Source organism: Aegilops tauschii, chromosome 4 (assembly GCF_002575655.3).
Source record: "Aegilops tauschii subsp. strangulata cultivar AL8/78 chromosome 4, Aet v6.0, whole genome shotgun sequence".
In the NCBI taxonomy this organism is placed as follows: Eukaryota; Viridiplantae; Streptophyta; class Magnoliopsida; order Poales; family Poaceae; genus Aegilops; species Aegilops tauschii.
Window position 1 is genome coordinate 209,451,761 of NC_053038.3, and position 72,089 is coordinate 209,523,849.

The window sequence follows — 72,089 nt, forward strand, 5'->3', positions numbered from 1 at the left end:
TTGTCTTAGGTTCCAGAGTTGTATAGATTAAAAATCCACACAATTGAGGAATCTTGAAGAAAGATGTTGCTTAGGGAAACAGATCAAGAACAGATGATATGTGAGGTATCTAGTGTGTGAAGATTTGAAGAATAAACACCTTTTGAAGATTTTGTAGAAAGCATCCGAATCAACGAGGGCAGTAAAAGTAACTTTTAAATACCCTTGACGAAGAACACGGCAAACTGGGAAGTGTAGATGTGAAGCTCGTCAGTTGAGATCTTCCACGCCCTAACTTGGCTGAGGAAGACAGCTACGGCGGCAGCGGAGTGAAGAAATCAGCAGCCGGCGCTAGGTTTTGGGAAGCTCGAGCGGGAGTGAGGTCGAGCGGAGTAAAAAACAAAGTGAGAAGGGGAGGGGTATTTATAACCGAGGTGAAAAACCACTCGTCCAAAGAAATTGGACGAACGTGCCCCTGTCCCTTCTCATTCGCTTGACATGTGTCACCCACGTACTGAGAAGTGACGATCGTGTGAGATCGTGGGTGAATAGATAAGTATTATCGTGGAATGTGGAATGGTTTGAGCGGCAAACGTCGAAAATTCAGATAAGATAAATTTCAAAGTTTTCGTTCGCAAATTCTTCAGCTGACAAGGACACATTGAAGATTTTGAACAGGTCTCAAATAGAACGCACATGAAGAATTTGTGAATAGTTTGGGTTGACTTTAGCATAGAGGGGGAAGGGTCCGATCACATTCACTTAGCAGAAAAAGCATCTTGAGGAAATAGCAATAAGTGAATGCTGTAGAGGACATAAACTCGTACATATATATATAGCCAATGAAGAAAAACGATGGAAACGGTGAAGACATTGCAAAGTTGAAGAAATTGAACAACTAGGAAATTTCAGAATTGAGGAAAAACTCAGATTGAAGATTTTCAACTTTTGGTGGTGGCGTGACCCACCGTTTAAGAATGATGATTTCGGACACCGCGTACAATTGTCGTAGGGCTCTGAGAATCAAATTCTTCGTTAATTTCTTCACACTTAGAGTGTTAGTCTTCATGGATTGAAGAAAAATGTTTCTTCGCGTGTTGCACATCTAAGTCATCAATTTTGCATAAGTGTTAGGATGAGTGTCCTTTTCAAAGAACTTTCAAAGATTCTAAGATATTTAGCTCACACCGCAACTTGCTAAATCTCTTCTCATCCAAGGGCTTTTTGAAGATATCGGCTAGCTGTTCTTCAGTCCTTACATGCTCAATAGAGATGTCGCCCTTCCACACATGATCACGAAGAAAATGATGACGAATCTGAATGTGCTTTGTCTTCGAGTGCTGAACTGGGTTATGAGAAATCTTGATGGCACTCTCATTGTCACAGTAGAGAGGCACATTCTTCATATTGACGCCATAGTCCTTGAGAGTTTGCTTAATCCACAGTAATTGAGCACAGCGAGAACCAGCAGTAATGTACTTAGCTTCAGCAATAGACACTGATACGCAGGTCTGTTTCTTCGAGGACCAACAGACCAAAGATCGTCCGAGGAAATGGCATGTGCCTGATGTTGACTTGCGGTCCACACGATCACCAGCATAGTCAGAGTCTGAATATCCAATGAGATCAAAAGCCGAGCCCTTGGGATACCATAATACAAGTGTTGGTGTGTGAGCTAGATATCAAAGAATATGCTTCACAGCCTTCTGGTGTGATTCCTTCGGTGTAGCTTGAAATCGGGCACACATGCAAACACTAAGCATAATATCCGGCCTAGATGCACATAGATACAATAAAGAACCAATCATGGAGCGGTATACCTTTTGATCGAAGTCAATACCATTTTCATAAGTGCATAGATGGCCATTTGTGGGCATAGGGATTTTGACGCCTTTGCAATCTTGCATGCCAAATTTCCTCAGTACATCCTTGAGGTATTTCTCCTGAGATATGAATATGCCATTGCACTGTTGACAAATTTGAAGACCTAAGAAGAATTTCAATTCTCCCGTCATAGACATTTGATATTCTTCACTCATCATATAGGCAAATTCATCACTGTAACGTTGGTCACTACAGCCAAACATAATATCATCAACATATATTTGGCACACAAACAATTCACCACCATAAGATTTAGTGAAAAGAGTAGGGTCAAGTGAATCGGATTTGAAGCCTTTCTTCATGAGGAATTACTTCAAAGTATCATACCACGCCTGAGGGGCCTGCTTGAGGCCATAGAGGGCCTTATTGAGTCTGAAGACTTTGTCGGGATGCTTTGGATCTTCAAAACCTGGGGGTTGAGCAACATATACTTCTTCCTCAAGCTTACCATTGAGGAATGCACTTTCACATCCATTTGATACAAAGTGATATCATGATGGTTAGCATAAGCAAGCAATATGCAAATAGCCTCAAGTCTAGCAACAGGTGCAAAATTTTCATCGAAACCAATTCCTTCAACCTGTGTGTAGCCTTGAGCTACAAGTCGTGCCTTATTCCTCACCACAAGGCCATTTTCATCTTGCTTATTGCAGTAGATCCACTTTGTGCCAATGATATTGTGTTTGCGAGGATCTGGACGTTTGACCAGTTCCCAGACGTTGTTGAGCTCGAACTGATGTAATTCCTATTGCATAGCTTGAATCCACTCAGGCTCCAGAAATGCTTCATCTACCTTAGTGGGCTCTGTGATAGAGACGAAAGCAAGCTGCCCACAAAGGTTAGACAAATGTGAAGCTTTTGAGTGTGTGAGAGGACCTGAAATGTTGATGTCGCTAATGATTTTCTCAATCTGCACTTCGTTTGCAACGCGAGGATGCGCTGGTTGTCATCGAGGAATTTGATCAACACCATTTTCTTCAGGTGCATCAGCAAGACGTTCTTCACATTCTGGAATGATTTCTTCAATAGATTCTTTGGTAGGAATGACATCGTCAGTAGCCTTGAACTTGATAGTTTCCTCAGGTGACTGTTCATCTAACACAGAAGGTAGGTGCTCTCTTTGCGAGCCATTTGTTTCATCGAACCGCACACCTACAGTTTTAACAACTTTGTGGTGGACGTTGTTGAAGACTCGGTAGGTGTGTGAGTCCTTTCCGTAACCAAGCATAAAACCTTCATGTGCTTTCGGTGCAAATTTATAATTGTGATGAGGATCTCTAATCCAACATTTAGCACTGAAGACTTTGAAATAACTCACATTCGGTTTCTTGTCAGTGAGGAGTTCATATGCAGTCTTCTTGCAGAATTTGTGAAGATATACCCTATTGATGATGTGGCACGCAGTATCAATTGCCTCAATCCAGAAACGACGAGGCGTCTTTTATTCATCAAGCATAGTGCGAGCCATCTCAACAAGAGTCATGTTCTTGCGCTCCACGACGCCATTCTGCTGAGGAGTATAAGGAGCAGATAACTCATGAGTAATACCAAGTTTATCAAGATAGTCATCAAGACTGGAATTCTTGAACTCAGTTCCATTGTCACTTCTGATGTGCTTGATCTTCACACCAAAGTTGGTTGAAGCCCTCGAGGAAAATTGTTTGAAGACTTTCTGCACCTCATGTTTGTAAGTGACAATATGTACCCATGTGTAATGAGAGTAATCATCAACAATAACAAAGCCATATAGATATGCTTCATTTGTAAATGCAGAATAGTGGTTAGGACCAAAGAGATCCATGTGAAGCAATTCGAATGGTCGAGTGGTAGTCATAATAGTCTTCGCTGGATCCTTGAGGAATTTGACATTCTCAATGCCAATGACATGCTTCTTCTTCGCAAGCATGTGCAAATTCCTCATGCCAGCATGACCAAGTCGTTGATGCCATAGCCAGCCTTCGGAAGCTTTTGCAAGTAGACATACGGCTGGTTGTGGTCCTGTAGAGAAATCAACAATATACAGATCTCCTCTCCTAAAGCCTTCGAAGACTTTGGAATTGTCAGCTTCCATGATCAGAACACAACGATACTTGCCAAAGATAACGACCATATCGAGATCACAAAGCATTGAGACAGACATGAGGTTGTATCCTAAGGACTCGACAAGCATGACTTTGTCCATGTGTCGATCCTTTGAGATCGCAACCTTACCTAGACCCAATACCTGACTTTTGCCTTTGTCAGCGAAGATGATATGCCTCAGATGCGAGGGAGATAAGGGAACATCCATCAATAGATTCTTGTCACCAGTCATGTGATTTGTACATCCACTATCGAGGACCCACTCATTGGCTTTGGGTTGATCATCTTGCAGATGAATTAGTGCAGCTTACAAACTCATATACTTCATAAGTGAAGAATATGACATCAATTTCATAATATCAATAAAACAGATAAAGCAGTATGAGGACGTGAGAAACGAGGATCCATTTCTTCATGGTTAGCCTGCGTCCTTTCAGGCATTTTCACGTCTCCAGCAAATTCTTCAGACGTTTAAGCACGTCTGGAGACCTGACCCTGCATAAGAGATTAGTTCTTTTTCTTCACCACCCACATCTGGTGGGGTGGCAAAGAGTTCATCATTTTGCGAGCTCCATAAGGGAAAGGTAGTATAGAAACCAGTCCACTTCGTTTCACATAAGAGGAGTTAAGGTAAGCATATGAATAAGCAGAGAAATTCTTTGAGGACTTATGAACATAATGGTTAGAGGAATAATGATCATATTCATAGCCCTTAAATCTTCCCTGCGAGACAGAAGTGTTTGCACGATGATGTTCATATGAGGACTTTGATCCTCTTGAGGAATTTGATCCACGTGAGGAATTTGGTCCGTATAAGGACTTGGATCCATATGAAGAATTTGATCCGGGGTTCCTATTCTTCACAGGTGGTGTCATGATGACATTCACCTGAAGACTTTCAAGGCACCTTTTGGGAACCCAGATTTTCTTCATAGGGGAACCGTTCCTGCAGTTAGTCCCAACATATCTAGCAAATACTTCACCATTCTAATTTTTGAGGAGATTCACATGTAAAGCCAGATAAAGTAGATGGATCTACTGGAGGTCCCTTTGTAGCAACCCATGAGGTTTTGGAATACTGCTCAGGCTTCCAGTATGTCCCATCAGTGTTAAGTTTCCTCTCAAAGGCAATACCCTCTTTCCTAGGGTTCTTGTTGTGGATCTGCTTTTTAAGCACATCACGAAGAGCCTGATGCCCTTTGAGGCTTTTGTACATGCCTGTCATGTACAATTCCTTCAGCCCTGCATCATCAGTGATACTAGCATTGTCCTTAGATGAGGAATTAGTTATAGCAGAGACAGGTGAAGAATTTGTAACACTGGAAGCATTTGAACATTTAGGTGAAGAATTAGCAGATTCATGTTCAATGCACTTCAAACATGGAGGAACAAATTCTTCCTGAGCAGCGCTGATTCGTTGAGCAAGTAATGAATCGCGCTCCTTCTGAAGATCTTCATAACTCACCCTTAGCTTTTCAAGATCTTGCTTTCTTTGAGAAATTCATAAGAAAGCTTCTAATGATCTGATAAGAGAGTGTTATGATGACCTTGAAGGTTGTCAAACTTGGACTGAAGTCTCTGAAGATTTTCAGTCAAGGTTTTAGTGCGATCCATTTCTTCACCCAACATATCATCACTTTTGTCTAGCATGTTTTGAACCTTTTCAAAAGCCTTTTGTCATTTCACAGAAATCTTAGCAGGCTTGAGGTTTTCATCAGATTCATCCTCACTTCATTTGGAGGAGGGATATTTGAGTACCTTGGCACCCTTTTCCATGAAGCAATAGGTGGGAGCGTAGTCATCATCGCCTTCATCAGCCTTGTTGGTGAAGCCATTTTCTTAAGAATTGAAGATGGATTTGCTGACGAATGCAGTAGCAAGAGCTAGACTCGCCACACCAGATTGTGACTCCTCAGATGCCTCTTCTTCCTCATGTTCCTCAGATTCAGCTTCAGAGTCCATTTCCTTGCCAATGAATGCCCGAGCCTTCTTGGAGCTGTTCTTCTTGTGATATGAAGACTTCGAGGATTTTGATGATGAAGACTTTGAAGTTTTCTTCTTCTTCTTTGAATCATCAGAACTGTAATCCTTTTATTTCTTCTACTTTGATTCCTTTTCCCACTGAGGACAGTCTTGAATGTAGTGACCAGGTTTCTTGCATTTGTGGCATAGTCTCTTCTTATAGTCACTGGATGAGGAATCATTACTCCTGGAGGATTTTCCAAAGCGACCACATCTTGAGAACTTCTGATATTTCTTCACAAGCAGTGCTAGCTCCTGGCTCAGTTCTTCAGGATCACCAAGGCTACTACCAGAATCTTCACCTTCAGATGCAGAGATAGCTTTGGCCTTCAGGGCACGTGATCTGCCATAGCTCGAACCATAGAGATCTCTCTTCTCAGCAAGCTAGAACTCATGAGTGTTTAGCCTCTCGAGGATATCAGCGGGATCAAGTGACTTGTAATCTCCACGTTCTTGTATCATCAGTGCCAGAGTATCAAATGAGGAATCAAGCGATCTCAGCAATTTCTTCACCACTTCATGATCGGTGATGTTAGTGGCACCAAGTGCTTGAAGCTCATTTGAGATGTCAGTGAGGCGATCAAAGGTTTGCTGGACATTCTCATTGTCGAGTCTTTTGAAGCGGTTGAAGAGATTGCGAAGAACGTCAACTCGAGAGTCACGCTGTGTTGAGACTCCTTCATTGACCTTGGACAGCCTATCCCAGATAAGCATAGCAGTTTCCAAAGCACTCACTCTTCCATACTGGCCTTTGCTCAGATGGCCACATATGATGTTCTATGCTTGAGAATCGAGTTGCTTGAATCTCTTCACATCAGCGGCATTCAGAGAAGGTGTGACTAAGGGAACACAATTTTCCACAACATACCAGAGATCGTTTTATCAATTGCCTCAAGATGCATTCGCATCTTATTCTTCCAGTAGGTGTAGTCCATTCCATCAAAGGTAGGACACCCAGCAGAGACCTTGATCATACCTGCGGTCGACATAACTAAAACTCCAGGAGGTTAAACCAAATTCACACAGAACAAGGGAGTACCTTGCTCTGATACCAATTGAAAGTGCGTTATATCGACTAGAGGGGGGTGAATAGGCGATTTTTACGAATTCTTCACTGAGGAATTTCAGGGTGATGAAAGTGCGTTATATCGACTAGAGGGGGGTGAATAGGCGATTTTTATGAATTCTTCACTGAGGAATTTGTGGGTGAGGAAATTCCTTAGCGAAGAACTACTTGCAGCGGAATAAGTACTCAAAAGTATGCATAGTAGAACACAAGCATGGTCATCATGATGAAATGAAGACAAGCCCAGAGTACAGAAAGCGTAAACACAGGATAACACAGGATGAAGACAAACAGACTGAAGAAATTGAACTGAGGAAATTGAGAAAATCTTCAGTCAAAGTCTTCAAACACAGATATGAACAATCATACAACACAGTAATGAGGAAATGAAAGAGTTGAGGAAATAGAACCAGTTGGCTTGGTGAAGACAATGATTTGGTAGACCAGTTCCAACTGTTGTCTCAGTTGTACGTCTCGTTGGAGCGGCTAGGTATTTAAACCTGAGGACACACAGTCCCGGACACACAGCCCTCACCGTATTCTCCTTGAGCAAAGGTCACACAGACCTCGCCCAATCACTCATGGTAAGTCTTCAGGTGACTTCCAAACCTTCACAAACCCGGTCACTCGGCGATCCACAATTTCCTCTTGGATGCTCTAGAGCATGACGCCTAACCGTCTGGAAGAAGCACAGTCTTCAAAGGTAACAAGTGTCGGATCCACGCAGGATCAATCTCTTCAGTGATGCTCAATCACTTTGGGTTTGTAGGTGTTTGGGTTTGGGTTTTCCTCACTTGATGATTTTCGCTCAAAGTCCTCGGAGGATGGGATTCTCTCAATTGACAAGTGTCAGTTTCATTCGGAGCAGCCAACCAGCTAGTGGTTGTAGGGGGTGGCTATTTATAGCCTAGGGAGCAGCCCGACATGATAAGACATAAATGCCCTTCAATGATATGACCGTTAGGTGGGTAGATATTTTGGGACAGCTGGCGCATAGCACAGCAACGGTCGGAAATTTGAGTATCAAATTCCTCAGGGCGATCATGTTCCTCACTGTGTAGGCAATCCGCACTGGCGAATTCCTAACTCCTTAGTCAGAACAAATTCCTCAGAGACCAGAAGAACTTCGTCTCTGTCACTGAAGAATATGACTGAACTGTATGAGATTTCCAATGGCTTCACTCGAAGGGATTGGTAGGTGTAGGATTTTGAGTTGAGCATCACATGGAAATTTTTCCTTAGTATTTCCTCGACCCCCTTTAACAGTACGGTGTTTCCTATGACTCAAGAAAGAGAAAATGAAACTACGAAAACAAAAGTCTTCACGCTTCATGTTCCTCGAATGAATACCAAGTCTTCAAGGTCACACCAATTTCTTCACTTTCAATGTCTTCAGGAAGTCTTCAGAAATCCAAAGTCTTCAGTCGAAGAACTTCATTTTTAGGGGTAGAATTTCTCTGTAAATATCAAACTCCTCATAGAGTTATACCTGTGTACACTCATAAACACATTAGTCCCTTAACCTATAAGTCTTCAATACACCAAAATCACTAAGGGGCACTAGATGCACTTACAATCTCCCCCTTTTTGGTGATTGATGACAATATAGGTGAAGTTTTCAACGGGGATAAACATATGAAGTATAAATACTGATATTGAGGAATTTGATTGAAAGATATAGAAGAACTCCCCCTGAAGATGTGCATAGTGAGGAATTTGCTTTTGAAGCAATGCACACTTGAAGAGTAAAATCATGGAGATGTCCCCCTATATCTTGTAATTCATACACGCATTTGACATAATATATGAAGAATTTGAAATGCATGATGAAATATGGTGACTGATGTAATTCACCATGCGTGCAATAACATTAACGAGGAATAAGCATGCAGAAGAAACAACAAAAGTATCAGGCCACCATACAGTTTTAAGTTTACAACTCGATCCAGCAAAGTCATCAGAAGAACGAGAGTTGTAACTTAGAAAAAATGCCCCATAAGATAGACCCGCTTGAAGACTAACTCAAATTTCTCCCCCTTTGTCATCAAATGACCAAAAGGGTCGAAAATGAGGACTAACGCCCCTGAAGAATATCAAGGTGATGAAGGAGCGTCAGCGTTGTTGGGGTCGTTTGTTGTAGTAGGGCCTACTGCAGTGTCGTCCAAGTCTTCATGTTCATCAGTGTCACGTGATGAAGAATAGGAGCTGGCCACCAAGGAAGGAACCTTGACCTTCTTGGACTTCTTCGAATGAGGTGCATTCCAGTCAAGATCTTCCTTGAGACCCATTTTCTTCAGATCTTCTTCACCATATATGTGCGACAGAACAGCCCGGGTGCGGTTGAGGGTTTCATGAAGGTAGTAATGGTTTTTCTTTACTGCATTGTGGGTAGCAGTCATGTTGTGAAGAATTGAACCAAACTGACGCTTAACCCATTTATGGTTTCGATCCACCTTCTGGTGAAGACTTAGCAGAAGTTCACGGTCAGTCATCACACGAGGAGCAGTAGCTTGAGGATTTGGCTTGGAGGCATGGGCAGCAGAATCATGAGTGGCAGAGTCATCATTGGTGGAATAAGATGCAGCCTTGCGAAATTGACCATCCAATGGACGAATGCCTTCATCAATTACAGCCGTGGCCTTGCCCTTTTCATCAACTGAGGAAAATGTCTGTTTGAGGACTTCAATCGGGGGCAAGTAGCTGCAATGGTTCAGTGTATCAGCTTTGTAGTTGAGTAAAGACCTTGTTCTGATGAATCTCATAATCCACGGTGCATAAGGCTTCAACTCAAATGGCGACATTGCGACATTGGCCAGAGTCCTCATGAAGAAATCATGGAAGTTGACAGGAACGCCATGAATGATATTGAAAAGCAGATTCTTCATGATGCCAACGACTTCTTCTTCATTCGAGTCGTGGCCCTTGATAGGCCTCAATGTCTTTGTCAGAATGCGATAGACAGTCCGAGGCACATACAACAATTCCTTCACAAGGAATTTTGTTCTTGGGGCCTGACCTGGCTTCAATGGCTTCATCGGCACTTGCATATAGTGATCTGTAAGCTCAGGTTCACTGTAGACGCAACAAGCAGCTTCAAGGGGAGCACTGAGAGGCAAAGCACGAAGCAATTCAGTAGCTAATGCTTTGTAGTGAGTGTTTTCAGACATCCAGTCCAGCACCCATGAATTCATGTCTTCAGAGTTGCCGGTGATGTGCAGAGTTGCATAAAATTGAAGAATTAGCTCTTCGTTCCAATCACATATGTCAGTGCAGAAATTTAACAGTCCAGTGTCGTAGAGAACACTGAGGACTGTCCCGAAGCATGGCAGAGATTCCATATCCACGTGAGGAATGTGCTCATGATCGAAGACTTTATCTTTGTTAAACAGCACTGAGGAATAGAAATTTGCCTGACTGGCAGTCCAGAAACGCCTCTTCCTTATGCGAGCAGAGTCATAAGGGTTGTAATCAGTGAAGAATACGTGCTCGCCAAAGAAAGCATCAGCCTTGAATTTTTGCTTCCTTGAGAATGGATCCTTTGGCTTGGGCAGAGGAGTGTCAGTCAGTTGCATGATGACCTCAGGAATCGCAATCTCAGGTTCTTCAGGCTGAGGAATTTCTGGTTCCTCTTCAGTGGCAGCCTGGTTCTTCAATTCTTTATTCTCATTTTCTTCAGCACTAGTGGCTGGAATGTCTTCATGGGATTCATCAGATCCCATTTGAACTGTAGTTGCTGGGGACTGAGGAATTTGCTACAGTGGAGTGAAGAGTGGAGAATTGGGGTGCTGACTTTCCCAAAAGTCATCATTCATCACTGGTGTGGTACAGCCAATGTCCACATCTTCTTCTTCAATTTCTTCAACGCCAGCCTCTTCAGCAGTAAACTGAGGCATAGGCGAGGAAACCGTGGGGGTTGAAGGGATTTTATCCACTTCAATTTGTTCATCCATCTGCTCTGAAGAAGCAGCAGAAGGATTTTCTTCATCAGATCCGCTAGGGATCACATACTCTTCATCAAAAGCGATGATTTCCTTTGATGGCATGAAGGAAACTGGAACAACATCAATTGGATGAGCAAATGAGCTTGTCAATTTCTTCATCTTCTTCGGTGCTGAAGAATTTGAAGGAGCTGATGCTTTCCTTTTCTTCACTGCTGCACGCTCTGCAGCCTTGGTCTTCTTCACATCTAATGCAGATGGAAGGATTGGAGTTGGAGTAGGCGCAGGAGGAGCAGAGGAATGTGGTTGATTTTCTTCAGGCACAACTAATGCAGTTTCCCTGACCTCTTCATTTTCTTCAGGCGCACCACTAGTGGGTGCCCTGGCAATTTCTTCAGCGGCTAGAATGCAGTCATCAGCCCCGGAACTCACATTTTCTTCAGCAACCTGATTGTCATCAGCGGTGCTGGCATGTTCTTCAGTTGGCTGAGCAGAGGCTTCAGCCTGAGGAATTTCTTGTTGCGATGGGGCTGCAACATTTGAGGTGAACATCTTAGTCAGTTTGACAAACCTGACCTTGGCTCCTTTCCAATCAGCATAGTAAGCATTGAAATCATCGCTGAGGACTTTGATTTCAGACTGGATCTTTACACGTTCATCAGTTGTCATAGAGACAACGTTGTTCTTCAGGAATTTTCCTTCCTGTACTGTGCTTTCTTGAGCGGTCTGGCCTTCTCAAATTTCCATTTTTCTTCTTGGATGAAGGCAGTCAGCATATGATTTTGACCAGGAGTCAGCTTGAAGTCAGGCATAGGAGTGTTTGGGTCCTTGTGCCAGAGGTCAATGTAGTCGAGGATCAACTTTGGATCCAAAAGCAGTGGCACATTTGTGCCCTTGGCTCTAGCGGCCCTGACTTGCCTATCTCTGATGATTTCAGCAAGTTCTTCATCATCAGCTTCGTCTTCTTCAGACGGCACTTGGAAGGCGACCTGCCTCTTGTGAGGACTAGGGCGAGAGCCTCGTCCAGCAGTGGTCTTTGTCTTCAGCAGAGATGGTCCTGTTGAAGAATTTGGAGCAGCTGAGGAACTAGCTGAAGCTCCTGAGGCAATGGAGATGCCTGTAGTCCTTTGGCACGTGGCAAGATGCACAGGTGCTGAGGATTTGTGCGGAGCAACTGAGGACTTTGGAGGAGCAGGAGCAGCTTGTGGAATTGGCCGTGAGGGCTTAGCTGAGGAAATTGGCCGTGAGGGCATTGAAGAAGAGGCACTTGGCTTGTGCGCAGGCTTCTTTGCCATGGATTTCTTCGGCCTTACAGAGGCCTCAGCAGCAGCAGCAATGGAGTCTTCGTTAAATTTCTTCACTGCATCTTTTGCCTGTTTGGCCAGCTTGGCCTGGCGCTTGGCCCATTCTTCAGGAAAATCCTCACCGCGCTTGATGCTAGTGGGATCTGCCACTTGGCCAGGTGCCAATGGTGGTCCTGAGCATGGAGGAGTAACAGCGAATTTCTTCATGTATTTTGGAGTCACATACCTGTACTCCGTCCACTCTTTTTCCCATCTCCTTTCTATCCTCTGAATGCGCACCTTGCGCTGATTTTTATCTTCCTCAGGGGGTGTGCAGTACCCAACATAAATGTCCTCAGGGATTTCAAAGGCAGTATTGATTTCAGGCCTCTTTCCTCCTTTCTGTGGCTTGTTTCCATCAGCCATTTTCTTTAGTTGAGGAATTTGAACAATTGAACTTTCTGAAGAAGTATGCAACTTTTCTTCGAGGAACGTTGCAAATGAGTTAAGTTGATGAGAACCTAGTGATTCAGCAGCGGACATGAGTACCTGTGAACAGAGTATAGTTGTGAGGAATTTGGAGAGGTCATATGCGTTCTCAGAAGGTTTTTCAAAAAGAACAAGTTTGAGGAATTTGACCATCGAAAATGCTCTGATACCACTTGATAGAGCCATAGGTGTCCCGTCTTTCGATGAGATGGTGGCTATCGTTTTGGAGGAAGTCGACTTTGACGATCTGACTATGAACGTGCGAGGACGTCGCGCCTTAGCAATCGCTAAACCAACTCCGAGAGGTTATTGACCACACCGGAGCACGATCAACTTGACCACGAAGGTCTGTTTCCTGCAGGCAAACGAAGAACAAGCAAGAAACTAAGATTGCAATATGGATATTGTGAATATAAGAGGAAAGCTTTATTGATCAAGGTGGGGTTCTGTGACGCCTTTGTCTGGTTGTTGAACACAAACGAAGTACGCGAAGTTGTGGCTATGGCAAACTTTTAATCTAACCAAAACCCAAAGTCTAAACGATGCCCTAGGGGCTGTATATATGGAGGAAGAGGGGGGAATTTCGTGGCCCTTGGAGGAGGGGTCCGAAACCCACCCTAACTCTTGTTTCCCCACACATACGGACTTTAAAAACAGCCTATATTGAAGTATTTCAAAATTACATGGGCCTGGCCCAAAATAAGGTGACGTAGCACCTAGAATAGCCTCTGGACGAAAATTATGAAGTGGCATCTTTTATATTTCGTCCAAGGCTTCATGCACTCATTATGGTGGCTTCAAAGTCCAGAAATCATCACTTGAAACTCTGTTCTTGTCTCCCTTGCACATGCCATCAACTCCATGCTTGTTCTTGCTCCAATGTTCATCCTTCTCCAAGCTAGGCCCTTCATTTGTAAGCAAAAGAAATGTATCCAATTTAGGCAGCATCATATTCTCATGAACATTAGAATCATTACCAAGAAACAAAAGTACCTGGTAATTTAATTGGCGTGCGCGAGCTCTAATAATCGGTCTAGTATGTATAGTAGCAGGGGTTGTGGGTGTAACAATGGTATTGATGTCCTCATCATCCTCCCCTTCTTGAAATGAAGTCGTCCTCGACGGAAGCTCATCTTCCTCACCCAAATAAGGCTTCAAATCTGCAATGTTAAAAGTGGGACTAACCCAAAAATCTGCAGGCTGCTCAAGTTTTTATGCATTATCATTTATTTTCTCTAACACCTTAGAAGGACCATCAGCACGTGGCATTAGCTTTGATTTGTGCAAATTAGGAAACCTATCCTTACGCAAATGTAACCAAACAAGATCTCCAGGTGCAAACAAAACATGTTTTCTACCCTTATCTCCAGCAAGTTTATATTTAGCATTCATACGCTCAATGTTTTCCTTAGTTAACTCATGCATTTTTAAGATCAATTCAGCACGTTGTCTAGCATCAAAATTAACCTTCTCCGAAGATGGAAGAGGCAACAAATCAATGGGTGCATGAGGTAGGAAACCATACACAATTTCAAAAGGGCACATCTTAGTAGTAGAATGCAACGAACGATTATAAGAAAATTCAATATGAGGCAAGCATTCTTCCCACATTTTCTTATTATTCTTCAGAACAGCCCTAAGCATAGTAGACAATGTTCTATTGACTACTTCAGTTTGACCATCAGTTTGGGGGTGACAAGTAGTACTAAAAAGCAGTTTAGTCCCCAACTTAGCCCATAAACATCTCCAAAAGTGACTAAGAAATTTAGTATCACGATCTGAAACAATAGTATTTGGCACACCATGCAAGCGAATAATTTCATGAAAGAACAAATCAGCAACATTAACAGCATCATCGCTTTTATGACATGGTATAAAGTGTGCCATTTTCGAGAACCTATCCATGACAACAAATATGCTATCCCTCCCCTTGTTTGTTCGAGGTAAACCTAAAACAAAGTCCATAGATATATCCTCCCAAGGAACACTAGGTACAGGCAAAGGCATATATAAACCATGAGGATTGAGTCGTGACTTACCTTTTTGACATGTAGTGCAGCGAGCAACAAAATGCTCAACATCCCGTCTCATCTTTGGCCAAAAGAAATGTGTAGCAAGTATATCCTCCGTCTTCTTCACGCCAAAGTGTCCCATTAGTCCTCCTCCATGTGCCTCTTGCAACAACAAAAGACGAACGGAGCTAGCTGGAATGCATAGCTTGTTAGCACGAAACACAAATCCATCGTTAACGACGAACTTGTTCCATGTTCTGCCTTCTTTACAATTCTGCAATACATCTTGAAATTCAGCATCATGCACATATTGATCTTTGATGGTCTCCAAACCAAATATTTTAAAGTCAAGTTGTGAAAGCATAGTATAACGACGAGACAATGCATCAGCAATAACATTTTCTTTACCCTTCTTGTGTTTAATGACATAAGGGAAAGTCTCAATGAATTCAACCCATTTAGCATGTCTACGGTTCAGTTTTGCTTGACTTTTAATGTGTTTCAAAGATTCATGATCAGAATGTATAACAAATTCTTTGGGCCATAAATAATGTTGCCATGTTTCTAAAGTCCGAACAAGAGCATATAATTCTTTATCATAAGTAGAATAGTTCAGACTAGGCCCGCTCAATTTTTCAGAAAAGTATGCAACAGGTTTGCCATCTTGTAATAACACACCTCCTAATCCAATTCCACTAGCATCACATTCAAGCTCAAAAGTCTTATTAAAATCAGGAAGTTGGAGTAAAGGAGCATGTGTCAACTTATCTTTCAATACCGTGAAGGCTTCTTCCTGTGCGGTACCCCAAACAAAAGGCACATCCTTCTTTGTAAGCTCGTTGAGAGGTGCAGCAATGGTGCTAAAATCTCTCACAAAACGCCTATAGAAACCAGTGAGTCCAAGAAAACTCCGCACTTGTGTGACCATTTTGGGCTGCGGCCAACTCTCAATAGCTTCAATCTTGGCTTTATCAACTTCAATTCCCTGTGGAGTAACAACATAGCCAAGAAAAAATACTCGGTCGGTGCAAAAGGTGCACTTCCCAAGGTTACCAAACAAACGTGCATCACGTAGAGCAATAAAAACAGCACGTAAATGTTCCAAATGTTCTTCCAAAGATTTGCTATAAATCAGTATATCATCAAAATAGACTACCACAAATCGTCGAATGAAAGCACGTAAAACTTCGTTCATTAGTTTCATGAAAGTACTAGGTGCATTAGGTAACCCAAAAAACATGACTAACCACTCATATAAACCAAACTTAGTTTTAAATGATGTTTTCCATTCATCTCCCAATTTCATACGAATTTGATGGTATCCACTACGCAAATCAACTTTGGAGAATATTGTAGAGCCACTCAATTCATCAAGCATATCATCTAGCATAGGAATAGGATGACGATAACGAATAGTAATCTTATTAATGCCTCTACAATCAACACACATACGCGACGTACCATCCTTTCTAGGCACTAGTATAATAGGAACAACACAAGGACTAAGAGATTCGCGTATATAACCTTTGTCGAGGAGCTCCTGTACTTGACGCATAATCTCCTTCGTCTCCTCTGGATTGGTACGGTATGGTGCACGGTTGGGTAGCGATGCACCGGGAATTAAGTCAATTTGATGCTCAATCCCTCGAATAGGTGGTAATCCTGGTGGCACGTCTTGTGGGAAGACGTCAGCGAACTCCTGCAAAATGTTAGTGACTGCAGGGGGCAAAGAGGAAGGCACGTCCTCGAATGAAAATAATGCCTCTTTGCACACAAAAGCATAGCAAACAGATTTGCTAAAAACTAGCTCATCAATATCAGATTTGGTGGCAAGTAAACATGCACTTTTCAATTTAATTTGAGAAGCAACACTAGATGGTTTATTATTAGGCTTCATTTGTTGCTCAAATTCTTTTGCCACAATCTGATTTTCACTCTTATTTTTCTCCTGTTTTGCTTTATTAGCTCTATGAATATCATCTTTCAAAATGGAATCAGGAGTCATAGGAAGCAAAGTAATATTTGTATCCTTATGAACAAGAGTATACTGATTGTTTCTACCATGGTGTACCGAATTTTTTATCAAATTGCCATGGTCTACCAAGTAATAAGGAACATGCTTGCATAGGTACCACATCACAATCAACATAATCAGCATATGTAGAGATACTAAAATGCACCCGAACAGTACGTGTTACCTTAACCTTGCCGCTGTTGTTGAACCATTGGATGTAGTAAGGATGTGGATGTGGTCTTGTGGTGAGAGATAGCTTCTCTACCATCTTCATGCTAGCCAAGTTGTTGCAGCTCCCTCCATCTATGATGACGCGAATAGAACGTTCCTTCACAACTCCCTTTGTATGGAACAAATTATGCCTCTGATTTTGCTTAGCTTGTGTAACCTGCACACTCAAAACACGTTGAGCAACTAAACATTCATACCTGTAAGCATCTTCAGGAGCCATGTATTGCGTCTCATGATCAGAATCATCTCCACCGTGTTCTTCATGTGTAATAAGAGCCAAAGTCTCCTCATCATAGTCACTAGCGGACTCATACCCACCATCCTCAGTAGCAATCATCACACGCTGAGATTTGCATTCTCTCGCAAAATGTCCTCTTCCCTTACAACGACGACAAATAATATCACTTGTGTGCCATGTTGAGCCATGGAAGAAGAAGAGCTCTGTGCAGGCCCGGCAGGTGTGTTCTTGGCAGATAGTGGTGGTTGTGCCTGCTTTCTTTTATCACGGTTGGAGGTGGCACCTGAAGGAGGTGATGGTGCTGTGGAAGTAGATGATGCACGTGGTGTCCATGATGAAGGTCGACCTGCCGAAAAGTTAGTTCGCGCCAATGCCTGTCGATCCTGCACTTCACGTTCAGCTTTACAAGCAAGATGGAATAAACGAGTGATATTATTATAATCCTTATACTCTAGAATGGTCTGAATCTCTCTATTTAATCCACCCATAAAACGTGCAAGCATAGCTTCATTCTCCTCAACAATACCACATCTAATCAAGCCAGTTTGTAATTCCTTATAATATTCTTCTACAGAATTTTTTCCTTGTCTTAAGCGCTGCAATTTTTGAAGTAATTCACGTTGATAATATGGTGGAACCCAACAAGTACGCATAGCAGTTTTCAAAGCAGCCCAAGTAGCTGGAACAGGATATAATCTACAATGTTCAGACCACCAAACACATGCAAAGCTAGTGAAAGCACAAATAGCAGCAGGAACACGTCTCTCCTCAGGATATTGTAAACATGTAAATCGTTGTTCAGTTTCTAACTCCCAAGTAAGATATATATCAGGAACATATCTACCCTCAAATGGTGGAATATTCAATTTCAGTTTAGGGAGATGGTCATGATCTCGTACCTCAGGGGGGCCCTAACATTGCCATTATTTGCGTGTGGACGACCTGGTGGTTGTGGTGCTGGTGGTTGCATGTAGTTCTGATTTTGATCAACCTCATCCTCGTAATCTCCCGCATAATCATCGTCCTCCACATCAGCAGCAGGAGACATAGAAGTATCAACAGCAGCACCAGCAGTTTGGCCAGGCTGAAGAGGGACATGACTCGCTCGGCGGAGGGCTGTTTCCCGACGTGGAGGTAGTCGTTGTTGTTGTTGTTGCAGAGGTGCGGCAGGTGCAGCCGGTGGTGGAAAACGCGCAAGCAGTTCATTAAATCTGTTATCGAGCTTTGTTTCGAATGTCTTCTCAAGGCCAATGATCTTCTCCATGGCCTCTTCAAAATTGTTCAGCACATCTTGCACCTGTTGAGTCATCATTTGCTGAAACTTATCATGAAGCTCCTTGTTCGTTATGTTCTCCCAGTCAATCTCGTCGGCTTGTGATCCTGTAATGGTTAGCAGCAATAGAAACACACAAAAATATGATCCTATAGACTACTAACTAGTGGTGGTGGTGGTGGGTGTCACAAATCCGTCAAGCAAATCTCAAATTCTTACCAGTTCTTACCCAGCAGCAGGCGGTGATCGGCAACCGATGTAGTCAAAACTCTCAAAGCTTGGATAGAGCGATTACCAGGAAGAGTCAAACGCACGATGTAGATGTATGTGGAGCTGGGAAGGCTTATAATATGGTAGCAAAAAGGGTCAGCAATAATCAATTCAGAGATGCAAAGTTGAATAAACGCTCAACGACGGTACTGTGCTGGTCCTAGGCTAGACCGTACTAGAGACGCGAGCCTAGAACACTAACAAAATCACGGCGCTGCACGTAAACAAGGGAGGAACACACTCTGAATTTTTTTTCTTTTTTCACTTCTTTTTATTGCACTTTTTTTCCTCATTTTTTTTGCTCCGCAACAATTTTTTTTGAAAAAGTCTACAAATGTCCTAAAAACTGCCTAGCCAGAATTTTCCAGACTTAGTTTTTTTTAACTGGAACTATTTTTCTTCTGCGGATGGCTCGGAAGTTGGGGAGTCCTACTCTATCACGACTCGGAGTATCGCGTGATTTGGAAATCGAGAACAAAGCAATAATTACTGGACTCGGACTAGGACTGGTGGTGGAGATGAATCTGGTGGAAACTCGGACTGGTGGCGGATATTTGCAGGGCAATGGAACACGGACTGGTGGCGAATCTGTGATGGAGGTGGACTCGGATTAGCATGATGGCGGTGGATATGTGGTATATGGTAGCGGCGATGACGATGGTGGTATATGGCAGCGGTGATGACGATGGTGGTATATGGCAGCGGTGATGATGATGGTGGTATATGGCAACGGTGATGACAATGGTGGTATATGGCAGCGGTGATGACGATGGTGCAGCGGCGGCGTGACAACTTGTGGACAGAACTTGAAACTCTAAAGTACTAGACGCTAGGACCAGCAACTTGACACGACGATGCAACCGCAAATTCAACCAAGCAAATACAGAAAAGATTATGCAAAGGCTCAGATTGGTTCAAATAAGATGAACTAACCCTAATATTTTTTTGGCTTTTTCGTGGACTATAGGTATGAAGAACAGACTCGATCTAAACTACGAAAAACTGTAAAATCTCACCGAGCAACCTGGAAATCTGATACCACTTGATAGAGGCAAAGGTGTCCCGTCTTTCGATGAGATGGTGGCTATCGTTTTGGAGGAAGTCGACTTTGACGATCCGACTACGAACGTGCGAGGACGTCGCGCCTTAGCAATAGCTAAACCAACTCCGAGAGGTTATTGACCACACCGGAGCACGATCAACCTGACCACGAAGGTCTGTTTCCTGCAAGCAAACAAAGAACAAGCAAGAAACTAAGATTTCAATCTGGATATTGCGAATATAAGAGGAAAAGTTTATTGATCAAGGTGGGGTCCTGTGACGCCTTTGTCTGGTCATTGAACACAAACGAAGTACACGAAGTTGCGGCTATGGCGAACTTTTAATCTAAACAAAACCCCAAAGTCTAAACGATGCCCTAGGGGCTGTATATATGGAGGAAGAGGGGGGGGGATTTCGTGGCCCTTGGAGGAGGGGTCCGATACCCACCCTAACTCTTGTTTCCCCACACATACGGACTCTAAAAACAGCCTATATTGAAGTATTTCGAAATTACATGGGCCTGGCCCAAAATAAGGTGACGCAGCACCTAGAATAGCCTCTGGACGAAAATTATGAAGTGGCATCTTGTATATTTCGTCCAAGGCTTCATGCACTCATTATGGTGGCTTCAATGTCCTGAAATCATCACTTGAAACTCTGTTCTTGTCTCCCTTGCGCATGCCATCAACTCCATGCTTGTTCTTGCTCCAATGTTCATCCTTCTCCAAGCTAGGCCCTTCATTTGTAAGCAAAACAAATCTATCCAATTTAGGCAGCATCATATTCTCATGAACATTAGAATCATTACCAAGAAACGAAAGTACCTGGTAATTTAATTGGCGTGCGCGAGCTCTAGTAATCGGTCCAGTATGTATAGTAGCAGGGGTTGTGGGTGTAACAATGGTATTGATGTCCTCATCACATTGAGTCTTGAAGAATTTCACTAAGCGTTCTTTGTCTTAGGTTCCAGAGTTGTATAGATCGAAGATCCACACAACTGAGGAATCTTGAAGAAAAATGATGCTTAGGGAAACGAATCAAGAACAGATGAGATGTGAGGTGTTTAGTGTGTCAAAAATTTGAAGAATAAACACCTTTGAAGATTTTGTAGGAATCATTGAATCAAAAGGGGCAGTAAAAGTAACTTTTAATTACCCTGAACGAAGAACACGACGAACTGTGAGGTGGAGAAGTGAAGTTTGTCTGTGCAGATCTTCCACGCCCTAACGCGGCGGAGGAAGACGGCTACGGCGGCAGCGGAGTGAAGATTTCCGCGGACGGCGCGAGTACGGCGGCGACGAGGTCGAGGCAGTGAAGCTCTTCCTCACCGGCGATGATGAAGTAGCGGCGGCGCTAGGGTTTGAGAAGCTTGAGCTGGAGAGAGGTCAAGCGGAGTAAAAGAAGTGAGGAAGGGGAGAGGGGGTATTTATAGCCACGGTGAAAAACTGTTCGCCCGAAGAAATTGGACGAACGTGCCCCTGACCCTTCTCATTCGCTTGACATGTGTCACCCACGTACTGAGAAGTGGATATCGTGTTAGATCGTGGGCGAATAGATAAGTATATCGTGGGATGCGGAACGGTTTGAGCGGCAAAGCCGAATTTTTTTGATAAGATAAGTTAAAAGTTCCGTTCGCAAATTCTTCAGCTAACAAGAACACAGTGAAGATTTTGAACGAGTTTCAATAGAACGCATATGAAGAATTTGTGAATAGATTGGGTTGAGTATAGCATAGAGGGGGAAGGGTCCTATCACATTCACTTAGCAGAAAAACCAACTTGAAGAATTAGCCATAAGTGAATGTTGTAGAGGACATAAACTCATATATATATATGCCCAATGAAGAAAAACGACGGAAACAGTGAAGACAATGCAAAGTTGAAGAAAATGAACAACTGGGGAATTTCAAAAACAGAGGAAAAACTCAAATTGAAGATTTTCAACTTTTGTGGTGGTGTGACCCACCGTAGAAGAATGATGATTTCAGACACCGCGTACAATTGTCGTAGGGTTCTGAGAATCAAATTCTTCATTTATTTCTTCACACTTAAAGTGTTATTCTTCATTGATTGAAGAAAAATGTTTCTTCATGTGTTGCACATCTAAGTCATCAATTTTGCATAAGTGTTAGGATGAGTGTCCTTTTCAAAGAACATTCGAATATTCTAAGATATTTAGCTCACACCACAACTTGCTAAATCTCTTCTCATCCAAGGGCTTTGTGAAGATATCGGCTAGCTGTTCTTCAGTCTTCACATGCTCAATGGAAATGTCGCCCTTCAACACATGATCGCGAAGAAAATGATGACGAATCTGAATGTGCTTTATCTTCGAGTGCTAAACTGGGTTGTGAGCAATCTTGATGGCACTCTCATTGTCATAGAAGAGAGGCACATTCTTCATGTTGACGCCATAGTCCTTGAGAGTTTGCTTCATCCACTGCAATTGAGCACAGCAAGAGCCAGCAGCAATGTACTCAGCTTCAGCAGTAGACACTGATACGCAGTTCTGTTTCTTCGAGGACCAACAGACCAAAGATCGTCCGAGGAAATGACATGTACCAGATGTTGACTTGCGGTCCAGACGATCACCAGCATAGTCAGAGTCAGAATATCCAATGAGATCAAAAGCCGAGCCCTTGGGGTACCATAATCCTAGTGTTGGTGTGTGAGCTAGATATCGAAGAATATGTTTCATAGCCTTATGGTGTGATTCCTTCGATGTAGCTTGAAATCGGGCACACATGCAAACACTAAGCATAATATCTGGCCTAGATGCACATAAATACAATAAAGAACCAATCATGGAGCGGTATACCTTTTGATCGAAGTCAATTCCATTTTCATCAGTGCACAGATGGCCATTTGTGGGCATAGGATACTTGACGCCTTTGCAATCTTGCATGCCGAATTTCCTCAGTACATCCTTGAGGTATTTCTCCTGAGATATGAATATGCCATTGCGCTGTTGACGAATTTGAAGACCTAAGAAGAATTTCAACTCTCCCATCATAGACATTTGATATTCTTCACTCATCATATAGGCAAATTCATCACTATAACATTGGTCAGTACAGCCAAAGATGATATCATCAACATATATTTGGCACACAAACAATTCATCATCATATGATTTAGTGAAAAGAGTAGGGTCGAGTGAACCGGGTTTGAAGCCTTTCTTCATGAGGAATTCCTTCAAAGTATCATACCACGCCCGAGGGGCCTGCTTGAGGCCATAGAGGGCCTTATTTAGTCTGAAGACTTTGTCAGGATGCTTAGGATCTTCAAAACCTCGGGGTTGAGCAACATATACTTCTTCCTCAAGCTTACCATTGAGGAATGCACTTTTCACATCCATTTGATATAAAGTGATATCATGATGGTTAGCATAAGCAAGTAATATGCGAATAGCTTCAAGTCTAGCAACAGGTGCAAAAGTTTCATCGAAATCAATTCCTTCAACCTGTGTGTAGCCTTGATCTACAAGCCGTGCCTTATTCCTCACCACAAGGCCATTTTCATCTTGCTTGTTGCGGTAGATCCACTCTGTGCCAATGATATTATGCTTGCGAGGATCTGGACGTTTCACCAGTTCCCAGACGTTGTTGAGTTTGAATTGACGTAATTCTTCTTGCATGGCCTAAATCCACTCAGGCTCCAGAAATGCTTCATCTACCTTAGTGGGCTCTGTGATAGAGACAAAAGCATAGTGCCCACAAAAGTTAGATAAATGTGAAGCTTTTGAGCGTGTGAGAGGACCTGGTGCTTCAATGTCATCGATGATCTTTTCAACTTGCACTTACTTTGCAACGCGAGGATGAGTTGGTTCTCGTCGAGGAATTTGATCAGCTTTTTCTTCAGCACCATTTTCTTCAGCATTTTCTTCAGGTGCATTAGCTCGACGTTCTTCACATTTTGGAATGAATTCTTCAGCAGATTCTTCGGTAGGAATGACATCCTGAGTAGCCTTGAACTTGATAGTTTCCTCAGGTGTTGGTTCATCTATCACAGAGGGTAGATGCTCTCTTTGCGAGCCATTAGTTTCATCGAACCGCACATCTACAGTTTCAACAACCTTGTGAAGAATGTTGTTGGAGACTCTGTAGGTGTGCGAGTCCTCTCCGTAACCAAGCATAAAACCTTCATGTGCTTTCGGTGCAAATTTAGCATTGTGATGAGGATCTCTAATCCAACATTTAGCACCGAAGACTTTGAAATAACTCACATTGGGTTTCTTGTCAGTGAGGAGTTCATAGGCAATCTTCTTGAAGAATTTGTGAAGATATACCCTATTGATGATGTGGCACGCAGTATAAATTGCCTCGATCCAGAAGTGACGAGGCGTCTTGTACTCATCAAGCATAGTGCGAGCCATCTCAACAAGAGTTCTGTTCTTGCGCTCCACGACACCATTCTGCTGAGGAGTGTAAGGAGCAGATAACTCATGAGTAATACCAAGTTCATCAAGATAGTCATCAAGACCAGAATTCTTGAACTCAGTTCCATTGTCACTTCTGATGTGCTTGATCTTCACACCAAAGTTGGTTGAAGCCCTCGAGGAAAATCGTTTGAAGACTTCCTGCACTTCATGTTTGTAAGTAACAATGTGTGCCCATGTGTATCGAGAGTAATCATCAACAATAACAAGGCCATAGAGAGATGCATCATTTGTGACAGCTGAGTAATGGTTAGGACCAAAGAGGTCCATGTGAAGCAATTCGAATGGTCGAGTAGTGGTCATGATAGTCTACGCTGGATGCTTAGCCTTGGTCATCTTTCCATCTTCACAAGCTCCACACAGGTGATCCTTGAGGAATTTGACATTCTCAATGCCAATGACATGCTTCTTCTTCGCAAGTGTGTGCAAATTCCTCATGCCTGCATGACCAAGTCGTCGATGCCATAGCCAACCTTCTGAAGCTTTTGCAAGTAGGCACACGGCTGGTTGCGGTCCTGTAGAGAAATCAACAATATACAAGTCTCCTCTCCTAAAGCCTTCGAAGACTCTGGAATTGTCAGCTTCCATAAACACAACACAACGATACTTGCCAAAGACAACTACCATATCAAGATCACAAAGCATTGAGACAGACCTGAGATTGTATCCTAAGGACTCGACAAGCATGACTTTTTCCATGTGCCGATCCTTTGTGATCGCAACCTTACCTAGACCCAATACCTGACTTTTGCCTTTGTCAGCGAAGATGATATACTTCAGATGCGATGGTGATAAGGGTGCATCTATCAACATATTCTTGTCACCAGTCATGTGATTTGTACATCCACTATCGAGGACCCACTCAGTGGCTTTGGGTTGATCATCCTGCAGATGAATTAGTGCAGCTTACGAACTTCATATACTTCATCAGTGAAGAATATGACATCACAATTCATTAGAAGAATTTCATCAAGCAATGCAACAGTTAAAACAGTATGAGGACGTGAGAAATGAAAGTTCATTTCTTCATAATTAGCCTGCGTCCTTTCAGGCACTTTTCAGGTCTCCAGCAAATTCTTCAGACGTTTAAGTACGTCTGGAGACCTGACCCTGCATAAAAGATTAGTTCTTTTTCTTCACCACCCACATCTGAAGGGGTGGCAAAGAGTTCATCACTCTGCGAGCTCCATACGAGAAAGGTGGCACAGAAGCCAATCCATTTCGTTTCACATAAGAGAAATTAGGGTAAGCATATGAATAAGCAGAGAAATTCTTCGAGGAGTTATGAACATAATGATTAGAAGAATAATGCTCATATTCATAGCCTTTGTCTTCCCTGCGAAACAGAGTTGTTAGCACGATGATGTTCATATGAGGACTTTGATCCTTTTGAGGAATTTGGTCCGTATGAGGACTTGGATCCATATGAAGAATTTGGTCCATATGAAGAATTTGATCTGGGGTTCATATTCTTCACAGGTGGTGTCATGAGGACATTCACCTGAAGACTTTCAAGGCACTTTTTGGGAACCCAGATTTTCTTCATAGGAGAACCGTTCCTGCAGTTAGTGCCAACATATCTAGCAAATACTTCACCATTCTGATTTTTGAACAGTTTATAGTTGGAGTCAAATGACTCATCAGAAGTATGAGAAGATACACATGTAAAGCCAGATAAATTAGATGGATCAACTGGAGGTCCCTTTGCAGCAACCCATGAGGTTTTGGGGTACTGCTCAGGCTTCCAATATGTACCATCAACATTGAGTTTCCTCTCAAAGGCAATACCCTCTTTCCTAGGGTTCCTGTTGAGGATCTGCTTTTTAAGCACATCACAAAGAGTCTGATGCCCTTTGAGGATTTTGTACATGCCTGTCATGTACAATTCCTTCAGACCTGCATCGTCAGTGATACTAGCAATGTCCTTAGATGAGGAATTAGTGATAGCAGAGACAGTTGAAGAATTTGTAGCATTAGAAGAATTTGAACATTCAGGTGAAGAATTAGCATATTCACGTTCAATGCATTTCAAACACGGAGGAACAAATTCTTCCTGAGCAGCGCTGATTAGTTGAGCAAGTAATGAATCGCGCTCCTTCTGAAGATCTTCATAACTCACTCTTAGCTTCTCAAGATCTTTCTTTTTTGAAGAAATTCATAAGAAAGCTTCTCATGATCAGATAAGAGAGTGTTATGTTGATCTTGAAGGGTGTCATACTTAGTATGAAGTCTCTGAAGACTTTCGGCCAAAGCTTTTGACTGATCCATTTCTTCACGCAACATATCATCGCTCTTATTTAGCATGTATTGTACTTTTTCCAGAGCTCTTTGTTGTTTAGTGGCAAGGGAAGCAAGTTTGACATAGCTGGGTCCAAATTCATCACCAGATTCATCATCACTTGACTCGGATAGGTAGCATTCAGTTACCTCAGCACTTTTTGCCATAAGGCATGATGAAGAGAATGATGATTCTGGTTCGAATGTCATCGCTTTGAGAGATTCCTTGAAGTCCTCAAACCAAGGATCATGACGGGTTCGATGACCTTCATAGACCTCAGAGAGACGGTCCCAGATAAGCTTCGCATGATTGAGATGCATGATGTTCCTGAACTGATTTTGAGACAGACAGGAGCAGATGACGTCCTTCGCCGTGAGGTTGAGAAGAGTGTACTTGCGAATGCCATCAGCTTCCGCCGTCTTGCTCAGATCGGTAAGACCAATCTCAGTGACGGTCCACAGTTTGCGGTTCATCGGCATGAGGCGCTTCTTCATCATGGCCTTCCACTTGGGATACTCGTGACAGTCAAAGATGGGGCATGTCACTTTCTTCATACCTGCGGTCGACATAACTAAAACTCTAGGCGGTTAAACCAAAATCACACAGAACAAGGGAGTACGTTGCTCTGATACCAATTGAAAGTGCGTTATATCGACTAGAGGGGGAGTGAATAGGCGATTTTTATGAATTCTTCACTGAGGAATTTGTTGGTGAGGAAATTCCTTAGCCAAGAACTACGTGCAGCGGAATAAGTACTCAAAAGTATGCATAGCAGAACACAAGCATGGTCATCATGATGAAATGAAGACAAGCACATAGTACAGAAAGCGTAAACACAGGATAACACAGGATGAAGACAAACAGACTGAAGAAATTGAACTGAGGAAATTGAGAAAGTCTTTAGTAAAAGTCTTCAAACACAGATATGAACAAGCATACAACACAGTAATGAGGAAATGAAAGAGTTGAGAAAATAGAACCAGTTGGCTTGGTGAAGACAATGATTTGATAGACCAGTTCCAACTGCTGTCTCAGTTGTACGTCTGGTTGGAGCGGCTAGGTATTTAAACCTGAGGACACACAGTCCTGGACACACAGTCCTCACCATATTCTCCTTGAGCTAAGGTCACACAGACCTCGCCCAATCACTCGTGGTAAGTCTTCAGGTGACTTCCAAACCTTCACAAACTCGGTCACTCGGCGATCCACAATTTCCTCTTAGATGCTCTAGACCATGACGCCTAACCGTCTGGAAGAAGCACAGTCTTCAAAGGTAACAAGCGTTGGATCCATGCATCATCAATTTCTTCAGTGATGCTCAATCACTTTGGGTTTGTAGGTGTTTGGGTTTGGGTTTTCCTCACTTGATGATTTTCGCTCAAAGTCCTCGGAGGATGGGATGCTCTCAATTGACAAGTGTCAGTTTCTCTCGGAGGAGCCAACCAGCTAGTGGTTGTAGGGGGGCGGCTATTTATAGCCTAGGGAGCAGCCCGACATGATAAGACATAAATGCCCTTCAATGATATGACCGTTAGGTGGGTAGATATTTTGGGACAGCTGGCGCATAGCACAGCAACGGTCGGAAATTTGAGTATCAAATTCCTCAGGGCTATCATGTTCCTCACTGTGTAGGCAATCCGCACTGGCGAATTCCTAACTCCTGAGTCAGAACAAATTCCTCAGAGACCAGAAGAACTTCGTCTCTGTCACTGAAGAATATGACTGAACTGTATGAGATTTCCAATGGCTTCACTCGAAGGGATTGGTAGGTGTAGGATTTTGAGTTGAGCATCACATGGTAAATTTTCCTTAGTATTTCCTCGACCCCCTTTAACAGTACGGTGTTTCCTATGACTCAAGAAAGAACTACGAAAACAAAAGTCTTCATGCTTCATGTTCCTCAAATGAATACCAAGTCTTCAAGGTAACACTAATTTCTTCACTTTCAAAGTCTTCAGAAATCCAAAGTCTTCAGTCGAAGAACTTCATTTTTAGGGGTCGAATTTCTCTGTAAATATCAAACTCCTCATAGACTTATAGACCTATGTACACTCACAAACACATTAGTCCCTTAACGTGTAAGTCTTCAATACACCAAAATCACTAAGGGGCACTAGATGCACTTACATGTGAGGAAATTCCTAAGCGAAGAACTACTTGCAGCGGAATGAGTACTCAGATGCTAACATAACAGAACAGACGCATGGTCATCATGATGAAATGAAAACAAGCACACAGTACAGAAAGCGTAAACACAGGATAAAACAGGATGAAGACAAACAGACTGAAGAAATTGAACTGAGGAAATTGAGAAAGTCTTCAGTCAAAGTCTTCAAACAGATATGAACAAGCACACAACACAGTAATGAGGAAATGAAAGGGTTGAGGAAATAGAACCAGTAGGCTTGGTGAAGACAATGATTTGGTAGACCAGTTCCAACTGCTGTGAAAGTTGTACGTCGGGTTGGAGCAGCTAGGTATTTAAACCTAAGGACACACAGTGCCGGACACACAGTCCTCACTGTATTCTCCTTGAGCTAAGGTCACATAGACTCGCCCAATCACTCGTGGTAAGTCTTCAGGTGACTTCCTAACCTTCACAAACTCGGTCGCTCGGCGATCCACAATTTCCTCTTGGATGCTCTAGACCATGACGCCTAATCGTCTGGAAGATGCACAGTCTTCAAAGGTAACAAGCGTCGGATCCACGCAGGATCAATCTCTTTAGTGATGCTCAATCACTTTGGGGTTGTAGGTGTTTGGGTTTGGGTTTTCCTCACTTGATGATTTTTGCTCAAAGTCCTCGGATGATGGGATGCTCTCAAATGACAAGTGTAAGTTTCTCTCGGAGCAGCCAACCAGCTAGTGGTTCTAGGGGGCGGCTATTTATAGCCTAGGGAGCTGCCCGACATGATAAGACATAAATGCCCTTCAATGATATGACCGTTAGGTGGGTAGATATTTTGGGACAGTTGGCCCATAGCACAACAACGGTTGGAATTTTGACTATCAAATTCCTCAGGGCTATCATGTTCCTCACTTGTAGGCAATCCGCACTGGCGAATTCCTAACTCCTTAGTCAGAACAAATTCCTCAGAGACCAGAAGAACTTCCTCTCTGTCCCTGAAGAAATTGACTGAACTATATGAGATTTCCAATGGCTTCACTCGAAGGGATTGGTAGGTGTAGGATTTTGAGTTGAGCATCACATGGAAATTTTCCTTAGTATTTCCTCGACCCCCTTTAACAGTACGGTGTTTCCTATGACTCAAGAAAGAGAAAATGAAACTACGAAAACAAAAGTCTTCACGCTTCATGTTCCTCGAATGAATACCAAGTCTTCAAGGTCACACCAATTTCTTTACTTTCAAAGTCTTCAGAAAGTCTTCAGAAATCCAAAGTCTTCAGTCGAAGATATTCATTTTTAGGGGTCGACTTTCTCTGAAAATATCAAACTCCTCATAGACTTATAGACCTATGTACAGTCACAAACGCATCAGTCCCTTGACCTATAAGTTTTCAATACACCAAAATCACTAAGGGGCACTAGATGCACTTACAGTTCTTTTGGCCAAACGGTGGCTCAAAGTGGCGCCAATGAATCGTCGGTGAGCCCGTTCCCGCGCAACCTCACAGGTTGCCGCGCAATCTTCCCGCCCGACTCGGTGAAATCCCCCAAAATACCAATGCTTACCGGCCTGCTATATAAACCCTCACGGCTGGCGAGACCTGCGTCGCATTTTCCCCTCCCTCCCTGTAGCTTATCTCGTCTGCTTTTCCCACAATCGCCAATGGCACCGGTCCGTCGTCGTCGCTCAACCACTCCGCCGTCATCAGAGGACAGCTCCAGTTGGGAGGCTACATCACGGCGGCAGCTCAGTCCCCGGCATAGTGTAGCGCGTGGTGTCCCTGTTGGGTGTGCGCGGAACACCCACCACACACTCCGCCGCCGGTGCCCGTCGGTAGCTGTTGCCGGCCGCCATAGCCGCCACACAACCGTTGAAAGGCAGGGCCATCGCCCGCTCTGCCGCCGCGGCCCGAAGGCGGGAGGTGGTCATTGTGGCCGCCACCCCACTGCCGGCCATAACCGGCTCCGCCAACACGGCCCGAAGGCGGGAGGTGGCTGTTGTGGCCGCCACCCCGTCGTCGGCCGCCGTGGCCACCAGCCCACCATCGACCGCCGGGATCATCACCCGCTCCGCCACCGCCGCCCGAAGGAGGGAGGCGGACGTGGCGGCCGTCACATGCACCAGTGACCTTGCGTGCTACATCAAGTTCCTGCGGGAGGACGAGGAGGACCGCCTCGTCATGCACGCAAAGAGCGTTACCGCAACTTTGGGCACAGCACACGCCGATGAAGATGTGAGGAATTAGGAGATCTACGAGTAGTTGGCTGCTTCGAGAGGGGTCGTCTGGAGCGGCAGTGGGCGTTCGAGCTGGCGAGCATCGCTGAACGTGCAGCAGCGGCAGGCACCGTATTATATTTGTCTAGCTCGTCAGTAGGCTCCTCCTCCTCCTCCTCCTCCTCCTCTGCCTCTTACTGAGCGTGCTCGGCAGAGGAGAGGCTGCCGGAAGTAGCACAAAGCCCCTTCGTAGTAGTAGTATTTAGGGGCTATTTTGTTCAGTTCATCTGACTATAGATGTGGTGGAACTTTACAACGTACTTAAAATTAGCTAGTATATATAATTGAACTAGCTATTTCAGTACGTGGTTGGCAACAATTGGGGAAAAGTTTGGTCGGTTCAGCTATCGAGTTGAACTATTTGTATAAATTAAGAACAACTGCTTAATCTATGAATGAAATCTATGCTTAATTATTGAATTTTAGTTGCAAAAATTAGATAGTGCTAGTGATTTTTAGCTGCATATTTTGACAAATCGCAGTGTTACAAGGATTGACAAATGGCAATGTTACTAGATCAACAAATGTCAATCTTTCCAGTTTGACAAATGGCAACATACCCAATATGAAAGATGCAAATCTTACCTAATTGTTTGTACGTGGTTGCACACGGGCCATCCAAAACAACCGTTTGCGTTGAAGGGATGCACAAATCTGCGCTGTGAATTTTCCCTCAACTTAAGGGGGAAGACCATAGCTCTCACTTTGCATACGGGTGTTCTATCTAAAATGTTTGCGATCAAGAGCTGCAGAAATCCTGCTTGGCACATTTTCTCTTGGCTTCCTGGGGAAGCTGTCGGTTTGCATACGGGTGTGATATGTCCATTTTGCATCATGCTTTTATATTGATATTTATGGCATTATGGGCTGTTATTACACATTATGTCACAATACTTATGCCTATTCTCTCTTATTTTACAAGGTTTACATGAAGAGGGAGAATGCCGGCAGCTGGAATTCTGGGCTGGAAAAGGAGCAAATATTAGAGACCTATTCTGCACAACTCCAAAAGTCCTGAAACTCCACGGAAGTCATTTTTGGAAATAATAAAAAATACTGAGCGAAGAAAATACCAGAGGGGGCCCACACCCTGGCCACGAGGGTGGGGGCGCGCCCCCTGCCTCGTGGGCCCCCTGGCAGGCCTCCGGTGCCCATCTTCTGCTATATGAGGTCTTTTACCCTGGAAAAAAAAATCATAAGCAAGCTTTCGGGAAGAAACTCCGCTTCCACGAGGCGGAACCTTGGCGGAACCAATCTAGAGCTCCGGCAGAGCTGTTCTGCTGGGGAAACTTCCCTCCGGGAGGGGGAAATCATCACCATCGTCATCACCAACGATCCTCTCATCGGAGGAGGGTCAATCTCCATCAACATCTTCACCAGCACCATCTCCTCTCAAACCCTAGTTCATCTCTTGTATCCAATCTTTGTCCCAAAGCCTCAGATTGGTACATGTGGGTTGCTAGTAGTGTTGATTACTTCTTGTAGTTGATGCTAGTTGGTTTATTTGGTGGAAGATCTTATGTTCAGATCATGTATGCATATTAATACCCCTCTGATTATGAACATGAATATAATTTGTGAGTAGTTACGTTTGTTCTTGAGGACATGGGAGAAGTCTTGCTATTAGTAGTCATGTGAATTTGGTATTCGTTCGATATTTTGATGAGATGTATGTTGTCTCTCCTCTAGTGGTGTCGTGTGAACGTCGACTACATGACACTTCACCATTGTTTGGGCCTAGAGGAAGGCATTGGGAAGTAACAAGTAGATGATGGGTTGCTAGAGTGACAGAAGCTTAAACCCTAGTTTATGCGTTGCTTCGTAAGGGGCTGATTTGGATCCATATGTTTCATGCTATGGTTAGGTTTACCTTAATACTTGTTTTGTAGTTTCGGATGCTTGCAATAGGAGTTAATCATAAGTGGGATGCTTGTCCAAGTAAGGACAGCACCCAAGCACTGGTCCACCCACATATCAAATTATCAAAGTACCGAACGCGAATCATATGAGCGTGATGAAAACTAGCTTGACGATAATTCCCATGTGTCCCTGGGAGCGCTTTTCTCTATATAAGAGTTTGTCCAAGCTTGTCCTTTGCTACAACAAGGATTGGGCCATCTTGCTGCACTTTATTTACACTTGTTACTTGTTACCCGTTACAAATTACCTTATCACAAAACTATCTGTTACCAATAATTTCAGTGCTTGCAGAGAATACCTTGCTGAAAACCGCTTATCATTTCCTTCTGCTCCTCGTTGGGTTTGACACTCTTACTTAATGAAAGTACTACGATAGATCCCCCATACTTGTGGGTCATCAGGGTGTTCTAACTTAAATGTTTGCAATCAAGAGCTGCACAAATCCTGCTAGGCACATTTTCCCTTGGCTTCCCGAGGAAGTTGGCATAGCCTAGTGGTGGGAAGGGGCTGATGCCTTCCCACCCACCTAGGTTCAAGGCATGGTACTTCCAATTTGGGTTGGTTGCACCAATTATACTGTAGGGGGTTCCCTTACAGTCTTTCTCTCAAAAAAAAGTTGTCGGTTTTGCATACGGGTGTTCTAACTAAAACGTTTGCGATGAGTGTTTTATATTTAGAAACCGTATTAAACTGCGGCTTGGGCGCCATTAATGGAGAGGATGCGAGCAAGGCGGGCGGCCATGGAAGTCAAAGGGCTCGGTTCCCGGTGAGCCTGCGCGGCGTACAGCTCGCACGCTTCCCGGTGAGCCTCCGCATTGGAGTACTGCTAGCACACCTCCCGTTTAGTCAAGCACTCAAGCACGTGTCCGCACGGAACCTCCTAGCCATTAAAAGAGTGAGGCGTGGCGTCACGTGAATGGTTAAAAGAATGCACACAATTTAAATTATACAAAACGTTTGAGATGTTACAGTGGCAGCTATTTGTTTCAAAATGCCTTTGTTGGCTGTTACTCGAGTGCGCCTTCTATCAAAATGGACACGAAAAATACCACAACATGTCGGGTGCCATTCCATTATAGCATGCCAAGTTTCATGAATTTCAGACGAGTTTTGGATTTACTAGTATTTAAAAACAAAGTATCTCAACGTTTTGCCGGCAATCAACAGTGCCCTGGTGTTTGAAATTCATTCCCATTTCTTGCATGGGATCTAAGCATGCACCGAAGGACACATATTTGATTTTTCAACCAATTTGTATGCACCGGAGCATGTGCATGTAGTTCAAATTTGAATTATGCACATAAAATGCCTAGAAAACCCAGTTAATGTATAAAAATGTCCAAACGAACCCCGAAAAATTCCAAAATTAAACACTACACTCCTGTTGTTTTATGTTGACACTAGAAACTTTCTGAAAGCAATAAGAGGCAACGGATATCGTTTCGTCCCCAAAGGTGGCACGTTCCCTATCGAAACCATCACGCTTGTTGTGAGAAGCTCTGGTTTGTGAGAAGCTTATACCCAAACATGCCTCAAATGGGACAAAAAATTTACCACGACATGTTGATGCCGCTCCATGAGAGCATGCCAAGTTTCATGAATGACAGACGTGTTTTGGATTTACTAGAATTTAAAAACCAAGTATCTCAATGTTTGCGGCCAAGTGACGGTGGCACGGTGTTTGAAATTCATTCCCATTTCTTGCATGGGACCTAAGCATGCACCGAAGGACATAGATTTGATTTTTCAACCAATTTATATGCACTGGAGCATGTGCATGTACTTCAAATTTGAATTATGCACATAAATGCTTAGAAAACCCATTTAGTGTATAAAAATGTCAAAACGAACCCCGAAAAATTCCAAAATTAAACACAACACGCCTGTTGCTCTATGTTGACACTAGAAATTTTTTGAAAGCAATAAGAGGCAACGGATATCGTTTCATCCCCAAAGGTGGCACGTTCCCTACCGAAACCATCACGCTTGTTGTGAGAAGCTCTAGTTTGTGAGAAGCTTATACCCAAACCTGCCACAAATGGGACAAAATTTTTACCACACCATGTTGATGCCGCTCCATGATAGCATGCCAAGTTTCATAAATTTCAGATGAGTTCTGGATTTACTAGAATTTAAAACCAGGTATCTCAATGTTTGCGGCCGAGTGACGGTCGCAGGGTGTTTGAAATTCATTCCCATTTCTTGCATGGGACCTAAGCCTGCAACCAAGGACACAAATTTAATTTTTCAATGAATTTATATGCACTGGAGCTTGTGCATGTAGGTCGAATTTGAATTATGCGCATAAAATGCCTAGAAAACCCAGTTAATGTATAAAAATGTCAAAATGAACCCCGAAAAATTCCAAAATTAAACACAACACTCCTGTTTGTTCTATGTTAACACTAGAAAAACTTTGAAAGCAATAAGAGGCAACGGATATGTTTCGTCCCCAAAGGTGGCATGTTCCCTACCGAACCCATCACGCTTGTTGTGAGAAGCTCTGGTTTGTGAGAAGCTTATACCCAAACCTGCCCCAAATGGGACAATTTTTTTACCACGGCTAGTTGATGCCGCTCCATGATAGCATGCCAAGTTTCATGAATTTCAGGCGAGTTTTGGATTTACTAGGATTTAAACCAAGTATCTCAATGTTTGCGGCCGAGTGACGGTGGCGGGGTGTTTGAAATTCATTCCCATTTCTTGCATGCGACCAAAGCATGCACCGAAGGACAGAGATTTGATTTTTCAACCAATTTATATGCACTGGAGCATGTGCATGTAGTTCAAATTTGAATTATGCACATAAAATGCCTAGAAAACCCAATTAATGTATAAAAATGTCCAAACGAACCCCGAAAAATTCCAAAATTAAACACAAGACTCCTGTTGTTCTCTGTTGACACTAGAATTTTTTTAAAAGAAATAAGAGGCAACGGATATCGTTTCGTCCCCAAAGGTGGCATGTTCCCTACCGAAACCATCACGCTTGTTGTGAGAAGCTCTGGTTTGTGAGAAGCTTATACCCAAACCTGCCCTAAATGGGATAAAAAAATTACCACGACATGTTGATACCGCTCCATGATAGCATTCCAAGTTTAATGAATTTCAGACGAGGTTTGGATGTACTAGAATTTAAAAACCAAGTATCTCAATGTTTGCGGCCGAGTGACGGTGGCAGGGTGTTTGAAATTCATTCCCATTTCTTGCATGGGACCTAAGCATGCACCGAAGGACATAGGTTTGATTTATCAACCAATTTATATGCACTGGAGCATGTGCATGTAGTTCAAATTTGAATTATGCACATAAAATGCCTAAAAACGCAGTTAATGTATAGAAATGTCCAAACGAACCCCAAAAATTCCAAAATTAAACACAACACTCCTGTTGTTCTATGTTCACACTAGAAATTATTTGAAAGCAATAAGAGGCAACGGATATCGTTTCATCCCCAGGTGGCACGTTCCCTACCGAAACCATCACGCTTGTTGTGAGAAGCTCTGGTTTGTGAGAAGCTTATACCCAAACCTGCCGCAATTGGGACAAAATTTTTACCACGACATGTTGATGCCGCTCCATGATAGCATGCCAAGTTTCATGAATTTCAGACGGGTTTTGGATTTACTAAAATTTAAAAACCAGGTACGTCAATGCTTGCGGCCGAGTGACGGTGGCTGGGTGTTTGACATTCATTCCCATTTCTTGCTTGGGACCTAAGCATGCAACCAAGGACACATATTTGATTTTTTTAACCCATTTATATGCACTGGAGCATGTGCATGTAGTTCAATTTGGAATTATGCACCTGAAATGCCTACAAAACCAAGTTAATATGTAAAAACGTCCAAACGAACCCTGAATAATTCCAATTTTTTTGACGACACACCTATAGTTGCATGTTCACTTCAGATAAAAGCTCTAGCAATTCAGACACCATCCTTTGCAGCTGTGACCCCATTATGTAATTCAAATCAAGACAAAAATTCAAGTAGATCGCACACAGTTTATTATCACCAACCGTGTGAGATTCAGCGAAAAATATCTTGGAGCACCGTCGGAGTGTCAAGCACACTAGCCCGCTCCTAAAATATCATTTCACTGTTCAATCGTCGCCGGTGAAAGATGGGGATGTGGACCCACGTCGTGAGGGCAACTTCGGCGGCCCACTCTGGCGAGAGCGCGGCCGCAGCCTCCAGGCGCGTGCTAACAAGCTTCGTGAGGGCGACCGCAATCTGCGTCCGGGTGGCCAAGGCAGCCCAAACGGCCGCTGTTGCCTCTCAAGCGGTGGCGGCAGCATCTGTCTCGGGGATAGCAACTAGCGAGAGCGGCACAGCAGCTGTCCGTTCCGCAGCGGTGGCCTTAGCCCTGATGGAGGCCACCCACAACCATTTCGAGGCCGTCCATGACCAACTCGTGGCGGTCACCGCACAAATCGAACAAAGATTCTTCGACAATGGTCGGCAACCCACGACCGAAGAGTTGGCAATGGCCGAGAGCGTTCGAGCAGCCGTCCGTTCCTGCACGGCATACCTTGCCACGACGGAGCCCGCCAAAGCCCAGATCGCGGCCGCCCACGCCCGACTCGTGGCGGCCTATTCCAAAGATATGTCAGACATGGATGGCGAGGTGCTTGCCGAGTATGGTCTGATTGATGCCATGGAGCCCCTTCCCCAGGAGACTGTCGGGTGCGAGCTGGACATGGAGGCGGTGGCGGAGATCGACGAGCACTAGCCGTGGTAGTATTCTTTGTTTTGTTTAATTAAGAGCGCCGGTCTTTAATTTTTTAGAGTAATGGCTAGGTCAGCTAGCTCTGTTTAATTGCTGAACTTGCTCGATTAAGAAGTGTGGGTGTGCTGTAGTCTCCTTTGTGTACCCAAATTATGCAATGACGTGGATGACCACTGTAACCAGGGAAATTCGAACCAAAATTTTGACGTTCAAACTCATCACACATGGGTTAAGCAATCTCAACCATTTGTCATGTTCACATATCATACAGAGTTCTAAATAAGGGACCGTGTCTGATGACACTTTGCGCGCCAGTTCTTTCGCAGAAGCGGTTCCAAATTTTCGGCTTCCGCAAAAATATCTACCTCCCCGCCCCCTCCCCGTTACCAAAAGCTACATTTATCCTGTTTCTGCCTTCCTTTCCAAGTTGACACCTTCACTCCTTGCTTGCAGCGCTGCCTCCTTGCCGGCGGCCCTCCTTGCTGCTCGGCCTCGCCTATCCAGGCAGGTAATCCACACCCGACCCCATCCTCCTCCTCCTTTCACATCCCACATACCCCAACCGTCGGCGCAACACCTTCCACGCAAATCACCGACCCCTCCACCAAATAAGCGCCGCCCTAAGCCATGGTGCGCGTAGTATATCCAGGATCTCAAGGAGCATTTGGCAGCAGAGAAGCAAATCACGACCGCACGCACGGATGAGGTCGCGATTGCTGCCATTCGTGTTGACCCCCAGATCTTGGAGGAGCTCCTCGCCGTTGAGGCCACCGTCGATGCCTCGCGCGCCGACGACGCGACGCGGTTGGCTGTTTGGTTCAATTCTGCAATGCAATGTTCAATTGTTGTGGGTGCATTCTGTTATTGTATACCATGTGAGAAATAAATCAAATTTGGCTGTACTAAATACATGAGAAACAAATACAATTGCTATATTTCCAAGTTGTTAAGCATGCTTGGTTTGGTTAACTGTCTGATCTTCTATTAGGAGTATGTTATATTGTGCAATGTGGTGCTCAGTTAACGTTTGGTTCATTTTTTGTGGTGTTTAGTTAACTGTTTGGTTCAATTCTGCAATGTGATGTTCAATTGTTGTGGGTGCATTCTGTTATTGTATACCATGTGAGGAATAAATTGCATTTGGCTGTACTAAATACATGAGAAACAAATACAATTGCTATATTTCCAAGTTGTTAAGCATGCTTGGTTTGGTTAACTGTCTGATCTTCTATTAGGAGTATGTTATATTGTGCAATGTGGTGCCCAGTTAATGTTTGGTTCATTTGTTGTGGTGTTTAGTTAACTGCTTGGTTCAATTCTGCAATGCGATGTCCAATTGTCGTGGGTAGAATTTTGTATTGTTGTGCATGTGAGGAATAAATCGAATTTGGCTGCATTTAATACATGAGAAACATATACAAGTGCTATATTTCCTAGTTAATCATGCTTGGTTTGGATAAATGGGTTTTCCATGTGGCTTATTTTTCATCAACATATTTTACTGATAGCATGCGAACCCTTACTTAACCTGATGACTAACTACCTTATATGTGTTGCAGGGAAACAATGGGAAGCACTGAGGTTTACAATCGAGGTTATCACGTGCATGGTCCGTTGTCTAATAGCACATTATTGTGCAATTGCAGGAACCATTCTAATATTTAGGTTTTTAACAATTTGGTCTTGCACATGTGGTCCTACTGTCAGAGGTTTTGACCCACTGTTCGACCCTTTTTGCATATGGGGAAATGAGTTGTCCATGAATATCTGTCAAGCCAAGAAACTCTGAAAGATTGTTAGGATAAAGAAATTAGCGACAAAAAACAACAAGATCTTTGTCTGCACAATGAAGAAGACATCAGTTCACTACAGGATGGTACTAACTATTATACCTTGCCTTTTTTATTCCTTTGCCCCATTTCCAATATAGAGAAGATAATTATGCACATCCTTGTTTTCAGGCCTTTCCAAAGCAGTTCACTGATGATTACCTCTCAAACCACCTGTATGGTCAAGAGGCAAGGAAGGTATTAATACAACACCCACGGTTCAATATTGAAGTGTTCCTGAAGAGGACGAAGGATGAACGGTCAATCATCCACAGGCACTGGCCTAAAGTTACAAAGACCTTCAACATCAATGAAGGCTCAATATTCATCTTCTGCTTCGGTAGTTTTCCAGATGAGATACATCTGTCTATGTACCGTCTATGATGCTAATTTCGAAAGATTATGGATGTTGCATGTGAAACTTGGTGCTGGTGTAGTTGAGTAATGCGGTAGCTGAGTGCTGAAGCTATATGATGTTGTACTCTGATGTATTTCAATTATGAAAATGAAATATATTGTGTGCTTAATATGAAATGTCAATTAGATTAATAAATATATTCTTAATAATCGGGTAATTAGCCTGCTAATTGGGTTTTTCTATTGCAAATGGTTATTGAGAAAACACTGTCTGTGATGCATTCAATAACACACACAGTTTCTAGGAATAAACCGTGTTAGATTAATGAACAATCACACACGATATCCTCTTGAAAACTGTTTGCGTTAGGCCACCTAGCGCAAACGTTTACCACATAAAAACTGTGTGTGATGGACAACCTTTGCCACACAGTTTCTTCCACGCACCATGTGTGAGGCATTCAATAACACAAACGATAAAATTATTAATACCGTGTGCAATGGAAACGCTATCACAAACTATTTAACAGGGAAAATTGTGTGTGATGTACTTTCAAACAGAAATGTTTTCCTTGGAGCGATTGTGTGGGATGTATATACGAATGGAAACGTTTAGCGCGGACTGACTGTGTGGGATGTACTTACGACCGGAAATGATTTCGCCTGTATGATTGTATTTTTTTAGCACTACTATACGTATAACCGTATTTGGTCGCTCGCCGGTCGCACACGACGTCATTTTGCCGAGCGTGTGTGCCAGGAGGGCATATCCCCGACGGTTTCTCAGTCGTGTGGGAAGGACCCCCCTATCGCCCACACTCACTAGGCGACAGTTCCAAATGCCGTCGCGGAAAGGGGTTAAAAACTGTTTGTATAACACCTCGTTGTACTAGTGAAAAGAGATATCCTCTACAAAAAATTTGAGGAAGATTATCGTGGGTAGAATGGACGAGACTCATCAAAAGTCACATGTTGGGAAATACGCATTTGACGACCAACCAGATCCCAACGACGATAACCCTTATGCTCGTCACTGTAGCCTAGAAAAACACACTCGGCAGACTGAGCAGTCAGTTTGGTGCGTTTTCAGGGGGCAAGGAGAACATAACAAACACAACCAAATCAGAAAGACATTCTAGAGGAATACCACCCTGCAGAGGAGATGAGGTTGAATGTTTATGAGATATGTGGCAGTGGAGACAACGTCGGCCCAAAATGAGGCAGAAGACAAGCGACAATAATCATTGCATGAGCTATCTGAAGAAGGTGACGATGTTTCTGGTCACCCACGCCACTTTGAGCATGAGCACTAGGACAAGAGAATTGAGCAATAGTACCCTGCTCAGCAAGAAAACCACACAACATTTTGGAGATATAACCGTCAGCAGCATCAGCACAGAACAGACGAATAGGTGTAGAACACTGAGTGTGAACCATGGCAGCAAAACGCTTATAAATAGAGAGAACCTCACTACAAGAGGTCATAAAGTAAAGCCAAGTGTAATGAGAGAAATCATCTATGAAAATAATATAATATCGATCGTAGGGTGCCGGACCCCACACATGAGAATGTACCAAATCAAAAGGTCGATGAGACACTGACTCACTCGTAGGATAAGGTAACTAAACCTGTTTACCAAGCCTACAACCCTGACACTTTAAAGAGACATCTCATGTGACAGGCCCCAGAAAACCACGACGAACTAAAGACGATAATCGAGAACCACAAAGGTGACCAAGTTGAAGATGTCATTGCTAGAATGAGCTGGTAGTTGAAGCGATGAAGGCAGATGGACTGGCAAGTGTGGTGGCAGCGGAAGGAACACAAAGCCAGTCTAACTCCCAAAGCCCCTGAGAATCATGCTGGCGATGGCTAGCCCCAACGAGAGCCTTCGTGCGACGATCCTGAATAGTGCAAGAATCAACGTCAAGAATGACATGACAATCAGAATCAGTAAGCTGACTCGCGGAAAATAGGTTCATGGTAAGGCGAGGAACATGAGAAACATCTGAAACATAAAAGGAAGAAGTGGAAAGAGTGCCTTGACTAGCAACAAGGAGAGGAGTACCATCAGCAGTAAGAACATTAATAGGAAAATCGAGAGATCTAAGAGAGGACAAGACAAAAGAATCAGAAGACATATGAAATATAGCTCCAGAATCCAGAACCCATGGGGATGTACCTGACTGTGTAAACTGTGGTCGCTCAGCACTACAAGAGCCAGTCACAGAGCCTGCATTACCTGTGGAAGAACCTGAAGCAGCAAGTAGACACTTAAGCTTCACAATATCCTGCTCGATGAAGGAGACAGTAGACGACATCGAGTAAGAATCACAAGTCCCAGAAGAAGAATTGCGCTCCCTATTAGCATATCACGTTTCTTCTGGAAGCACTCAGGCTCGGGGTGACCATCCCTGTTGCAGTAGCCGCAATGAGTATGAGGGCGAGAGTGACCCTCACGAGAGCGACCCCCATGAGAACAACCCTCACTACTAGGAGTGGGTAGTAGCGGCGGGGCACTGGAGCGAGAAAGCACTGGTGGAGCAGCTCGACCAGCAAGCATAGAGGGAACCTGAAGCAACCCAGCACCATGGAGGCGAGTCTCCTTAGCAGAAGCTCAGAAAGCACCTCGGAAATAGGAACACGGCCACGAGAAAACAACTGAGGACGACGAGGCTCGAACTCCCCATGGAGCCGTGACAGAAACTCATAGACACGCTGAGACTCCAAGTTAGACCTCACAATCTACCAACATGCGTAAGTGCCACAAACAGCAGTGCGAAGGGAGTCAAACTGGCACCAGACAGTAGAACTCTGAGTGGAGAACTCATCAATAGTGGTGTCTCCCTGCTGAACAGCATGCTCCTGACGTACCACAGACAAGTAGAGAGCATCACCAGAGGGCTGATGGCGCTGACAAAGATGAGTCCACATCTCAAACACAGTACCGAGGCCCATAAACTCAGAAGCAAACTGTGGTAGAACACTGGAAGTGATGACAACCGTGGCACGAGCATCATCATCACACCACCGAGTGTACGCAGCCACATCATAACGATAAATAGAAAGGGCACCCGAATAAACCACGACCTGCTGGTCATAAGCAGCAACCGCATCATCAGCAGCAACTCGGGTTGTGCTACTTCTTGATCTTGCATTGATTTTTTCCTTGAAGAGGAAAGGGTGATGCAGTAGGAGGCACAAGCAAGTCCCCAATATATGCACCTGCACAAATGAACAAACACTTGCACTCAACGCGAAAAAGGGGTTGTCAATCCCTTCATGGTCACTCACAAGAGTGAGATCTAATAGAGATAGATATAAAAGATAAGTAAAAGAAAAATAAAGTAAATATAAATAAATTGCAACAAGGTAATTTTGGGTTTTTTGGTTTTATCGATCTGAAAATATATGATGGAAAATAGACCCGGGGCCATAGGTTTCACTAGAGGCTTCTCTCTTGAAGAAAACATACGGTGGGTAAACAAACTAGTGTTGAGCAATTGATTGAAAAGCGCAAAGTTATGGCGATATCTAAGGCAATGATCATGAATATAGGCATCACATCCGTGACAAGTAGACCAAAACGATTCTGCATCTACTACTATTACTCCACACATCGACCGCTATCTAGCATGCATCTAGAGTATCATAAGAACGGAGTAACGGTTGTATGACAGCGTAACTGGATAGGTCTCGAACTTCCATGCCGTGGGAAAAACAGTAAGATTCAGCGACCCGGACAGACTGCCAGGTCGCACGTGGAAACACAAGAACAGAGAGTCAAACTCGGCGGATCGCCTAGCGACGCATGCGGTACCGCACACAATCCCAATCTCCTCGATCTCAAATTTCGTCAATAAAAATATTCTTCTCGCCCATGAGTTGTAACAGATGAACGATGAACATGCCGGCTTTTTTTCACTCAGCACATCACAAGCTTCTCGATCCCTGAAGAGATCCCTTGACAAAGACTCGACTAGATGCAAGTCGTTCGTCGGTCCGATCTTTCACGATACTGGCAGCAGCACAAGAAATTCCGGCCAAGCAAATATGCGAGACCGTCAGATCAAAAACTGATGTCGAGCAGACTAAATCAACTCTACACGTAGCAACGACAAAATCCAAGCTGGATCAGCAAAAAAAACACAATATTTGATATCCCCCGACATGGGACGTTTTCTGACTTTTTATTCAACTCACGTGAAAACTAATCTGCCCTCATTACATAGCCGAAGCCTTTATTTATAAGCGTGCGCGCAGGCACAAAACCAAAACCGACTATGACTCTTTAACTCACGCAAGGAAATCTACTAGTACTTCCTTTATCTAACACCCACACGGTTTCCTAGTTGAAAGAAACAAACTAATTAAGGATTCCACTAATTAAATATACGGCCACGCTGATTACTAGGATCACAAAACCAAACCAGGACTCTTTTTCTTACCAAAACAAGACCGAATTAGCTACGCTAGTTGAATTGGAATAGCACCGACCAGCATCCAACTCGGAGTACGAAAATTAGGATTGACTTCTTCAGCTCGTGGTTCTGGCGATGGTACTCGCATTGTAATTTGACCGATTGTCAAAATATTTGAATTAGTAACTTCATCTCTTTTTGCACTGCTGGTCACATCATCCCCTCCTTCTTGAAACAAAACCTTCCTCGGTTTTGTGCCAAATTTTACGACCTTCTTCTTCAGTGAAACATTTGTATCTATCTTAATTTCTCCCGCAAACATAGATCGCAGCACACATCTTCTTCCGTCATCCCAAAAAGTGTAAGTGTTGGACCAGCCCTCGTGTGTGGCACGATGGTCATATTGCCATGGTCTTCCCAACAACAAGTGACATGCATCCATTGGCAAGACATCACAAATTACTGTATCTTTATAGTCACCAACTGAAAATTTCACACGTACCTTGTGAGTAACTTTCAGTCTACCAGACTGGTATAACCACTCAATACAGTGTGGTTGCGGGTGTTTCCACGTAGGTAGCGCTAAAACATCCACCAGTTCTTTGCTGATAGCATTAGTGTAGCTTCCTCCGTCTATGATCAACTTACAATTAGTGTTGTTGATTTTGCACTGAGTTTGAAAAATATTCCAACGCTGCCCCTTATCCTCAATGCGATCCTGTTGCACTCGCTGCACCATCAATGATGGGTATGATTCAGCAGCTTCAAAACTCGCAATCACCTTTTCAACATCTTCAGATTTTTCACTAGAAGTGTCAGAAACAACCTCTTCATCGCTAGCGGATGCATAGCCATCTTTCGTTAGCAACACTCTTTTCTCATTAGGGCATTCACGCTTCATATGTCCTCTTCCTCCACACTTGAAACACTCGAAGTCACTAGTATGTGTGGTAGACTGCGCACTAGAATCATCCCTCGACAGTCCTGATTTTGAAGCATCCTTTTGCACGGAACCATGAGAACGATTTGATGTTGTCGTCCTGGAGCTAGGAATGACATCCTCACTCTTATGCTGCGAGCGTCGCCATGTGTTCAAAGTGTTACTGGGAACTGTGCTGACTTGGCGCCGCTTAATCTGTTGTTCCGCACGCACAGCTTGGTGCACAAGATCTTGTATGTTGTAGTAGACCACCATCTCAACACGATCCTGCACCTCGATATTTAGCCCGTTAAAGAAACGTGCCATTGTCGCCTCCGGATCCTCCGTTGTCCCTGTACGTATCATAAGCAATTCCATCTCCTTGTAATATTCATCAACACTCATATTACCTTGAGAGAGCCGCTGCAATTTGTTGTACATATCTCTTTTATAATGATCAGGAACAAAATGTCGCCTCATGAACTCTTTCATCCCTCGCCAAGTCGTCGGGCGATGTCTTGAACGACAAATTTGATTCCACCATATTAGCGCGTAACCGGTAAACTCAATGCCAGCAAGTTGAACTTTCTTCTCCTCGCTATAATGATGGGCATCAAAAATTTGATCCACACGCATCTCCCACTCTAAATAGCCTTCTGGTTCGCACTTGCCGGAGAACGAAGGGATTGAAATTTTTATGCGCCCAATTCCATCATCCACAGGCACATGCACAGCTTGACCAACTCGGTCATGCACTCCGCCACGAACGAAAGTTTCAGGACGAGGCTCATAGTGTCGTGGTCGTGGCGCGTACCCCACCTGGTCAACGCCGTCATCGAGACCATCATCTCCAGCATGAGGTTGTGCCGCCAAACGGAGATCATGCACGCCGGCATGTCCATCGCAAGCAGGTGGTGCATAATGTAGTGGAGCCGCCGGAGCAGTCTGTGGTGGGGCAAATTTCATCGTTGGCATATTGATGATGTCCGCCAAACCATCAAATCGAGTGATCAGGACATCTATCCTTTTGCCGAGCGCATCATGACATTGCTTCATGTAGTTGCATGTGTGGTCAAAACCATCTCGAATATTTTGCGGAATATCATCCACATACACTGGACGTACTATTTCCTCAGAATCAGCAGCAACCTCATCACCCTTGTTGACCGAGGTTGACATCTTGATCAACACAGTACCGTGAACAACCTTAGCTCTGAATACCACTTGACAAAGACTCGACTAGATGCAAGTCGTTCGTCGGTCCGATCTTTCACGATACTGGCAGCAGCACAAGAAATTCCGGCCAAGCAAAGATGCGAGACCGTCAGATCAAAAACTGACGTCGAAAATATATGCTTAATTCCTCACTGGCTATTCAAACTAAATGGTCCATGAACTGGCTCTTCCGCTAGCTACTTTGGATTCAACAAGAAAAGGACCATTTATTTGAACTAAAAAGAACAAGTAGGCAAGCATGCTATCAATCTTTTGGCTAGAATTTCACAAAATGCACCTGTCAAGTGTACTCTAACAATTGACATGTCCCATCTCCTCGTGATTAAGGACTCTAGCTGAGCCGACAACATGGAGCAAGAAGTATTCGTTTCCGAGCATGAACCCTTGGCTATCATCAATGAACCTGCAACATCCATCATGCCCATTGTAAAATATGTTAGTTTCAGATAAGAAAAGAACTGAACTCTGAACATATGATGTTATCTAAATCTTTACTTTATGGAGTAAAGATTCCAGGAGATGTCATCAGTAGCAAAAAAAAGGCAATATATTTCACTGATTTTGGTGTTGCAACAACGTTAGGTCGTCTACCATGACAATGCTCTTCACAACCAGAAACGGCATTAAGCTAAATAACTATTTTGCACCAAGATAATGAGAAAGCATATAATGTGAGTTACCTTAGGAGATTTTGCACCAAGATAATGAAACGGCATTAAGACTCCCATGCATGTCGTCCTCAGGGTTCACCTAAAAACATATAAACAACAAGGATGAGTACAAAGACTTAGCAAGTACATACAGGAATAGTAAGCATTGCACATGTATAGATACCAAGTCTCTATTATACAACATACTCATCATAACTCAGCACATGTATTGGTGTCCTACATGCCTACATGCTCATCTCATTTCGTTGCGTATACCGGTATCGCTTGAGTGGACGCCTGTCGACATCCACTCACTCCAACACATGGAGGTTGCCTCCAAAGTAGGTCACATCCCAAGGTGCCTACCCCAAGGTAGGTAACTCTTTCTTTCACTATCATCATGAGTGCAAATATGCAAATGCAAGCAAAGTACTTGAATCAACATATCTTTGTCATCGTCTTCTCCATCACCATAATCATCATTGACATGAGCAAATATCATAATAAAAAGGGATTGCAGGGAATATGCAAAGTCATTATCCTGTCATGAAGTTGCCTCAACCGCGGGGCACAAATTGTGAGTCAAACAATCCCGAACCAGAAGTACCCACACCTGTAATCAAGCATAAATCACAATCACTATAAAACATGGTCTCACATAAGCATATATAATTTAACGTCGCTCATAGTTCCCACTACGCTCGTCCTTTCTGCCTCGTACACCGCAGTCATCACGCGGGGTAGGTAATGGATGCGTATGGCGTAGGAAAGAGCGCGGTGACAGAAATCCAATCGTCCTGGATTGATGCAAGAGGGCGGTCGACGAGTCCGGCCACCGTCAGCGGCATAAACGGGTCAGATTTGTAGGAGCCTGGTGAGGACATCAATACCATTATTACACCCACAGCCCCTGCTGCTATACATACTGGACCAATTACTAGAGCTAGCACACGCCAATTGAATTATCAAGTACTTTCATTTCTTGGTGACAATTCTAATGTTCATGAGAATATGATGCTGCCTAAATTGGATACATTTGTGTTGATTACTAATGAAGGGCCTAGCATGGACAAGAGGTGTAGCGACCCGACCTCAGACGGTCAAGTCTCTGTGCTTAAGTGTCATCCCTGGATCGGTATGCCGACACACACAGTACTCGAGGATTTATAACAGAGGTAAATCACATGTATAAAGTAACGTAAATACTATTACCTCAATCCATATAGCGGAAGTAACAACAAAGCTGTGGATTCCCATCAACACCAACGGCAAAGTTGAGTGTAGAAATCGTAACCTAACATATCACTTACTCGTCGTAAGAATCCTACAACATGAGACGTTGCAGCCACAAGGGTCAGTACATTGAATGTACTGGCAAATTCACACCATAGGATAATGATGAAAAATAACTATCACTACATGCATATATGGCTAGTGGAAAAGCTCTATGGCTATAATGTTTTTGTGAAAAGCCAATTTTTCCCTACTGCAAAGGAATATATTTTATTTAGCTACAAAGTTGGTTGAAAACATTGAGAATGGTAAACCCCATCTCAATCCCAATTAAAAGTAATCTTTAACAACCCAACAAAATTAATTTAGAGTGATGAGATCAACATGATAATCCAAGAACCAGATACTCAAGATGTCCATAACCGGGGACACGGCTAATCATGATTAGTTTGTGCACTCTGCAGAGGTTTGTGCACTTTTCCCCACAAGACTCGATCTCCTCCGTTGGATTTCTTGCACTACATGATGTTTGAGAAACGGATGGCCGAGACACAGTTTCAGAAGCGTTAGCACCTTACGATGGGTAGACAGTACCACCTACATCCCCTACATCTGCTAGTCTACCACTGTAAGAGTTCACATGACTTAATCAATTATGCTAGAGCCCATAATAGCTTGTGGCTGCACACGGAAGTTTCTAGCATGAATAATCTTATGATCCCTTTGAACCTGGGTGGCAGTCCATAGGAGAATCACACGGTACCCCGGGATTTCCAAAAATACAGGCAATCACTGGATACCCCAGGTGCTCAATCCACCCAAATGTGTATTAAAGTTGCCACCGTAAGTTAACCATTAATTAAGAATACTCACATCTGTCATGAATACACTCAAACCCAATCCACGTCTACGAGCAGAGCATAGCAGTATAAGCATAACTGAAAGATCATGGATGTCGCCTAGAGGGGGGGGGGTGAATAGGCGCTTTAAAATAATTACGGTTTAGGCTTGAACAAATGCAGAATAAACCTAGCGGTTAATTTGACAAGCACAAAACCTACAACAACTAGGATCACCTATGTGCACCAACAACTTATGCTAAGCAACATAAACAACTAAGTGATAGCAAGATATATGACAAGAAACAATATGGCTATCACAAAGTAAAGTGCATAAGTAAAGGGTTCGGGTAAGAGATAACCGAGGCACGCGGAGACGACGATGTATCCCGAAGTTCACACCCTTGTGGATGCTAATCTCCGTTTGGAGCGGTGTGGAGGCACAATGCTCCCCAAGAAGCCACTAGGGCCACCGTAATCTCCTCACGCCCTCACACAATGCAAGATGCCGTGATTCCACTAAGGGACCCTTGAGGGCGGTCACCGAACCCGTACAAATGGCAACCCTTGGGGGCGGTCACCGAACCCGTACACTTTGGCAACCCTTGGGGGCGGTCACCGGTACCCGTCAAATTGCTCGAGGCGATCTCCACAACCTAATTGGAGACCCCGACGCTTGCCCGGAGCTTTACACCACAATGATTGAGCTCCGAACACCACCAACCGTCTAGGGCGCCCAAGCACCCAAGAGGAACAAGCTCAAGGGCACCAAGCACCCAAGAGTAATAAGCTTCTCAACTTGTAACTTCCACGTATCACTGTGGAGAACTCAAACCGATGCACCAAATGCAATGGCAAGGGCACACAGAGTGCCCAAGTCCTTCTCTCTCAAATCCCACCGAAGCAAATAATGCTAGGGAAGAAAAAGAGAGGAAGAACAAGAAGGAGAACACCAAGAACTCCAAGATCTAGATCCAAGGGGTTCCCCTCACAAAGAGGAGAAAGTGATTGGTGGAAATGTGGATCTAGATCTCCTCTCTCTTTTCCGAATTGAGCAAACTCAAGCTTGTTGGATACAAGACGACAAGTAGCATCAAAACAGCGACTGGTTATAGTAAGAAGAGGCTGGGGAGGTATGCCAACAAATAGAGGAGTGAAACCTCCAACCGAGAAGAACCGGCATAACCTCCAACATCGAAAACATCATTGAAGATGCGAGTGAACTCCGTTTTCGATGAACTCGAGCTTGTCATCAAGATGACCATAAGCTCCAAAACTCACAAAGAGAAGAACCAAACAAGAACCAATAAAGGTGATGCAAGGATGCAATGGTTTGAGCTCTCTATGAACGATACGATCAAGCTACTCATCGAGAGCCCCCCTTGATAGTACGACAATCGATCCTATAACCTGGTCTCCCAACTACCATCATGAGACCGGTAACATAGAAAACCTATCAAGGGCAAACCTTTGCCTTGCACATGGTCCACTTGAGCTAGGTGATGACGATCTTGACTCCCTCAAGTTGGACCACCGTTCTTGGTTGCGTTGGCTCAATGAAGACTAGTTGATTGCTCCCCCATACTCCACTATGGGTGAGCCACTCTTCCGCACATCTTCACAAGTCCATTGTCACCACAATGGACGACAAGCTTCAAGCATTTGATCTCTTCATGATGCTTCACTTGAACTTGCACACCGCAACATCTTCACAAGTCCATTGTCACCACAATGGACAGCAAGCTTCAAGCATTTGATCTCTTCATGATGATTCACTTGAACTTGCACACCGCAACCTAACCCCACAAAGAACTCTCACGAAGATCATGGGTTAGTACACAAAGCGTAATTGACAATGCTTACCACACCATGGGATCGCTTGATCCCTCCCGGTACATCTTCTATGCTTTGTGAGTTGATCAAGTTGATTCACTCTTGACTTAGTCTTGATCAACCTTGACTCTTTCGAACTCTCTTCATTTGGATGATGTCTTAAAGGTAAACATGAATGATCACACAATCTTCTTCTTCAAGACATGCTTGCAATAAGCTCAACTCTCACATGACCAATCTTTGGATAATTCCTTAATAACACCTTGGTCACCACATAAACTCCTTGAAACCAACACATGGACTTCAAGAAATGCCTATGGACAAATCCTTCAAATATAACTCAAGGCAACCATTAGTCCATAGAGATTGTCATCAATTACCAAAACCAAACATGGGGGCACCGCATGTTCTTTCGATAACGTAGAAGTAACTCCCAAGGTTTGAATGCAAGGCAATAGGTTCCTACCTCATCAACTACTTCCCAATACCCACATGTTATCAATCCTACTCATGCAATGTTTGAGGGGTTGAAACTAATGCATAAAAACTGGGTAATAAAGGAATATGATCAAAGTGTGAACTTGCCTTGTACAGTTGATGAAGATGATTCGCACTCATAACTCCTGATAGTTCTACTCGTCACACTCCAGTCAATCTAGCGTAAGCAAGCAATAGTAACCACACATAATCAATCACTCAAAGATAGGAAAGTACGAACGAAACAATTCGGAAAGCTTCAAAACCAAGCAAATAACTCTTGCAACCTAAAACAATTTCTAACAGTGCCAAAATTATACGAATTTGGCCTTATCCGAAAGTTTAGGTCAAGAGCTTCAATTAGCAAAAAGAATAAACTAAAACGGGGTTACGAAACTCAAGTTACGAACAAAAGAAGTTTGAAAACAAAAATGTTTGAATTCAAATTTTAAAACTTTCAGAAACATGTTTAAATTGTTTTACTGGACAGAGGGCATCATAACGAAGAAGTGGGCGTTGGTTTCATGAAAAACTAAGCTCCGGTTCAGAAGTTACGATCGAACGAAGGTTTGAACTAGATTTGAAGTTGAATAAATTTGATTTGCTCAATCTCCAAAATCCACTTTTTATTGGAAGGTATATGTCACAAGGAGTATTTTGCAAAAAGAATCGCTTAAATCGGAGTTACGGATAAAAAGTTGGAGGGTTTTGAAGTTCAGGGACTGTTCTGAAAGTCCCAGGGGATAAACTGAAAGAAAAAATATTTGCAACAGGGTCCCTAGCTACGAGACGGAAAACTAATATGCGAACGTTCACTGTTTAGGATTAAACAGCGAACAGGTTCACTAAAAACTACTAACTGGTGAACATACTCTAATTATCTAACTAAAAAACCAGATCTAATCTAGGTTTTTTTAAGAAAAACAAACCGGACAGCGGGTTTGAGGCGAACCGGGGTGGATCGGCGTGGTTCGGAGCTCCGGCTTCGACGGCGGTGGTTCGGGCGACGGGCTCGGCTCCGGCGAGGCGGCGTCTCCGGCGACGGGCGGCGGCGGATCGGCGCGGGGCGGCGGCGGCGGCGATGTGGCATCGGCGGCGCGGGCAGCAAGGAGCGGCGGGAGGCGGCGGTTGCGGGGAGAGGAGAGAGAGAGGGGCCCGGGGCACCCGAATTTATAGGGGGGGCGACGGCGGCTTGCGGAAGGGGCCAAGGAGAGGGAGGACTCCGGCGACGGTACGGCGGCGTCGGTGGCGTGCGGGAGCAGGGCTCCCGTCGGGAGGTGGGGGGCGATGCTGCCGGGTTGGCTGGGCCGCGGCCTGGCTGGGTGCTGTGCCGGCCCAGTCGGCGAAGATTTTTTTTAAACATTTATCTAGACAAACTAAAATAAATAAAACAAAATAAAAATATATATTATATAGGCATATAATATATCAAAATTTTTAGAAAAACATTTTCTACGACATGAACATTATTCTAGCATCAAATAAAATACACAAATTCAAATAAATCAAACAGTGCTACTGCTCTAATAAAATCCAATACAAATCATTTTAAAAATACCAAAATGATTTCAAATTTATTTCTCTCCAATTTTCTGATATAGGGAATCATTTTACCCTAATTTCTGTATATTTTATTTTTGGAGAAAAATAATTTGAAAAAAAATCACCCCAAATTGAAAATAATTTCAATGGGACTTTAAATTTGATCCATTTAAACTCCCAACTCATATTTCATATGTTTTGAAGAAGTCATTTTATCTTCTCTCGTGAAAATCATTGAGTTGCTTGAAGTTTCTGAATTGGAAATATTTTTTCCAAATGAAATTCAAATATTTTCAAACACCCTTTTCATTTATTTACAAGAGGAATCAACACTGGAGCAGGATCAAGCATGGAGATGAAGGCGCGCGCGAAGGGATCCAGAATGGCGTTTCTAGTGCATATTTGAGCACTTTGAAGCCTCCGTGATGACCTACAAGGACATGGATGAAATATACAAGATGCCCCTTCATAAATTTCGTCGATAGCTTATTTTAGGTGCTGCGCCACCTTATTTTTGGGCCAGGCCCATGTACTTTTGAAATACAGAAGTATAGGCTATTTTTAGAGTCCGTATGTGTGGGGAAAAGAGAGTTAGGGTTGGTTTCGGACCCCTCCTACAAGGGGAAACAAAATCCCCCCCCTCTTCCTCCATATATACAACCCTTAGGGCATCGTTTAGACTTTGGGTTTTGTTTACATTAAAAGTTCGCCATAGCTGCAACTTCGCGTACTTCGTTTGTGTTCAACGACCAGACCAAGACGTTAGAGAACCCCAACTTCATTAATAAAGCTTTCCTCTTATATTCACAATATCGAGATTGCAATCTCAGTTTCTTGCTTGGTCTTCATTTGCTCGCAGGAAATAGACCCTCGTGGTCAGGTTGATCATGCTTCGGCGTGGTCAATAACCCCTCGGAAGTTGGTTTGGTGATTGCTAAGGCGCGACGTCTTTGCACGTTCGTAGTCGGATCGTCAAAGTCGACTCCCATAGAAAACGATAGCTATCTCATGGAGACATCGGGACACGGTCACCTCTATCAAGTGGTATTAGATTTCCAGGTTGCTCGGTGAGATTTTCCAGTTTTTCGTAGTTTAGATCGAGTCTGTTCTTCATATCGATAGTCCACGAAAAAGCAAAAAAAAAAGGGTTACTTCATCATATCCGAACCAATCTGATCCTTCGCATATTTTTTTTAGAGTTTTGCTTTGTTGAATATGCGGTTCCATCGTCGTGAAATTCAGATAGTGGCAAAAGAATTTGAGGAACAAAAACCTAATAATAAACCATCTAGTGTTGCTTCTGAAATTAAATTGAAAAGTGGATGTTTACTTGCCACCAAATCTGATGTTGATGATCTAGATTGCAGCAAATCTGTTTGCTATGCTTTTGTGTGGAAAGAGGCATTATTTTCATTCGAGGACGTGCCTTCCTCTTTGCCTCCTGCTGTCACTAACATTTTGCAGGAGTTTGCTGACATCTTTCCACAAGACGTGCCACTGGGATTACCACCTATTCGAGGGATTGAGCATCAGATTTACTTAATTACTGGTGCATCGCTACCCAACCGTGCACCATACCATACCAATCCAGAGGAGACGAAGGAGATTATGTGTCAAGTCCAGGAGCTGCTCGACAAAGGTTATATACGCTAATCCCTTAGTCCTTGTGCTGTTCCTATTATTCTAGTGTCGAAAAAGGATGGAACATCGCGTATGTGTGTGGATTGTAGAGGCATTAATAATATTGTCCATTATCATCATCCTATTCCTAGGCTAGATGATATTCTTGATGAATTGAGTGGCTCTACAATATTCTCCAAAGTTGATGTGCGTAGTGGATAGCATATAATTCGTATGAAATTGGGAGATGAATGGAAAACAACATTTAAAACTAAGTTTGGTTTATATGAGTGGTTAGTCATGCCTTTTGGGTTAACTATTGGACATAGTACTTTCATGATATTAATGAACAAAGTTTTACGTGCTTTCATTAGACGATTTGTGGTAGTCTATTTTGATGATATACTGATTTATAGCAAATCTTTGGAAGAACATTCGGAACATTTACGTGTTTTTTTTATTGTTCTACATGATGCACGTTTGTTTGGTAACCTTGGGAAGTGCACCTTTTGCACCGACCGAGTATCATTTCTTGGCTATGTTGTTACTCCACAGGGAATTGAAGTTGATAAAGCCAAGATTGAAGCTATTAAAAGTTGGCCGCAGCCCAAAACGGTCACACAAGTGAGGAGTTTCCTTGGCCTCGCTGGTGTCTATAGGCGTTTTGTGAGAGATTTCAACACCCTTGCTGCACCTCTCAACGAGCTTGCAAAGAAGGATGTGCCGTTTTGTTGGGGTACCGCATAGGAAGAAGCCTTCATGGTGTTGAAAGATAACTTGACACATGCTACTTTACTCCAACTTCCTGATTTTAATAAGACTTTTGAGCTTGAATGTGATGCTACTGGAATTGGATTAGGAGGTGTGTTATTACAAGATGGCAAACCCGTTGCATACTTCTCTGAAAAAATGAGTAAGCCTAGTCTGAATTATTCTACTTATGATAAAGAATTATATGCTCTTGTTCTTACTTTAGAAACATGGCAACATTATTTATGGCCAAAAGAATTTGTTATACACTCTGATCTTGAATCTTTGAAACATATTAAAAGTCAAGCTAAACAGAATCGTAGACATGCTAAATGGGTTGAATTCATTAAGACTTTCCCTTATGTCATTAAACACAAGAAGGATAAAGAAAATGTTATTGCTGATGCATTGTCTCGTCGCTATACTATGCTTTCACAACTTGACTTCAAAATATTTGGTTTGGAGACCATCAAAGATCAATATGTGCATGATGCTGATTTTAAAGATGTAATGCAGAATTGTAAAGAAGGAAGAATATGGAACAAGTTCATCGTTAATGATGGATTTGTGTTCCGTGCTAACAAGCTATGCATTCCAGCTAGCTCCATTCATCTTTTGTTATTGCAGGAGGCGGATTGAGGAAGATTAATTGGACACTTTGGCATGAAGAAGATGGAGGACGTACTTGCTACACATTTCTTTTGGCCAAAGATGAGACGGGATGTTGAGCGTTTTGTTGGTCGCTGCACTACATGTCAAAAAGCTAAGTCACGACTCAATCCTCATGGTTTATATATGCCTTTGCCTATACTAGTGTTCCTTGGGAGGATATACCTGTGGACTTTGTTTTAGGTTTACCACGAACAAAGATGGGGAGGGATAGCATATTTGTAGTCGTGGATAGATTCTCTAAAATGGCACACTTTATACCATGTCATAAAAGCGAGGATGTTGTTAATGTTGCTGATTTGTTCTTTCGTGAAATTATTTGCTTGCATGGTGTGCCAAATACAATTGTTTCAGATCGTGATACTAAATTTCTTAGCCACTTTTGTAGATGTTTATGGGCTAAGTTGGGGACTCAACTGCTTTTTAGTACCACATGTCACCCCCAAAATGATGGACAAACTGAAGTAGTCAATAGAACATTGTCTACTATGCTTAGGGTTGTTTTGAAGACTAACCTTAAAATGTGGGAAGAATACTTGCCTCATATTGAATTGTCTTATAATCGTTCGCTGCATACTACTACTAAGATGTGCCCTTTTAAGATTGTGTATGGTTTCCTACCTCGTGCACCCATTGATTTGTTGCCTCTTCCATCTTCAGAGAAGGTTAATTTTGATGCTAAACAACGTGTTGAATTGATCTTAAAAATGCATGAGTTAACTAAGGAAAATATTGAGCGAATGAATGCTAAATATAAACTTGCTAAAGATAAGGGTAGAAAACGTGTTGTCTTTGCACCTGGAGATCATGTTTGGTTACATTTGCGTAAGGATAGATTTCCTGATTTGCGCAAATCAAAGCTAATGCCATGTGCTGATGGTCGTTTTAAGGTGTTAGAGAAAATAAATGATAATGCATATAAACTTGACATGCCTGCAGATTTTGGGGTTAGTCCCACATTTAACAGTGCAGATTTGAAACCTTATTTGGGTGAGGAAGATGAGCTTCCGTCGAGGACGACTTCATTTCAAGAAGGGGAGAATGATGAGGACATCAATACCATTGTTACACCCACATCCCCTGCTGCTATACATTGCTGCCTAAATTGGATACATTTGTGTTGATTACTAATGAAGGGCCTAGCATGGATAAGAGGAATGAACACTGGAGCAGGATCAAGCATGGAGATGAAGGCGCCCACGAAGGATCCAGAATGGCGTTTCTAGTGCATATTTGAGCAATTTGAAGCTTCCGTGATGACCTACAAGGACATGGACGTAATATACAAGATGCCCCTTCATAAATTTCATCCATAGCTTATTTTAGGTGTTGCGCCAATTTATTTTTGGGCCAGGCCCATGTAGTTTCGAAATACATAAGTATAGGATGTTTTTAGAGTCCGTGTGTGTGGGGAAAAGAGAGTTAGAGTTGGTTTCAGACCCCTCCCACAAGGCGCCACGAAATTCCCCCTCTTCCTCCATATATATAGGCCTTAGGGAATCTTTGTGACTTTGGGTTTTGTTTAGATTAAAAGTTCGCCATAGCTTCTACTTCGCGTACTTCGTTTGTGTTCAATGACCAGACCAAGACGTCATAGATCCCCACCTTCATTAATAAAGCTTTCCTCTTATATTTGCAATATCCAGATTGTAATCTTATTTTCTTGCTTGTTCTTCATTTAATCACATGAAATAGACCCTCGTGGTCAGGTTAATCATGCTCTGGCATGGTCAATAACCCCTCGAAAGTTGGTTTAGTGATTGCTAAGGCACGACGTATTCGCACGTTCGTAGTTGGTTCGTCAAAGTCGACTCCCACAGAAAATGATAGCTATCTCATCGAAACATTGGGACACCGTCGCCTCTATCAGAGCCCCCAAGGGGGGGAGTTGGGGAATCAACCCCTAGTCCCATCTCATCTATAAAGGGAGCGCGAGGGGGGAACGGAGGCATTCATCCTCGCATCTTCTCCTTTTCCTGCTTGCCTTCTTTTTCTTTACGCTGAGGGAAAGAGGTCGGCGCCTGGCTCAGGGCCTCGGCTTGGGAGTGATGATCCCGAAGGCTCGTGCTGGTACTCGGGGAGTGAGTCTGGTCCGCGGCCGAGGGAGACGCGGTGCCTGTGGTTGGGGCAGTCGTAGTTGGTGGCACCGCACCCATGGCTGGCGCATCGACTCCTGTCTGGAAGGAGCCGCGCCTCTCCTTAATGGTAGAGCGATTGCACCCTCCATACGAGCTATCCATCTCGGGCATGGATGTCGCCTCTGCCGCAAGCTGCTGGAGTTCGAAGAACCGTTGGTGGAGTCTTCGGGGCTTCTGGGGCCCGCCTGTGGCGCCGTGCTCGGTATCTTTAGTGATCCCAGCGCTGCCCTCTCTGGCAAGGCCGGGGGCGACGCTGAAGATGCTAACGCCCTCCTGCCCACCAATGTGGGGGCGTTTTCCTCAATGAACCTTGGGCGCCACCACCAACATCAGTAGCCTCTTCGTGGGAAGTGACGGGCCAGGGGCCCGGTAATGCAGAGCATCCCCCGTCATCACCACCACAAGCACCGAGAGGACCAATGCCAAGGGCGCGTGCACGCGCCATCAAAACCAAGGTTAACTCCTTCCTCTTCGAGTTCATTTCAAATTCACACGGGAGTTGGGTCCTACCTTAAACGGAAGTATTATGCATGCTTAGGTACCAAAGTGATGATCATGAAGAGGCTAGCACGGAGACACAAGCACCTATGGACAAGGAGAAGGAAGAAAGGAAAGAGAAGTACGAAGGAAAGGAGTTCCCGGACACCCCAGATACCTGGACAGAAGGACCCCGGGTGCCTGAACAAGTAGCCACGGGGAGGGCCAACTCCCCTGGACACCTCGGGTTCCAGGCCACCACCTGGGCCACGCCCCTACCCACCCCGGGAGCCCGGCCCTAAGGCCCAGGGTGCCCGGCCCTTCGCCCAGCCGCCACCTAGGCTGCACCCGGGTGTCCGGCCTTTGGCCCTGGGTGCCCGGCCCCATCAGCCGCCAGGCCGCAGCGCCCCTGGCCGGACCGGGGTGCCCGGTCCTTCGGCCCCAGGTGCCCGGCCACCTCCGACCGCGCCCTCCTCCGGGTGCCCGGGCCCCTTTACCTCGGGTGCCCGGACCCCTCCGACTTGCCTACGCATTTTAGGGTTAAAATGGACCATTGTACTCATCTTTTCCCCAATTTCGTCCATAGCCTATATAAATTCTTTCCCCAGTTCATTTGTGGGGTTGGCAAAGTATTTCATAGACACTAGAGAGATTTGCTCCTTGTATCCCCTCCTCTTGGAGATCAAGCCCCCACTTTGGGAAGAACCCTTGTGGATTATCAAGGCCTCCTCTTGGAGAAGATCAACATCAAGACCTCATCTCCCAGGAGTGGGAAGAACTTTACCCTAGTGCTATTTCTCTTGAATTGTGCTTGTATGCTTGTGGATCTCTTGTATGCTACTCTAGTGGATGTGTTATTTGGGTTTGTTTGACTGATTTCCTCCTTGTATTCTTGTGTGTTCTTCCTCTTTTCCCCCTCCAAGTGTGAAAAGATCCCATCTAGGGTTTCACCCTACAACACCCGCCTCTTCCCGGAGTGATAGTGACGAGGAGGAAACCAGCGAAGACGAGGAAGGCTGGTGGCAGGCCGTCGGGTCGGAATACGCTGGCATCGACGCCTTCGTCTCGTACTGCCTGCTTGTCACTCCGTTCTTTGATTCTTCCCCCGCCCCGGCACCATCATCACGAGCCTCTTCTGCCCTGTTGCCGGTGGAATCTCTCTTGGTGCCTTCTCCCGCATTCATCTCGCCTAGGCGTTCCTTTTTCCCTTTTCACACTCGAGACGAACAATGGGAGAAGGAGGGCAATAAAGGCATTATGAGGCATCTGCCCTTTTTATATTTCAAAGGATGTAGGCGCTCGCCAAATTTTAGTCTTAAATATGTAACCTCTTTTATCCATGTTTGTGCTCTGTAAGGTTTGTACTTGTTTATCCGCATATTAATGAAAAAGACAAGCCTTGCCGGGTACTTGTGCATGTATCTTATCCATGCAGAGGAGGAACGCCTCTATACTTTTAAGTAAACAAGTTTTCCCGGCAAGCTATCTTTCCGATGCCTTCTGTTGTTGCCGCGGGGCTTGGCCTGTCGGGCTTAAATCTATAGAAGGGAACCGACTCCTTGTTGATCATTCTCTGTCAGATGCCATTACAACCATCTTGACCGAAACAATGTTCGGATCAAAGGATGGGAGCACAAATGTTTTGAAGGTGATAATGTTTGTCTATGCACAAGTTTTCTTCTTACAGAGACATGTATGGATAAAAAGAAACTTATCTGTTCGGCTTGTCGGGGATCGATATTTAAGCTTGTTTTCCCTCTCTTCTTCCCAGGATCAAGTCCGCAGCAAGAGCCCTGTAGTTAGTGCAGGGGAAAACATAGCAGCATATGACCTTATCTAAATGACCATGGCAAGTTTATGCTAAGCTAATCATGCATTCATGTTTTAGGGCATCAGCACTTTGTTTTATTATCTGTGCTCACGGTCTGCACCTGGCTTTATACAAAGGGTTACATGTGCGTTGGCAAGGCTTGTACAAAAGGGTGGCTGCGGGGGTAGGGCCCGGCAGCCACGCCTTACGGGTAGAACTTGCGAAGATGCTCAATATTCCATGAGTTTTGCATTTTGATGCCACCTTCGGCCTCCAGACGGACAGTTCCAGGTCTGGTGACTCGTACTACCCGGTAGGGGCCTTCCCACTTCGCGTCAACTCGTTGGAACCCTTGGCGGACTGAACGCGCTTAAGGACAAGGTCGCCTTCCTCAAGGCTCCGGGCATGAACCCTGCGGCTGTGATAGCGGCGTAGGGCTTGCTGGTAGCATGCAGCATGCACAGCAGCCCGGAGACGGTTCTCCTCAAGGAGCACGGCATTGTCATGTCAGTGCTGCTCTTGCTCTACTTCATCGTAGGCAAAAATTTGAGGTGACCCGTAAATGAGTTTCGTGGGGAGCACTGCTTCTGCCCCATAGACTAGGGAGAAGGGAGTCTGGCCGGTAGCTCAATTTGGTGTCATACGGAGGGACCAAAGAACCACCGGCAGCTCGTCGATCCAGTGTCTGCTGCACTTTTGCGGCTTATCAAAAGTCCTTGTCTTGAGCCCATGCAGCACTTCAGCGTTCATCCTCTCAGCTTGTCCATTGCTCCTGGGATGAGCAACAGAGGCGAATGAAACCTTGCTTCCAAGGGTTTGAACGTATTGTATGAAGGCGCGGCTTGTGAATTGGGTGCCATTGTCTGTCATAACTCTGGCGAGTACTCCGAAATGGCACACCAATACTTTCAAGAACTTGATAGCTGATTGTGCGGTTACCTTCCTCACAGGCTCCACTTCCGGCCACTTTGTAAACTTGTCAATTGCAACGTACAAGAATTCAAAGCCCCTGGAAGCACGGGGGAAAGGGCCCAAGATGTCGAGCCCCCAGACCGAAAATGGCCATGAAAAAGGGATCGTTTGGAGAGCTTGAGTAGGTTGATGGATATTCTTGGAGTGGAACTGGCAGGCTTCACATCTGGTGACTAGCTCAATTGCATCTTGGAGGGCCGTGGGCCAGTAGAAACCTGGCCGGAAAGCTTTTCCAACGAAGGCTCTTGATCCAATATGGGAGCCGCACGTGCCTTTGTGTATTTCTGCTAACAGTTCCTTCCTCTCTTCCCGGCAAATGCACTTCAATTTCACATCGTTGGGACTCCTTCTGTATAATGTGTCATCGACAAACTGATACATACTGGCCCTTCGAGCTAATCTTTCAGCTTCTTCTTGCTCTTCGAGAAGTTCTCCAGTTTGGAGGAAGCGGACTATGTGTCGCACCCAAGTTGGAGCTCGTGGCTCGACAACTAGGACCAACGTCACCTCCTCACTCGTGGGAGTGCCTACCTTGATCGCAAGGACTTGTGGTCCCGCGGAAGAGTGCAACTAATCCAGTGAGGTATGGTTATTCCCGATAGCTTCTTTACCGGGGACCTCTGGAGGCCCTTCCAGTAAAGGCTTGCCGGAGTCCACCTTCCTCCTTTTCCTAGACATCATCAACAGAGATACATATGGTTGTGTCAGATGAAGGACAAAGGTCCCTGGTTCCACAGGGAGCTTTTGTGCGGCACAATTTGACAAATAATCAGCAGTGCTATTTTCCGCATGTGGCACGTGCTCTGTTTGCAATCCATCAAAGTGTTCCTCCAACCTCCTCACTTCTTCGACGTATGCGTCCACTAATGGACTTTGGTAAGCCTTGTTAACCTGTCTCACCACAAGCTGCGAATCTCCATGGATGATCAACTTCTTGATCCCCAACTGTACTGCAATCCTGAGTCCGGCAAGGAGCCCTTCATATTCTGCAGTGTTGTTGGTAGCTTTCTCCCAGGGAAAATGCATTTGGACCACATACTTGAGGTGCTCTCCGGTGGGCCCGACGAACAACACTCCAGCCCCTGCACCTTGCAATGAGAAGGCACCATCAAAGTACATGATCCACTCTTGGGGTGCCTCCTTGACAGGGATAACTATTTCTGGCGTCTCTTCATCTGGAGTAGGGGTCCATTCTGCAATGAACTCCGCCAGTACCCTGCTCTGAATGGTTGAGGTACTTTCATACTTCAGACCAAAACTTGACAACTCTAATGCCCATTCAACTATTCTGCCAGTGGCCTCAAGGTTCCTAAATATGCATTGCAAAGGGAAACGAGTGACAACTGGGATCTCGTGGGCTTGGAAGTAGTGGCGCAACTTCCTTGAGGCCATGATGAGGCCGAAGATCAATATTTGCACTCCAAAGTACCTTGACCTAGCCCCCTGCAATAGGGAGCTAACATAGTAAACTGGTTGCTGCCCCACCCTCTTCTTTGTCGTGGCCTTGGGATTACCTTTGCCACCCTACTCTTCTTTATCCTGGTCCATACCTAACCTTGCCGTGAACGGTTCATTTCCTTCTCCGGGGAGGACAATAGCTGCGGCTGCACCTTCATCTACTTCCCACTATGCCACCAGCGCTGCACTAACCACTTGATTGGTTGCTGCCAAATATAGCAGCAACGACTCTTATGGTTTAGGTGTGACCAAGGTGGGAGCAGAGGAAAGATAGGCTTTTAAGTCCCGCAGTGTTGCTTCTGCCTCCGGGGTCCACTTCATGGTCCCTGCCTTCTTCAGAATTTTGAAGAATGGCAGGGCGCGCTCGACAGCCTTGGAAATGAACCTACTGAGCGCGGCAACACATCCAGTTAAACGCCTCACGTCCTCGACTATCTTGGGTGCTTGAATCTGCTCGATCGCTCTGATCTTGTCAGAGTTGGCCTCTATCCCCCGGTGAGACACAAAGAAGCCAAGTAGCTTGTCGGAGGGAACGCCTTACACACACTTCTCAGGGTTCAACTTCAAGTTGATCTTGAGCAGGTTTGCAATGGTCTCTTCCATGTCCTGAATGAGCGTTCATCCGTCCTTGCTTTTGACCACTATATCATCCATGTAAGCCTCAATATTCCTGTGCAACTGAGACTCAAACCCAATTTTCACTGCCCTTGCAAAAGTGGATCCAGCGCTTTTTAACCCGAAGGGCATCCGCACAAAGCAGTACGTGCCACATGGAGTTATGAACACGGTCTTCTCCTCGTACTCCTTGGACATGAATATCTGATGGTACCTAGAGTATGCATCCAAGAAGGAAAGTAGATCACACCCGGAAGTGGAATCCACAATCTGATCGATGTGCAGCAAGAGGAATGGGTCCTTTGGGCATGGGTGAAAGGGGTGAACCCTTATCTCCTTATAAAGGCAGCGAGTATCAAGCGCCTCCCCACTCGCCTTAAAACTTGCCTGTTTCCCAAGGGCCGTGCAGACGGCACGGTTGGATTACCCATGCCCGTACTGATGAGAATCCCGTAATAAGGGGACATGATCTCTACTTTGACAAGATGTGCCAATGAAACCGCATCTCAAAACGTGGAGCGGCAGGCTAAAAAATGGTTCGAAATAATGATCGGGTGGTGACGTGGTGTCACGCTACAAAAAGTTGTTAGTGGATTGGACTCGTGAAATATCATACTCTCTACGGTTGTGTGCGGTACTTGTTTTGCAGAACCGGACACGTTCTTTTTATTCGAAGGATGTTTTGGAGTATTCGGAGGAGGAACCCGCCTTGCAATGCCGAAGACAATCTGCGCACCGGACACCTCGTCATTGAAGCCTGGTTCAGGGGCTAGTGAGGGAGTTCTGGATTAAGAGGTCCTCGGGCATCCGTCCTATTGGACATGGGCCGGACTAATGGGCTGTGAAGATACAAGACCGAAGACTCTCACCCGTGTCCGGATGGGACTCTCCTTGGCGTGGATGGCAAGCTTGGCGTTCGGATATGAAGATTCCTTTCTCTGTAACCAACTTTGTACAACCCTAGTCCCCTCCGATGTCTATATAAACCAGAGGGTTTAGTCCGTAGAGGCAATCACAATCATACAGGCTAGACTTATAGGGTTTTAGCCATTACGATCTTGTGGTAGATCAACTCTTGTAATACTCATATTCATCAAGATCAATCAAGCAAGAAGTAGGGTATTACCTCCATAGAGAGGGCCCGAACCTGGGTAAACATCGTGTCCCCTGTCTCCTGTTACCATCGACCTTAGACGCACAGTTCGGGACCCCCTACCTGAGATCCGCTGGTTTTGACACCGACAGCTGTGAAGCCTCGCTACTGTTGCAATGTTCTTTGAAGATATCGTCAGCATCCCGTGGTTGCAAATATAGTTGTTGTAGTTTATTCTGCACCCTCTATTTTGGTAAAATTAATTTTAATCGCATGCACTGGTTCTAATTGATCATCAATGGTTCATCTACACCAATGAAAGAAGGGTGTGTGCTTACACGACAATATATGTGTTTCACTCTATTTTTATGCTTGTTTGAGGTGCCAGCTCCAAAAGAACAAATACTTTGCTTGATGGGGTTCGCAGCTCCATAGTTAATAGAAGCATCAAATTAGTCATGCACCTTGGGAAGATCAGGAACACACAAAAAAGTAATGAACAGAGGCTCAGAGCAGTGATGTAATAGCTAGCATCAGAAAATGTAGGGTAAAATGACAAAAAGCAGCGGAACCACATGCTAGTTTGCTGATGAGTAATTCAGCATAGAGAACATGAAGCAGTCTGATGGAACCAACAGGTGGCATTAGAACAACACAATTATCATAAATATATCATGCAAGAAGTAAAATAGTAGGCAGTGATATCTAGGAAGTACAGTAATACTTAGGACAAAACTAAAGCATTGTAACTATATGTGCACTGGTTTGTAATTTAGCACATGTAACATGTTCACTCCCAGAAGTTTGGCCCTATAGGTGCAAGCAGAATAACGCGTCTCATGAAAAATTGAATGATGCCCTGAAGAAATTCAAAGGTGCGGTGCTTATGCTAAGAAAGTGAACGTAGGTGCTGACCGTTGGATAATAGTACCTGATTCTTGGCGGTGTATGGGTATCGTTGTCATACTTGATAGCAAAGGATCGTCAATGGTGCTCATGTTGCGGTTGAGTTTGGGCCGGCTGTCGCCATTGCTGAAGCGGCCCCAGTGCTTCGGTTGTGGCACCTGTCGACATATAAGAAAGCTCATCTATGGTAAGTGAATAGTTGCACGATAAAAAAGAGAGAAAAACGAAGGAGTACAAATCGAAATAACCTGGTGAGGCTGCAGCATCAGTAAAGCAGGGCCGGCAGAGTTGAATAAGGCGTCCGTGGAGCGGGTCCGGTGAAGTGGACTAAGGCTTAGGCGGGCGTGGTGTACAATGCTTTCGGTGAGGCGGATCTGCTGCGGCGGACGAGGGCTTGTATGAAGGGCCAGCGATGGGGCGGGTGAGGGAGTCAGTGAAGGGCCTACACAGTGGTGGATGAGGGCGCCGGTTAAGCAGATCCGGTGCGGTGGACCATGATGGCGGTCAAGGAGATCTTGAGCGGTGGACAAGCCAGTCGCTGAAGCGGCTCCCGTGAAGTGGTGAGTTGGTAGTTGGGGGTTCCAAGGTGCGGAAGGTAGATCCGGTGGGGTGTGAGGTCCACCGTTGCGGCGGAGGACTAGATTCAGTAGCTTGCCGTGGTTTTGGGGGTCGGGGAGGGGAAGAGGAGGGGCTCTAGGGAAGAATGTTGGGGGCAAGAGGAAAAATGGAGTTACCAAAGCATCCCTTTTCCGTTCATGTGGCAGTGGTAAAACAGGAATATCGCAGGCCTAAACTTTCGGGCGCGAGATATTTTGATGTGAGCGGGAAGTTTGAAAGCTTTTGGCGCCATAAATTATAAGTGTTCTGCTCTTGTACGGCCGACTATGATATCATGGTCGAGAATTTATTTGTTTTGCATGCAAAAAAGTGCAAGTTTTGAAAATCAGTGTCTCCAACTCGAAACTTAGATTATCCATTCAATTCAAATATGGATCATTGCGCTAGGTCAAGAAAATACCATCATACGATCCAATTCAAATGAAATTTCAAATGTGTTTATCCTAAATATGATGACAAAAGCAAAAATGTGTGTGTGTGTATGAATAAAGTGGATGATTATAAAGTTTGAACATGCCCGTATGTGTGTATCTCTAGGTTTGATATATGAATTTGAAATCACGAAATCCCGGCTTAAAAAATGTACCTCCGTTTAAATGAATTACAAAATCTAATGATGGAGTCGAATTCCAAAATTCCAATCTTAGGTTTGTAATTCTGGTACATCAAGGTATATCCCCAAAAGTATCGTTATCTCATAGTCCAAACTGTGAAACAAATTGATCAACCATGAGTGCACACACTATTGACCATATATATCTCAATTACGCTAAAGTCCCTCAAATATAGACACGTCACTCTTTATCTGAAGCCAACGCCCCCCCTCCCCGTCGCCCCCACACAAGCCGTTCTCTCCCCCAGACATGAACAGTCGAACACACAAGCACATTAACAACCCCCCTCTCTTCTAAAGTCCAGACCCCCAATATAGGTCTCTATCACTTTGTCTCTCGGGCATGCACACATCTCTTCCCCCACTCTCTAGGTCTCCCGGCATCTCTATTTCCCAAGCACACGCACTATGTAGAGTGTATCTTTCCCATACACACAAAACGTCGCCCCAAATGTCTATCTCCCTAGTTATGTGGTTCTCGCACACTCACCTCACACACCACCCCCACTGCAAACAAGCACACTTTGTCTCATTGTGCACCACTCTCCTCTTTCTATCTCTCCCACATGCGGACCCTCCCCAGCTCCTTCCTTGTATACATATATGTCATGACTCTTTCCATAGCTCCCTAATGTATCATCGTTCTCAATCTCACACGTTGTTCTCTACACAATCTATTCTAGATCTCTCATGAAGTCCCTATCACACACACGATGACTCGCTTCCCTTGCATCTCCGTACATAGGCCACTTTTGAACAAATCAACATTTTTTCCCTATCTATACGCCACTTCTGCACAGAAACTCCCCCCCTCTCTTCCTCTCTCTCCGTCGCTAGCTCTCTCTCTCACTCTCACACCCCTCTCCCACACACACTCGATGTCTCTTCCGAATAGTCTGCTCCCCGCCCGCACCCATGCTATCCCGCTACTACACATGTCTTTGTCTCTCTTTGACACACATGTCATACCATTCCCCCTTCCCTATACTAGGTTTACATCATTAGTGGTCTCTCTACTCCACATACACACACTCCCTCCCACACACAAACGCGCGCACAAACACCCATATATCTGGATCCTTCTTTTAAGACATACACCCTTGAATATTCTCTCCAGCTCTAGGTATGTGTATATCCCCCCTCTCTCTAACTCAGATGCACACCAAAATTCTCCATCTCTCTAACTCACACATCGCTCCCTATGTCTGCATGTGTATCTCACACACTCGCTCTCTGATTATGTCTATGTGTCTCCACGTTACACAACACAAAGCCCCATGTACATGTCTCTCTCTATCCTCCACACACATAGACACAAAGAATCTCTTATCATTGCCTCAATCTCTACACATATCACACACGCACTCTCTCTCTCTCTCTCTCTCTCGCAAACACGCTTAACAAGGGTTTCCCCGTGAATAACTTACCGTCTATTCATCAACAGTCGTGGCAGTATGGAGAACACAAGACGTGAAAAAGAATAAATCTACACGTGCATAGACCACCTAGTATGACTACTAGGACTAGAGCAAGTCGAAAGCGCGCCGCCGTCACCCCCTCCTTATCCGCGACGGGAAAACCTTTGTTTTACACAGTCCAGAAGTCATTATGCTAAGGCCCCACATGCTGAGCCGTTGAATAGAATGTAGATCCTAGCTTATGGAAACAAGTATCTATAATACGTTTGTATCTCCATACTTATATTTTCTTCTCTTATAAAAAAACTGAGTTGGCGATGATGGTACGCGTGCTATCTTGCAATATAGACCGTCCGATCTATATCTGACGGATAGAAATTAAACTAAAAGATACCCGCACCTCTCTCCACATTTGCAGACAAGGCCTTCCCTAGTTCATCCTTATCTCCAACAACCTCATTGTTGAGCAATTAAAAAAGGAAGCCTCTGGAACAAACTGGCATGGTGGTCGCTGCCGGCGTCGTCCATCCCCATGCCTGTGCTCAGTCCGACAACCAATCACCACCATGCCCCACTCCTCTTCACCTTATCTCCTCTTTCTCGAGATATCGTTAGTTTTACACATGGGATTACTCATGCATGGGTCAATCACAACGAGTGTTTTATAAAAAAATGCATCTTGATGTTCCGTGCAATGCACGGACATCTTGCTAGTACTCCTACAGAAGACTTAGTTGCTGATGATGGTGTGTCTGCCATCCGTCATTTTTGACCATTAGATCTACATCTAACGACTGCGAGGTAAGTTGTTGCCTTTTCTCACCAAAATCCCACTTCTCTGCCAATTTGCATAAAAATCCACAATTAGTATCTTAAAACCAACCACATCCCTCCCTCACCTCACCAAAACAGCCCAAGGAATATATTCTGATTGAAACATAATATATCTCTAGTGATATATGTATATCAAAATTAGAGTGTTTTCTATCAAGTTTGTGAATAAGTATTATCCTAATTATGATCTGTTGCAACGCACATGAACATTGCTAGTATTTCCAACCATGCAAAAAAGCTAGTATTTCCATAGTTTCGAGTTTTCCATCAAGATATTAGTCACTCATGGTTGATATTTAGTTTGAATCACATACGCATAGGCACTATGTAACTAGCCTTGCTTATTGGCTTCCAAAGCTTAAATTTCACTCCTACTTATAGTATGTAGAGTATTTAACAAAAAACTACCACTTTCAACAAGCCCTAGGAAGAAACTATTGTACAAAAAATAGCAAAAACATACCCAAAATTTCTTAATCCGCGCCAAAAACTACAACCTAGTGCCGATTAGGCTCGTTTAAACCCGTTTATGACAGGGTTGGCCCACACGTCCGTGCTGACGAGGCAGCTTAAACCAACACATTTTTTGACCTTGACATGAGGGACCCACATCTGACCTTCTATCCGGTTATTCCCCCTCAAATCATTATTTTTCCTCAACATTACTTAAAAAGTACTAATGCGTGTTCGTCGGTGGTGCCAGTGATGAGCGAGTTGGCCGCCGCTTCGCCGGATGGGCCGGACGCCGCGCTGGCCTCCGCACGGGTTGGCAGGCTGGCTCGAGCATGACTCACGCGCGAGCAAGCCGCCGCGCTGGCCTTCGCTCAAGCCAGATGGTTGGCCTTAGCGCGGCGCGCGCGAGCAAGCCGCCGCACCGATGTGCCAATCTAGCTAGCAAACCTTGCAGACAAGCAGCTGGATGCATCCAGCAGGGTGTGTGCTATCTTGACTAGCTAGCGGCAGCGAGGGCCGGACGGAGCTGGCATCCGGGCCGCCGCAAGATGGGCTCCGCACCGCCGGTGGTTTTGACCTCGACTTCTGCCGGCGGCGGTAGCTACGTCGCATGGCCGAGGATTACTAGGTGGACAGGCCGGAGGTAGGAGGTCACTCAGGGATTTTTGTGCAGACTGACTTGTAGGTCCACGAGTCATAACGCCTAACTTGCCGGTCGAATAGAAGGCGTTGACTTAAGGGGCGACATGGGTTGAAACGTGCCTATAACGACACTTTGTAGAGTAGTCGTTTCTTGGTAGGGCTGGTTGGTAAGGGCACGTGCAATGGTTGATAAGGTAGTCTTATCTTAAGTCTGCCACATATGCAGGTGGTAGTAGTTTCTTGGCATTATTAGTGGTTCTCTTGGCATTATTAGTGGTTTCTTGTAAGGAATAATGTACTAGCGACAAAAGGCGATTCTAGGTTGTGTTGTACTCCAACGAGTACTACTACTGGTCACGCGAGTGTATAGCTCGTTTTGTGGGTTCGATCCCGGCCGAACGCACGGCGACCTTTTTTTAAATAGTAACTTCGCTGCGAGCCAATATTGTACACTGGTAGTTTGAGTTTTGAAGTCGAACGGACGTGTCGCACCACAATCTAGGTGCAGTGGATAGCCCAGCCACGTGAACGGGTTTTCCTTCCCATCATCTTGTGGCTCGCGTGCTCGCCCTAGCCGCACCTCGTTCAGCCCCTTATCCGCGAAGATGGGTAATATGTTCTCATACAATGTTGCTCCAACTTTTTTCTAGAGGGCCTAGCTGGCGAGCGATCCTAGTCCGCGGCAGAGAACAAGACAGCAAGCAAGCGTACCTTTGTTCGCTTCTTTTCCACCAAGCACAGAAGTTTAAGGAGAACTGTAGGTCGGTGGCTACCTAAGGAAACTCCATCAGATAGTAGCATATTTAAACTAGCGCCTCCCAATTAAGCCAGAGGAGCCAGAAAAGCCTGGCGCGACATTGAGAACTGTGCAATATGGCTCTGTACGTAAAGTTCTAGTACTCTACTACTCTGTAGCTTATGGTGTTGCGCACATGGACTTCACTCCATTATCGGCTCTATGAAAGAAATTCCTCCTGACGTGATTTTTTTGTTTTCAAACGGAGGCAAAAGCTTTGCCTCATCTCATTCATAAAGAAGGAACTACTAACAAAGTTCGACGAGATCCATGACACCTCCACAAATGGAAGCTAAAAGCCTAGTCTCGCTATATCAAATAACTCAAATGTTCTGCCCCCATAGTAACAGTCACTGATAAACAGGCAGCTAGTGTGTGCGTGAGAGGAGCTGCTGAGTAGGCCAGCTACGCGCTTGAATAGAGCACTGGGAGTACTTTCCCTGCATTGATAGTATAGCGATGGTTCTAGAGAACAGTAGTACCATCCACTTCCAACTGTAGCTCCTTGGCCCTGAGATTCAAGAGTTCAAAACTGGTGCACTATACTAGAAGTATAGTACATCGCACTACTAGTTGGGAAAGTAGTACTAGTACTGCTACAGTACGAGTATGTAGTAAATAGTAATAGCCCCACCCCTTCCCTAAGGAACGGTCGAGGAGCTACAGTTGGAAGGGACGAGGCCAGTTCCCCTCCCCTTGAAGAGAAGGCAGTTTGTCGCTGCTCCCATGGATTCGCCAGGCGCTACTCCTCCTCGTCGGGGCTGGGAGACCTTGGATGACGATCCTCTGGGAGAAATCGCATGCCGCTCCGACATCCTCACCGCCACAAGACTCGGTGCTTCCTGCACCAACTTTTTCAAGACAGTGCTTAAACAGGCTTGGGAAAAGGCCATGCTTGTTGGTCGTCCATGCGTCCTCGGGGAGAAGGTTCTTCTATGGGACAATCCTTCGAACAGTCCACCGCTCCCTGGCCATGGTTGCACGTTGACTCTGCTAGAGTTGCCGACGTTGAGAGGTAGTCGGATTTTGTCCGATGAGCAGGTCAGTCATGGAGTTTGATCATGTAGTACTTAGTTATTCCATTTCCATCCCGTAATTTCTCCGCTGCCCACCATCTTATATATAGGTTTGGGTCGGTGCCAATGAAGATTGGCTTGCATACCACCGGCCGGATACAACCATCAATTTGCACAACATGCACAGCAGTGCGGCCATTCCCATAGACCCCTTCTCCACCATTGGGATCGGCCTTCCGGACTAGCTGGGCTTGAATACGTAT